General features: G+C 42.3%; 4 protein-coding genes across 4 annotated transcripts in view; 2 read left to right on the forward strand and 2 right to left on the reverse strand.

The window, feature by feature from the left end:
• The window catches only part of LOC124681506 (26S proteasome non-ATPase regulatory subunit 10), a 3,217-nt gene extending 183 nt beyond the window's left edge, over window positions 1-3,034 (reverse strand). Inside the window, exons 1-5 of the mRNA XM_047216417.1 lie at window positions 2,751-3,034; window positions 2,518-2,656; window positions 1,326-1,450; window positions 584-730; window positions 1-186 (exon numbers count right to left, since the gene is read on the reverse strand). The exon at window positions 1-186 is cut by the window's left edge and continues 183 nt beyond it. Of these exons, the coding sequence (XP_047072373.1) occupies window positions 52-186; window positions 584-730; window positions 1,326-1,450; window positions 2,518-2,656; window positions 2,751-2,942 (738 nt within the window). The 5' untranslated portion in view covers window positions 2,943-3,034 and the 3' untranslated portion in view covers window positions 1-51. The remainder of the gene's footprint in view (window positions 187-583; window positions 731-1,325; window positions 1,451-2,517; window positions 2,657-2,750) is intronic.
• Window positions 3,035-9,201: 6,167 nt separating this feature from the next.
• Window positions 9,202-14,061, reverse strand: LOC124681508 (cyclic nucleotide-gated ion channel 2). Its single transcript, XM_047216419.1, has 6 exons — window positions 14,027-14,061; window positions 13,232-13,916; window positions 11,481-11,696; window positions 10,557-10,879; window positions 10,144-10,255; window positions 9,202-10,038 (listed from the first exon to the last, which is right to left on the reverse strand). Exons 1-6 carry the CDS (start codon window positions 14,059-14,061, stop codon window positions 9,214-9,216), a joined length of 2,196 nt encoding a protein of 731 aa, XP_047072375.1. The 3' UTR covers window positions 9,202-9,213.
• A 4,955-nt stretch (window positions 14,062-19,016) lies between these two features.
• On the forward strand, window positions 19,017-26,068 carry LOC124681504 (alpha-1,4 glucan phosphorylase L isozyme, chloroplastic/amyloplastic). Its single transcript, XM_047216414.1, has 15 exons — window positions 19,017-19,197; window positions 20,188-20,420; window positions 20,507-20,608; window positions 20,905-21,081; window positions 21,189-21,464; window positions 22,244-22,515; window positions 22,647-22,764; window positions 22,856-23,317; window positions 23,410-23,562; window positions 23,669-23,797; window positions 23,873-24,109; window positions 24,417-24,493; window positions 24,719-24,905; window positions 25,009-25,209; window positions 25,690-26,068. The coding sequence occupies exons 1-15, from the start codon at window positions 19,032-19,034 to the stop codon at window positions 25,804-25,806; spliced, it is 2,907 nt and encodes a 968-aa protein (XP_047072370.1). The 5' UTR covers window positions 19,017-19,031; the 3' UTR covers window positions 25,807-26,068.
• A 1,681-nt stretch (window positions 26,069-27,749) lies between these two features.
• LOC124681505 (disease resistance protein PIK6-NP-like) lies at window positions 27,750-40,744 on the forward strand. The gene is made up of 3 exons (XM_047216416.1): window positions 27,750-28,690; window positions 38,488-40,236; window positions 40,356-40,744. Exons 1-2 carry the CDS (start codon window positions 27,846-27,848, stop codon window positions 40,229-40,231), a joined length of 2,589 nt encoding a protein of 862 aa, XP_047072372.1. The 5' UTR covers window positions 27,750-27,845; the 3' UTR covers window positions 40,232-40,236; window positions 40,356-40,744.
• The last annotated feature ends 31,345 nt before the right edge of the window (window positions 40,745-72,089 follow it).

Genomic DNA, 72,089 nt, shown 5'->3' on the forward strand with positions numbered 1-72,089 from the left:
AGTCCAGATGTTCTCCCCTCTTTTCTTCACCTTGGGGCAGCAACAACATTGTCAGCCTTCAAGCATTGCCTTGGCTGCATCGATCAGCGCAGGTCTGAAGCTATCAGATGCTCGACCAAGGGCAGTATACCCTTCCTTATCCTCAATGTCAACATCAGCACCATGTCTAATTAGCAGAAGGGCAACCTACAAAGTGATTACAGTACAAGAATCAGAATAACAACAAACACAAGCCCATTCACTTAGGCAATCATACGATAATCGATCGGAGCATATGGCCTATTCAAAACAAACCAACTCCTGCTCTCCTGGAGATATCAGGATTTACTACATGAACTTCCAAAAGGCAGTATGAACCAAGTGGTTACTACAGTTTAACGTCAAGTCAGCCTAACATCATGGCCACAGTATTTTAAACGTAACTAAGTGGATGCTCAGGGTTTACTAATTTTACCATGCAGCACATTAGAAAGAACACAAAAGTATTCGGGTATTGTTTGGTTCCAACTATTTGAAATTGAAAGAGCATCAAATAACCTATGGGTGCCAATGAGGTAGTGCAAGAGAGCAAAGTTTAAAGTACCCCTCTGTCCTCGCATATAACGGCGTGCATTAGAGGAGATTGTCCTGTCTTGTCAACTGCATCAATATCTGCGCCTTCCTCGATCAGGCATTCACACATATCAGCATTTCCAGTACTTGCAGCTCTGTGTAATGGTGTGCAGCCAAACTGACAAAATAGTAATTCAATATTTAAAATTATATGTCAGCCAAGTGAAGTCAAACTGCAGTGCAATGGAGATGTATAAAGCAGGTAAGTAGTGGACAAACATACTCTATTTCACAAGTGCTGAACAAGACCATTTACACTGAAATAATTGTATTCCTAGATATAGATGGAAGTCATATTCTATGCCCAAACAGGATCAATAGGACAGATATGTTTTGCAGAAGTAAATGTTAAAAAAAAGATTATTCTGCTGTAGGCCTTTCAGTTTTTGTTTGAATTTTGCCCAAACAGATGAAAGTTTTGTTTGAATTTCAGAAGTAAATAATTGCATTCCTAGATATAGATGGAAGTCATATTCTATGCCCAAACAGGATATGTTTTGCAGAAGTAAATGTTAACAATAGATTATTCTGCTGTAGACCTTTCAGTTTTTGTTTGAATTTTTGTTGACCAACTAAACGTTAAGATTTTATTCACTTTATGCAATTGAATCTTTCTGGCCAGCCACGAAACTACGAAAGTATAATTATAAAGGAAACTCAGGCTTGAGAGTTTGCCCATGGTATCCCTTCTATATCATTAGAAGTTTACATACCTTATCTTTTTTGTTGACATTTGCATGACGAGCTATTAGCGTTTCAGCAATGGCACGGCGTCCTTTGCTAGCAGTGTAATGAAGAGCAGTTCGGCCAGCATCAGTAGCCAAGTCAACATCAGCACCTAGTGTTATAAATTCAGTTAGGAAGGACTTGAGAAATGACCAAAATTTAGACTATTTTGAATGCCAATTCAAACAGATACATTAAGTTCTTTTTGAAGTCCAAGCCTACCCTACAAAAAAATTAGCTAGCGGAAATTCTGGTTTCAGGTTTTGCCTATAATTTGGCCCATGTTAGGCATACCAAAATTTTGGCAACGATATAAACAAAGACCAAAAACAAACCAAACACGCCTTAATCCTCGTAACAAAAGACAGGTCTACTGCAGACTGCAGGGTGATCTTTAGGAAGTAGTAGGAGAACTACTAATTTCATTGAAAAAGAGTTAGGCCTATGTGTTACACTGTTATACATTGCTATATACTGCAGAGTTAGCTTTTCTAAATAATATGAATTCACTCGGGAACTTATTCAGAAACGAAGATATGTTTTACTTCTCGAGGAACTTTTTCAGAAATGAATACATAACATTTCCTCTAAATCAATCCTATCCTTGTCACGCATGGCAGACCTATTTTTCTTGCAAGATTGATATACAAACTAGAGTGCCATATCATGGGACAAATACTGAATATGAACTATCACCAGGATAACCTCTTGTGATATTCATGAGTCCTGACAATTTTTTCCTGGAAAAATAAACACCACAGAAATAATGAACTCATACCACTACCCAAATTTACGAACTTACTAAATGGATCCTGATATGTAACGAAACGAGCAGTTCCATTGTAACCACCCCCTCCCTATGTAACCTTTATCAGCTGCACAGGAAGCTGAGCATATACAACAGAAATCAGGGAACTATCATCCATCTAGCGACACTCAGTCTCAAATGTAACAACAAATCAGCTGAATCGCCCTATTAAGGACGCACATTTCCAGGGAGCAGTATCATGCTCATCAATCTCACAGAAAGCATGCTATCTGCATTTGCAACCCTGCCAATTACCGCACATGGCAGAAATAGCCCTCGTAAGCAGTGTCATCAGAAGATATCAACTAATCCTACACCGATTTCACCAAAACACTGTAGAAGCCTTCCGCACAAACAGCAAGGTTCCATACCGTGGTCGAGCAGGATGTCGACGATCTTGGCGTTGCCGCTGCTGGCGACCGAGTGGATCGGCGCCCAGCCCTCCTCGTCCTTCCCGTTGACGGCGCCCGCCGCGGCCTCGTCGCCCGCCGCCAGAAGCGCGGTGACCACCTAAACGAGAAGAAGATTCCCCCCAAAAGCGTCAGAACCCTAAACCCGGAGGCCGAGCAGATTCGAGGCGGATTGAGCGGAGAAGGGTGGCTGCCTTGGGGTGGCCGGAGGCGGCCGCGACGTGGAGGAGGGAGCGGCCGTCCTCGTTGCGGAGGGAGAGGGCCGCGGCGAGGTCGGCGGGGGCGAGGGCGGAGAAGGCGTCGGCGTCGCCCGACTCCGCGGCGAGGAAGAGCTCCTTCTCCGATGGCTTCTCTTCGCCGGCGTCGACCTCCATTGCTGCGGCCATCTGGCGCGTGCTGCTCCGGGAAGTAAGCGGAGAGGGAGTAGAAGCGCTTGCGATTTCTTGAGCTGGGTCGTCTCTCTCGTTGGTTCTGCGCCGCTTCAATCTGCTCGCTCTTACGCCTTTCACAAGAAAGAAAACTTGAGACTGGGTCGGGTGGGCTTGGAGCCTACGAGAAGGCGGCCTTTTCATGGAACGATTTAGCAAAAGCCGTCAATATAAAGTTAATTTTGTGTTTCCTCGAGCAACTATCCTGTTTATTTATTTCTATAAGACCGATCTTTTTTTTTTGTTTCGGTAAGGCTAAAGAGGTAGAGAATGATATTAGAACTACACTTTTGCTATCTTGCAACCGGTTGTTTTTCAATTCGACAACACTCGGAATGTTTTTCATACGTTGCTTGTGTTTTGTTTCGGCCGCTAATTTTGTTCTTTTTTTTCCTTCCGCGCGTCCCGCGTCGAGTACGGTTCCGGTTATTTTTTTCTTTTCTTCGGTTTTTCTTTTCTCGCGCGAGAGAGGAGTCGGGAGCCCACATGCCATCAACGCCATTTTTTCCTTTTACCCTGACGTGTAGGCCATTTTTCTTCATTTTCTTCCCGTCCTCATTTCACCCAAATTCTCCACCAGAGGAACACCCAGAGGCAGAGGAGAGCGGCAAGGATTCGCCGCCGGCGGTCGGCGGTCTTTGGGAGCGCGCGCTCTTGTGTTTGGCACGCAGCTCGCTGCGCCCTTACGTACTGTGCGGCGGGTTGGGGGAGGGGGCACTCGTCGCTAGGTCGTAGCTGTTCTGCGCCGAACTTTCTCCATCGCCGCGCGTCGAGTTCCGCGCGAATTCAATGTTCATCCATGCCTACTCATCAAAAACAACGCCGTGAGTTTTAGGAGACCTGCGTGTTGCTTTCTAGCCAAGTTTTTGTCGCCTTCTAGGGTATTGGTGAACAGTGGGGGAGCTGGGGGATTTTCAGTGGATGTTTGCTCATGAGCAGGAGAAATCGAGTAGCATGGGAGGGTATACTGGGCTCATGAGCCGAAGGAATCGACCTGAGTGTTGTTTTCAGTAGATCGACCTGAGAGTTGTTTTTTGCACACCACCGTGAGTATGTTTGGGGGATAAATTGTCATATAGTATGTAGTAGCGGGTGGAACACAGTTTCATGAGAGGTGAGTGGGAGTAATTGTTCTTCACTTGTTCTGTGGATTTTCATCCCTCATGAGAGGTGAGTTGTCAGTGTGTTTTTGCAATAGGTTTTATGGTCATTTTTGGATGTTTAGAGGTTCACCTGCACCTATTTCTACCATGTGGGGAGAGATGCAATTTTCCGTATACAGATTTATATGTAGTGTATACAACCATGTTTTTAGTTCACATATACGAGTTGCTATTCTGTCAGTTGTGAGCTGCAAATGTATATGCAGTGTATACACTGTCAGTTCTGAGCTGCACTTGGTGCCAAGCGTGTTCAGTTTGTAGTCTAAGTAGTGTAGTGTTTGTATTATTTTTGTCTCTTTCTCAACTATGCTTCTGCCCATGTCTTAAGTGTTCGCTTGTGCAATTCGTTTCATCTTTTTGTTAACTTAAAATAACACGTTTGATTGTCTGTGTTGGTTTTGGGCAGCCAATTTGTTGATGGATATACAGTCATTTGACAGTTTGGATATACATAGTCATGGGGATGTATATGCAGTGTAAATTCTCTTGTATTTGTACCAGTTTTTAATAATGGATAGACAGTCATGGGGGATATATATGCAATGTATGCCCTTTTCTTTCTCCTCATTTTGTTCTGATCGCTTTGCTATAATTAAGGTTACTGTCCATTTTGACATTAGCCTAGTAAGTGAATAACCCCTGGATGAATCCCCTTTCACCAGAGCACGTAGCTATGTCCTACCTATTAGCGTTAACTTGTACATACACTGTAAAGAAATACAAAAGCGTGTTTGTAAGAAATGTGTGTCTTCAATATGGCTCATGACATGGGAGTGGTTCATTACATGAAAACGTAGCTTGATGAATCAGAATGGATGGGATACAGTAAATCTTACTATGAACTTGTTTCCTTTTATTTTAGGATTCTTATCTCCTGAAGAATCTAGTGAGGATCTGTCTGAAAATCGCAGCAGCATGAAACGATCTTTCTCTCCGAGACTGAATGAGGATGTCCACTTGGTTCTGAAATGCAAGCAACAGCCAGCAGGTTGCGTTGGTTTACAGTGTGTTGTGGTCCTGGAGCCTAGAGGAAGTAAAAGGTACCTACCCGCTTGTTGTTTTGAACACACAGTCTTGAACTTGAAATTATATGCACATGTTTTGGATTTGGTGGTCTAGACTGTAAATACAATGTACATATACTGTAAATCCTGAGTAATGTCGCATGCATTTACACTGTGTGACCACTTAGTAATTTAGCTTGCATTTACAGTGCTAACATACTCTGTATGCTCCTGTTTTGGACTTGGTGATCTACACTGTAAATACAATGTACATATACTGTAAATCCTAAGTAATTTCACATGCATATATAGTGTGCCACCACTTAGTAATTTAGTTTGCATTTACAGTATATACACTACTAACATACACTGAAAATACATCATGGCAAATTTAAAGTTTTTCCTTGATGTTTTTGGTTTTCAGATTTGATAATTCATTTGCATAGTTATTTTCTAAGAATTTAGTCTGCACATGAATAAAATGTATCAGTTAAAACCGACCTATTTTTTCATTTCAATGCACTGCAAATACACTGTAAATCCTAAGAAAAATTACCTTTTGTTTCTGCTGGGTTTCATATCTAGCCTACCCCAACTTACTTGGGAAAAGGCTTTAATGTTGTTGTTGTTGTTGTATCACCGCTAAGTAATTTAGCCTGCATTTACAGTGTATCACCACTAACATGCACTGATGCAAATGTAATTGCAAGCGCATGTACACTGTAAATACATTTGTTTCTTTTTTCACAGTGTTAAATACATGTAAATATACTTGTAAATGCAGTGTGAATATATTGTAAACTACACACAAGGTAGTGTAAATGTAAATATATGATACATGAAGTTAGATATACCAGTACGAAAAGCTTTAGTTTCAAGTCATGAAGAAACCAGTTCATGTTTTTTGAACATGCTTCCGTTGTTGCTGTGCTTTTTTTTTTCAAGTGATTTTTCTGAAAATGATACCATTTTGCATCCTTTTGTAGAAATATGCATGTGATGGCTTTTTAGCAGTGTCGTGTCTGCTTCAAAGAATGTTAGTTGGTTTTGTTCTGTTATAGTTAGCCGAAAACGCTATGTTTCTTTCACCAGGAATCTGTTCTATTTATTTGTATTAACTTCTCACACATGTATGTTCACTTGCTATGTACATTGATTATATGAATCTGAAGTTAATACATGTCTTCTTCTTTTATGTCAGTGTTTTATCTGTAACTTTTCTTATTTCTCAGATTTCATTAATTGAACTAGTAGAATCCTTGATGGGATTATATGAATCAACAAGTAGAATCATGTACAAGTAAATTCATGAACAAGCATAGTTCCCCGTCTATCATCTCTTACTTTTTCTGTTCTTCCCTTGATTTTTTTGCAGGAACAAAAGAGCAACAGAGAGGAAAGACGACAGAGATTCTAGGAGGAAAATAGAAGAACCTGGCTAAGTTGGGTGTTCTCCAGGATGGATTCTGCATCAACAATCAACATCCTCTTCCATCTAGATCCTGGAGGGTTTTCCCTCTCCTTTTTCTGTTTGTTTCGGTTCCCTCCACTCGTCTCCTGTGTTTTGGATCTGGCGACTGGTATGTGTTCTTGTTGTCTGCTTTTCGTGCGTCGCCAGAAGGTGCCCACGAGCCAACACCGGGAGTTGTGGGTTTTTTCCGTTCTTAAAAAGAGAACCGGAGAAAAACCAGACAAGAAAACGACCTTTTGTTCTGTTAGGAAGAGGAGAGAGACCACGACAGTTGTCGCTGCATCATTGGACAGAAAATTCAGGTGTTACCGAAAAGGAAAACACTCGGTTGCCAAATAGATAGTCCCTAGAACTATACTTAGTTGTGAGACAGGGTCTTTGCCTTTGAAATATCTCGGCATTCCCATTCATTATAGGAGATTGCTGAATAAAAAATAAAAGCCAATTGAGAAACGCTTCGAGAAGAAGTTGGCATCTTGGCTAGGGAAGATGCTCTCATATGGGACTGTCTTTGTCCTAATTAACTCTATTCTAACAAGCCTTTCAATGTTCATATTGTCTTTCTTTGAGATACCCAAAGGGTACGCAAAAGAATAGATTTCTACATGTCTTGCTTTCTTTTTTTGGCAAAGTGATGACTTTAAAAGGAAATATAGGTTGACTAAAAAGAACATTATTTGTAGAAAATAGATGTGTAGAGGTACTTGATATAAAGAATAGATGTTTACTTAGCAAATGACAATTTAAACTTTTTCTCTGAAAAAGGGTGTGTGGCATGAATTGCTGCATAACAAGTACCTTACGAATAAAACACTCTCTGAAGTTCAAGCAAAACCCTCGGATTCCCTTTTTCGGAAGGGGATTATGGGGGTTACACATGACTTCTTCCATTGAGGTTCTTTTGTTGTATGGGACGGAAAAATACTCGGTTTTAGGAGGATGTCTGGCTAGGGGATACACCTCTATCTGAACAATATCCATCTCTCTATAATATCACGATACACAAAGAGGTTTTGGTCATGGATGTCTTGTATTATGCGCCTTTGAATATAGAATTCACACGTGCGCACACACATGACAAATGGGAGACTTGGATAAGTTTAGTGTGTAGGCTCATAAATGAATCTCTTAACAATGAACTAGATATTTTCAAATGGTGCCTAGCCACATTTGGGATTTTTTTGGGTAAAGTCTATGTACTGACTTTTTATATGGGCATATTGTGTTTCTGAAAACATACATTTGAAGAGTAAAGGTACCACTGAGGATTAAGATTTTCATGTGGTTGTTGTTTAAAAGGTGTTATCAACCAAAGATAACCTCGCTAAAATACACTGAAGTGGGTGCATAAATTGTGTGGTCTGTGGATCTAAGGAGACAATTGATCATAAGTTTGTTTCATGTCCATTCTCGCGTCTTGTTTGAAGGGTAGTGCATTTCACTTATAATATCCCACATTCCGCTATTGTTACTAATTTGCTTGCTAATTGGCTAAATGGAATTGATAAGAAAACCAAGGCTTGCATTCGAGTAGGAGTATTTGCTTTAATTTGGACGATTTGGAACTACCTCAACGATGTTGTTTTTAACAGGGTTGCAAAATCAAATTTTCTAGAGGTTATTAGTAGGACGGTTTTATCAATACATATATGGTCTTACCTACTCCCATCAGACCAGCGAGAGACTATGGATATTGAGTGCAATCGGCTGATGGCGGTTGTACGGGCTATATTCAGCCAGTGTGATTGGTTGCATATTAAACGACTACAAGATGCATAGAAGAGTTTTTTTTATCTTGTTTCGTTGGTTGATTTTTGCATCCACTTTATGTGATCCGTGAGTTGTAAAATCTGGTATTTGCTACTTGATACTGGATCCTATGAAATAAAGCAAAGCCGTGTGCATCACCTTTATGCAGAGGTTGGGGCTAAGCTCCCAATGAAGAAAAAAAGTATTTTAGAAACACATATGCAACATAGAAAAAATCCAAGGAAAAGATAGGGTGTCTCTAAATCTCAGTCGACTGAGACTTAACTTATGTCTCAGTCGAATTACATCAGTGTGTTTCAATGCAGGTCTAAACAAAGTGCAAACAACAGCAAACATGAATCTTCAAGTAAAAAACGAAATCCAGCGTTGGAGGACGTGACTGAGACATAAGCTACGTCTCAGCTAGCTGAAACTTAGCAATTCCTAAAAAGATAAGCTTGTAGAAAACACCCGGAAAGTTTTGCAACATTTGTCGCGTCTTTTGACAACAAATTTTAAAGGGGTTGTTACAAAATTAACATACATATGCAACATCAAAAGAATTCGTGAAATAAGGCATTGAAGTCCATCTCTGCTTAGGAAAATCCATTTAAAATCGAACAATAAAACCAACAAGATTATATACCACCTCCATTATTGATCATCTTTAACTGACAAACGAATGTGAATGCCCTGTCTGTCAGGACAACGACGACAAATACACATTGTACAACCGCTCGCCGTACGTCCGGCACATTGACATGCCTGATCGATGGCCCCTCCACGCACGCTGCTGCATCCCACAAACCTATTCATCATCCAGTACCGACTACCGAGTAGGCCTACTCGAGATGGTCGTGCGGTCTGAGCGACATGAACATGGCCGCGTAATGGCGGAGCCGGCGGTCCCCGTCCTCGGTCCCCTCCGTGCCGGCCGGCGGGATCACCACTACAGTCGCCATTTTCCTGGCCCTGTACCTCCTCCAGGCGAGCTGCACGTTGACGGCCGCCCACGTCCGCCAGTTGGACGAGTAGTACCGCGCGGTGCGCTTGAGCTTGTCGTTGGCGAACTTGTACCGGAAGTGCTCCGTGATGTACCGCAGGTCCGGCGCGTCCAGGCAGAAAGCCTGCGTCGCCTCCACGCACTCGAACGTCGCCGACGACGCCGGTAGCCGGTCCAGGAACGGCCGCCGGAGGCACCACGACAGCAGCTCGTCGCCCAGAAAGCTGCCGGCGCCCAGCACGCACGTCGCCACCACGCCCTTGGTCAGCGGCTGCGAGCTTCGGAGCTTCCCCTGCAGGATGAACACCATGCGCTGCACCGGGTCGCCCTCCCGGATCACCTTCTCGCCGCCGCAGAACACCAGGGGACGCAGCCGGTCGCAGATGTTGTCCAGGATCAGCTCGTCCATGCCGTGGAACAGCGGCACCTGTTTGACGAGCTCGAGGCAGAGGTAGCGCTTGATGTCCCGCCGGAGCCCCTCGGGCAGGTCCTTGATCATCTCCATCTCCTCGTCGCCGGTGATCGCCGCCCACCGCTCACGCTCATACTTCCGGACCCTCTGACGCAGCCGGGACGGCAGCTGCCTCCTCCTCATCCACCATTCCATGTCCCGGAACCGCAGCTGCATCTTCCGCTTCCTCGCCAGGACGGCGTGCAAGAATACCTGCAACAAAATGCATCACTACTTGTTACTGTTACTGAAGCCAGCCAGCTGCAGAGTGCAGTAAAAACGATCGGAACGCCAAGGAGGAGAGCTAGCACTTCATACCTGTATGTTTCCGATCAGTAACGTGAAGAGCATCAGCCCACTGAGTACATTGATGATGCTGAATATCACCTCAAGCCAGTTGCTCGTCGGCTCAAGATCATTGGCAAAGGTACTGCCGATTAATGCATGCCAATTGTATGAGATATAAGTGAGATGGTGGTAGAGCAATATATTGCCAAGACAAAGAACTAACTGTTTTGTTCCCATGAGGGAACAATTAATAAGAAAACAGGTGCATACAACAACCATGGAATAGAACTTTTTTTCTTGCTGACCCAAGAAACTGGAAAATTTCTCACATATCAAACTGAGAGGAATATGCACACTCAAATAGAATAACAGCCTCAGCTGCAGGATGCAGAGGAAAACAAATTCAATTTCAGAAAATGGGTGATATTAACATGCTAAATTACCTGAGAGTCATGAGTCCCCAAAATATAGGATAGAGGATTTTCACAGCTAGCGAATTGCTCGAGATAACAGGAAGAGCTCCCTTGTAGATTCCATAAGCAAAGGCGCCATTACCACTTAGACAGGCCGGCAGGTTTGTTTGACCAAAAGAAGTTAAGTTCGTATCACATGCCAATTCACTAATATCTGACCAAGGGAACTGAAAGCACATCTCCTTAGAGCAAGCCAGGGACATCAAATTGCAGTTGTTGGTTTTATGGCATTCTGCTCGGAGGCAAGAGGCAACACGCTGAATCGCAAGAACATACCAACATCCACCTGCAATCTGGAAATAGCAGAATAATGATGAATAATCAACATTGTAAATAATAATGTAGCATGCACGATCCCTTAAATTAGGAACTGTGCCTTCATATGGAATTCCAAAAAGGAACATATTAGTAAAATGTGTTGAAGCCATTATGCTATTTAATTTAATGTGCATCTTGGTCTTTTGACCGACAACTGGCCTTCATTCAACCAGCATTCAACATCAACATGATATATGCGATTCCCCACAAGAAAAAAAAAAAGAAATTAAAAGAAGAATGATAGTAGATGAGTGTCTAGGACAGTTTTCCTGCTCAGCAATAATATGAATAATGATTTTTTTAATATAAACAGCTTCGTACTTCCCCTTGAGACAATAATTGCCTTTAGAAATTTGAGCAACTTTTGCAGATACTGTAGAGCAACCTTTGATTTTGTGTGACAAGATTACTGCTAGGTGTGCTCTAAATTCAGAACATCATTGGCAAAACTAACAACTAGATATCTATGATTGCAATAAATTGCACCCAATGAAACTGAGAGAGAGGCTCCGGGATTCCTTGTCCATGATTTTGTTTATAGTCCTTTGCGTAACGAATGGAAGAGAGAATACTCACATGCGAAGCAATGAAATAGGCAAACAGATTTAGACCAAATCCCCACCATACTGTTCCAAATATGTAGCCTGTCACCTTCTGCATTTTCCTCATGATATAAATACTATGATACACCTTGGGGAGAAATTGCAATACGAATATAAGCAACAATATCGTCATGATGACTTTAACTTCCTCTTCTCTGATTAGCTTTGGTATGACCAGCCAGAAGATGATCTGCAGAATTCGATGGGTCAAATTATTGAGTAAAACAGTAATTTACAAGAATTTTAAAAATTCCAAAAGGATTTGTATATGCATTGCGACTGTTTCGCTAGTAAGCATTGAGCAACCTACAGGCTCCATGAAAGTTTGCGGTGCAAAAAGGAATATATCTTCAAACTATATCTTCATGATAATTTCAATATGGTCCTACAAGAATATATATCTTCAATATATATAGCTAGTAATATGCTACGATAATTAAAATTCGATTCACCATAGTAACCCACATAAGCACATTCCCTTAACATCCCACTTTCAGAACACTACTGTCAATAGAACTTAATCTATGTGAAAAAAGAGAATATGTTTAATTCCATCACACCGATAATTGAGCGGTCCCTTTTGAACAATATAACAGCTCTTCGATTTTCGTATAAATCATCACATAATCAATTATGAAAAGGACAGTACTACCATTTTTGTGGCCATGGCTGATCCATATGCCGTGCTACACTGCTACAACTACACACGTCGAGTTCCCCGCGTAAAATTTGACAGCATCAATAATACACACTGAACATTACCGGACGATCTGATCGACTAGGACTGATAAGCATATATCGGCGAAGAAGACATAAAGCAGCCAAAATCAGCATTAAAACACCAGCCACATGGGAGGCAGAGGTGAAATGAGATATATGTCTGTTAAACTGCATGGCAAATCACAATTTTACACCTATATAATGTTGGTCTCCACGTGGACCGGCAGTGGCCAGCGAACCACCTTAATTAAGCATGCAGCAAGCCGATCGACAATGAGCATATTGCATGCAGATCTGCATAATTGAACCGTCATTCTCCCTGATATTTTCCTTCATGAATGATGATTGTTAGGTTTCCCTGTTACATCCATGGTCATATTCTGAAGCTGCCAATCATTGCTCATTGGCCTTAGTCCTCTTGTAACCATCCGTACTTATTCCGTAATCGCATCAGTCTCTATCATCCATGCTGCTAATTTCGATCGGAATTCTCTACTAGGTTCAGGGCCATTCCAGTAGGATGGACCCTCACTGGCACTACACACATGGCCGGACACCTAGGTGACATGAACTCGCAGGTGTATAACACAAACACTCTACTGTTAACGTTTACGACAAGGGCGTTGTGGTGTTGTATCATCCATTGCTAATTTGGATCGGAATACTCTACTGGGGTCGAGGCCATTCCAGTAGGCTGGACCCTCGCTGCCACAGCACACATGGCCGGACACGTAGGTAACAGCAGCCATCAGTATTCAGTAGAGAGTAGGGCAACCTGCCTGCAAATTTACACATGAACTGGCTGGCCCGTACTGTTAACATTTCCGACAAGGACGTTGCGGTGCTCTACAAACCAGACATGGGGGCGAATCCCCCATAATTCGGTCGCACTTGATTGCCCACCTACTTAGCCAAGGCATGTCGTGTTCTTCTAATGGTTGAATTCCATGGTGGAGAATGGTAGATATTCGAGCGGTGAAATGAAATGAAGTGAGGTGAGCTGACCTGTGGGATGGGGAGGATGACGAAGAGGTCGAACCAGAGCCCCTTGGCGGATCGCGCGTAGTGTGCGGCGATGGCGCGCGGGTCCCAGACGAGCTTGCCGCATCCGACGACGAGGGAGTCGCGGGAGACGTAGGCGAGGCGGAACTGGACGAGGACGTGCGCGAGGTGGGCGAGGTCGGCGGCGGTGCGGAGCGCGGTGACGGCGGCGGCCAGCCCCGCGTCCATGTACATGCAGGGCGCCCCCGCGCGGCCGACGGAGAGCGCGTAGAAGAAGAGCGGGTCGACGGCGAGCGCGGCGGCGCGGCCGAGCAGGATCCAGCGGTTCCAGCGCTGCACGCGCTTGCTCCGCGGGTCCAGCACCGGGCCGAACAGCCAGCGCGCGGCGGCGGCCGGGGAGGTGGTTGGGGAGGGGTGCGAGGAGTGGGGCTGCGGCTGCACGGGCACCAGCGAGGACCCGGCGTCCGCGTCCCAGTCGGGCGAGTGCACCTGGTCGCACGTCGTGGAGTGGAACGCCGGCACCCCCGGCTGCGTGCACGCGTAGCACTCGCCTGGAGGCCCCGCTGCGAGGGCTGGGCGGCGGTTGGTACCGCCGCTCCCGCCGGCCTGCGACTCCTCATCCCCGCTCTGCTCCTCGCCGCCCACGCCCAGCGCCCTCTTGACCCCGTCCCGCGCCTGCGCGAGCAACCTAGGTCGTCGCAGCACGAAACAGAACGCACGATCAGCCGCCAAAATCGAGGAATCAAGCCGTCACCATTGACACACACACACACACACTGCAAGCGCGCTGTAGCTTACCTGGATGGGGAGCGGAGGAAGGCGAAGGAAGGCATGTCCCATGAACGGCGGAGACCGTGAACCGGCCAACGGAGCTTGGTAGCAAGCAAGCAGGGAAGAGAGCTTGGAGCCGATCAGGTCGATCAACCGATATGAATGCTTGGAGATAGAAACAAGCGCTGCGCCGCACAGGTGGCGGTACAACTGGCCCCGGGCCCCAGTACGTGTCAGCGTGGGGTCGCACGCCGTCGCCGTGCGCACCCAGCGAGCCTGCCTGCCTGGCTGGCGATCGAGTGGCTCCCTCCTCCATGACGAGACGAGCCGGTCGTGTCATGGACCGGACGGATGAGTACAGCGTGCAGCAACGGGATCACTAATTTGTTCATGTCGCCTAATGCCAATGGTGTTTGTCTGGTGGTCTGTGGACTGTGGAGAGATCGGACTTTTGCCGCCGCCGAGAACGGTTGAGAGATCTTGGAGCTTTGCGAATTCAGTGCAGTGTGCACAACAGATGGTGCGTAACGTGCTCCGGCTCATGGACCGGGTCCGCGCGGTCGAGTCGGGGTTAGTTGTACTTGGACGAGACCACGGGGACGGGGTTGGGCCACATATTTGCCACACGTGGTCCGTGTCCTTGGGCCTGGGCTCCAAACCGTGGCAGGGCGGAAACGGCTTTACACCCACGCCATGTACGATTAAAACAAATGTAAAATTAAAATGGAAACTTTTTAATGTTTTATAGTTTTTTTAGGTATTTACCAAAATAATCTTGTAGAATTTTGGTGTTTTTCATGCAGAAATATGTTGATAACTTTTCCCAAAAAAAGTGCATACCATACCGCCGATCAAACTGTATGAGTTAAGTACGCGGATGAAACGTTGGAGGTTCTTCAGGTTTAGTGGTACCATGAGCACGTGGGACGGGGAATCGATCGAGTCATAGACGCCGCTAATACCTAATGGGTTTGTTCAACTATGAGTTAAACCTATTAGCATTAACATCTTAGGTGTAAGAAAAGTTAACTTTTTCACATATTACAAGTTTCAGGCAACGAAACTAACCTAATGCATGGCTAGCAGATTAGATAAAATCTATCTGACAAAGCTTCAACTTCACATAGCTTGAGCAGACCAGTTCAGCACATCATGGCATAGTGATTCACAACAAAATTCTAACAATTGGATTAGCTTGAGTAGTATTGGTGATGCTACGAGTGGGTCGTACTAGGACGTGTCCCACCCTCCTCTACAATCTTTCCCTTATGTTTTGTCATAATGTGAGTCATGAACAGTAAATAGCCCACTCACGGCCCACTGTCTGATTATTGGCCCACCCATAATTTCGTGTCATGCTCCACTGTTGAGGAGTACTACTTGTCAAAGTCGCAGCGGAAGTCATCAGTTGGTGTGCACCGATTCCAAGCTTCTCCTCATCACATGTGTAGCCGTGCCCAATAAAAGATGAAGGAACACATATTAAAGATGATAACAATAGAGGACTTGATCACATATTGCTTAGAAGGAAATTTATTCCTCGTACTCCAAGTAACCTAGCAGGCATCAACAATAAGAAAGGTATGCATGAAGCGAAGCATGACATTGCCAAAGAGATTCAGTGTAAGAGTTAGATCCAAAAATATATTTTCAAAGAGCCCTAAACAACTATTTGCAGTACAATAAGCGACACAAAAATGATTGGTGGTATCCACATTGCTACTGAGAGATCAATGAGGACATTCACACCAATTTTTTTTCTTCATATTCTCCTTACTAAGCGTAGCATCTTGAATGGACCTTCAAAGGAAAGCATTGTCTTAATAGGATCTTTTCCCCTTCCCATTAGGAACCTCATTTCTAAACATGATTGGCATGATTTGTAATATCATCTAACTGAGATTGCAAATGGAAATTACCTTATCCAAATAGGATATTTTGATGGACCTTCGAGACTTGCTAAAAGATGAGCTTGAGAAATAGTATCCAATATCACAGGATGGCTGGTGGACATAGGAGTAGTTCAACTAGGGATCTAATCAAATTCTCACTAAATTATCATTATTTAGAACCACCTTTCTACCCTTAAAACAAGTTTTTTTGTTCACTTCTAGTAAAGCCTTGCAACATGAAGAATTGCTTGCTCTCATTTTTAACACCAACAAAAGAAATCTCAAGTATTTAGCTTTGACAATCTTTTGTCAAGGTTCCTCCCGAGTTTCAAGTTTACACTACCATTTGCAAAGGCGCCTAATGTTTTATATCTTGAGCTTGTTATTTCTGAGGCTAATTTTTCTTTAAATCTACAAACTCTAACCCATTTAACATAGTACGATTGCGGGATTATCCTTTACATGGCAGAGTATTGTGGCTGGGATACAAACTTTAAAGAGGGGATTTATTTGGCATGTGGGAAACAGTGACTCAATTAATATTTGGAAGTATCCATGGATTCCTAGAACCCCGGATAGAAAAGTGACTACTCCTCGAGGGCATGCAATATACACGAAGGGAAATGAACTGATTGATGCGATTTTAGGACACTAGGATCAAGGGCTACTAGCTAGCTTATTTTCTCCCCTTGATATGAGAGGCATTATGCAAATCCCCTGTAATTATAATGATGTTGATGATTTTATGTGGCTAGGCAAAGGTTAATTTTTGTTCTTGGTGCGCTATGCATGGAATACTACCACTGAAATCTATTTTGATTAATAGACACATTGGAACCAGTGGTCAATGCCCTCTATGTGATACATGCCCCGAAGATGTCAAGCATATGCTATTCTTGTGTCAACATGCATCCGACTTATGGCGTGTACTGGGACTAGATGATATAGTTCAAGTTGTTATGCAAACTGATCGTTCAAGTTCAGTAGTACTAGAGGAGTTATTGAGATCAACACCGGCTGATGCTCTTGGCTGCTCGGCTTTCAAAATCCAGGAATTGGTGGCGGTCACAAGCTGGTACATTTGGTGGATTCGAAGAAGGAGAACACATGGTGAGTCATGTACGCCTATAGTAAAATGTGCGATGAACATCCGAGGCCTTGCTGCCAATTTTGATAAAGAAAACAAAGCCGAAAGTCGACATTGAAATGTACATGGGAGAAGTCACGCATGCACTTCGTTAAACTGAATGTGGATGCAACTTTTAATATACATGAACACTTCGGTGTAACATATGCAGTTATCAGGGACTACCATGGATGCTTTGTTGCGGCCTCGTCCAAATTTATCTCACATGTGCCATCTGCAGCAATGACCGAGGCATTGGCCACATAGGCGGAGCCAGATCAGTACATGGTTGTACAAATGTACTCCCATTATTTTTGGCAGCAGCTTGTATACATATGGCTAACTTAAATACATAGCAATATAAAATCAAATAAATATAAAAAAATATGAGTAAAAATGTAACTTCAGGTGTACTATATGCACCCATTATTCGTACGTTGGCTCCGCCCCTGGTTGGCCATGAGACATGGCTTAGAATGGCAGTATCAATTGGTGTCAGTATTGTTGAAGCGCAAACAGATTCAATGTAGGTGATACAATATTGCGGCCTATATGAACATATGTTCAATGATGCTACAACGATTTATGCGGATTGTGTTAGTAATGCAAGTTTAGTAGGGAAAGTTGAGTTTAGCCACTGTTCGAGAGATGTAAATGTAGTTTTTCGCGAGATTGCTAGGTCTTGCTTTCATATTAAAATTTCATGTAATTGGGTGGAGGAGCCTCCTAAATTTATCCTTAATACTCTCGTGAATGATGTAACTATTACTTGATATTAATAAAGTTACCATGGTGGTTTTTCCTAAAAAAATGATACTTATTGTTCTTTCCTTTACCAACCTAGAAAGTCTTCTTCTGTGCTTATTTAAGATCTCAATAAAGATTTATTGAGCAAATACATAGACATGTCATAGGATGGTATAAAAAAGAGACAAGAGTCCTAGAGTTAATCTTACCCCAAAGGAGGCAAAATCATATCCATGCATCCAATTTCTCGATCATTTTAGCATTCAAGAAATCCCAATCAATATTTTCAAGTTAGAGGAAGTTATAGGCACGCTGATTATATTTCAAAGGAAGATTAGTTGGTTAATTGGATAGAACTACAAGATATTGTTATCACCACCAATGGTGAAAACCTCACCTTACAGTTTTTCTTAGAACAACTCAAAAGTGGTATGGTTTATGAATTTCCGTATAGAAGAAAATAATTGTCCAGTTTATCACGAAAATTCTAGGAGAGAACAAGATAGAAATGACACGAAGCCTCCACCAATCATTGAAGCGAAGGACATGGGTCGTGAGAAGGCTCAATCACATCGACAATCACTGCCGCCAACTGCCACAGTGGCCCTAAGGCCACACAGATGTGAGATGTGTCATCTAAGCGACCCTGGCCAACACCCAACAACTTCCACGAAGGGCTCTCGAGGCCGCACCATCTGAACCGCCAAATTATACCTGATGCCAAGAGAGAACGCCGATGCCTCCAAGAAAAAAAACAATGTCCACAAACGCATCGAACAACCTGGTGCCGACGAAGGGTAAGGGGTTGTGTGTTGCACATGTAAACAACTTAAAATATTTTTATTTTTTTTGCATTCGACCATGTACATTCCCACGGCTGTGCCACACTCTAGAACAGAATGATAAAACTCCAAATCACTGCTGAAAAAGCTTTATTACAAGGAAACAAAACTCTACCGAAAAAAGGAAGAGCCATTCCCAGCCGTCCAAAATAATCACGACAAAAGGGTTTTCAGCACGGGAGCGATTCCCAGCCGTAGAAGCACGAACTGACACAGCGGCGCACGAGCCACGCCTGGCGCGGGCCCCACCGCGGCCACCATTGCACGGCACGGCACGCGCGGTGACGGAGAGATATTATTTTATTAACGCCTTGCGATTCATTTCGTTTCATTCATCGAAGCAAGGGCCATCACTCGCTCGCTCGGATACAGAGGAGCGCGACGCACCGCATCGCGCGGACTGCTGCACATCACCAGTGGCGCCAATGGTGACCGCCTCGCCGCCGCTGCCGCTCGCCACCGCCTCCCGACCGCTCGCGGTAGGCGTAGGCGCCGGGGCCGCGCCGACGCGGCGGCGGCGGGGGTTCGTGGTGCGGAGCGTGGCGAGCGATCGGGAGGTGCGGGGGTCCGCCTCCGCCTCCACCGAGGAAGGTAAGCGGCCGCGCGCCTCCCGTTAACTGTGTGACTAAGTGGATGCTGGTCGGTAGTGATGTGGTTTGAATTTCTGTGGATGCCGTGCGGATGTATGATCCTCCTGCCCTGCGTCGTGCGTGTGCGGGCGTTCCGGAATTGTGATGCTGCGGGAGCTTTGACGGGCTGTTGATTTTCTCGTGCGGTCATTGCTAATTTGTTGCTCTAGGATTTATCAGGGATCGGGGTCGAGAAGAGCATTTTAATTTGCTAATAAACTTCAGCAAATGTATTCTGAATTACTGAGTTTAGAACTGGCTGCTGTTCTGACGGTGTGCGGAGTAGTTTTCCGCATCAAGTTAGAATGCTGTACCTAGAATAGGGAATTCTGAAACATTCTTCGGCGTGGACTGCCATAGGTCTGTCGTTGTTTGTCTGATGATGATGCAGCAAATGCTGCCGTACTATTTCTAGGGATTGTAGATTTTTTTTTAAAAAACCCTCAAATCTGCAGCAGCGAACTAAATTGTTTGAGATTTTGCTAAACAGTTAGCAGTATCAACATTTCTGACGGTGACCGGAACACTATAGGCTATAGCACTTCAAATTGGCAATCAAGCAGGATAGTTATTCCAATGAATATTTTCCGAAGGTGGTTGGAACAACAGTGTGAATTTTAGAATCATTGAATTAAGGCGTAAAATTGGTAGCGAACAGCAATTTTTGTGGGAAAGGATTAAACATGACACAACTCAACCTGAACATTGTTTTGATGAAAAGGCACTCTGAACTGCTTCTCATTGACTAATGAGGAAAATACATGTACATTGCTGTACATTGGTACCCATAACATCAGCAAATGGTGATACAGTATTACAGTACATATCTAGTCTTGCACAAGAATATTCACATCAGAGTAACTATTTCATGTAGTTTTTAGTTTTGACTGTGTAATAATACCTACTCCTTATAAGATTTCAAATGCTAATGTTTTTTCTTCTTGTAACTCAGAGATTTCAAGCGTGCTAAGTTCTATTGGTTCATCTGCCATCGCATCAAACATCACGCACCATGCGGAGTTCACACCCTTGTTCTCTCCAGAGCACTCTTCACCCCTAAAGGCTTACCATGCAACTGCTAGAAGTGTTTTTGATGCTCTGATAATGAATTGGAATGCGACATATGACTATTACAACAAAGTGAATGTAAAGCAGGCTTATTACCTGTCCATGGAGTTCTTGCAGGTCTCACAGTCTACTTCTTTTACACTAATCTCTTACCTTTTGGTAACTGTGTTATGACATTATGCGATTATTTTTCTGTACTGTAGGGAAGAGCACTTACAAATGCTATTGGCAACCTAGAGCTAACAGGACAATATGCAGAAGCGTTAAAACAACTTGGACAGGACCTAGAGGATGTTGCTAGTCAGGTAAGCAAATTTTTCCAGTGATTAGTTTTTATTATATATATAAGTTATCTCATACTCATTATTTGAACAACAAAAAAAGCACTTTTTATTATTAATCATTAATTTCGTTTTGTTTTAACATTATTTGAAAAGGAAAGGTTTTTTCTGGGCGTTCCACCATCTGAGTTATATTCTTCATGCAGTTTTGGGAGTAACTATGAAATTATGCCAAAACATGAGCTTATTGGTGTCTACAATGCCTTGTGTTTTAGAAATCTTAAGACTAGATATGTTACCTTTTTATTACAATAAAACAGGAACCAGATCCTGCCCTTGGAAATGGTGGTCTAGGCCGTCTAGCGTCCTGTTTTCTGGACTCTCTGGCAACCCTAAATTATCCAGCATGGGGATATGGACTTCGGTACAGATATGGCCTCTTTAAGCAAATCATAACAAAGGATGGTCAGGAGGAGGTAGCTGAGAATTGGTTAGAGGTAGTCTTATGTCGCCATCTTCGTTTTTACCATTTGATGCTAGCAACTATTTAAAGACCTTCATGCTAAATTTTTACGCCATGTATACCTGCATGCTATATCTCCAGATGGGAAATCCATGGGAGATTGTAAGAAATGATGTCTCTTATCCTGTAAAATTCTACGGAAAAGTTGTTGAAGGCACTGATGGGAGAAAGCACTGGATTGGAGGAGAGAATATCAAGGCTGTGGCGCATGATGTTCCTATTCCCGGTTACAAGACAAAAACTACTAATAATCTCCGTCTTTGGTCAACAACAGTACCATCACAGAATTTTGATTTGGGAGCTTTTAATGCTGGGGATCATACCAAGGCTAATGAAGCTCATCTAAATGCTGAAAAGGTATTTTCTTTGACTTTTATTTTTGAGTAGGCTAAACAATATCTATGAGTAGTTACTGCGCTCTCTCTTAGATGCCACTTTAAAATGTGTGCAGCCAAACGTTTGATAGTGTCAAAATGACAAGTAAAAATGAACAGAGGTAGTGCATCCGTGACCTCTTCATTTGGTGTTTGCAACTGTTTAGGGTCTATTTGTGTTTTTTTTGCTTGTTCTGCTTTAATTAATCTCAGCATATGCATCATGCTACATTGCTCCTCTGTGTCAATAAAAAAATAAGTCTGATGAGATATGGTTGTAGTTCAGTAGTCTGTTGTCTGTAGATGGCACAGTTTGGAAGAATTTTTGACATGGAAGACTTAGCCTATAATTTCTATTATTACCTTTTGAGTCTTTCTGTATTGGGTAGATAGACCATTAAGTAGGAGAATGATTTTCTTGAACCATGCAAAACCCGCCACTGTTCGCATATTCATTTTTTTAAATTGCTAAACAGCATGACCAGAGAAGATACCTACAGTTGTAATAGCATCTGAAGCTGCCTGTTTGGACGGATTTGTTCCAACCCATCTTTGAGCATCACTACCATTAACCATTAAGTGTGCATGGGCCAAATTATAGGCTTTTCCCCATGCGTTCAATGGCTTACAATTATATTTTATATTCAAGTTTTCCTTTGTGTTATGTTATAGACCTTTAGTAATACTTACAGTTGTGACCACTCTGGACAAAAGTTATTACGCCTAACTTAAGTTTGATTACTGGTCTTCTCATCATGCCAGATATGCCACGTGTTGTATCCAGGGGATGAATCATCAGAGGGGAAAGTTCTTCGCCTGAAGCAACAATATACATTATGCTCGGCCTCATTGCAGGACATTATTTCTCGTTTTGAGACAAGAGCTGGTGATTCTCTCAACTGGGAGGACTTCCCATCTAAAGTTGCAGTTCAGATGAATGACACTCATCCAACACTGTGCATTCCTGAGTTAATGAGAATACTGATGGATGTGAAGGGATTGAGCTGGAATCAAGCTTGGAGTATCACGGAAAGGTATCACAGAAGGGGACTACAGATTGATGTGTTAAGCTGTTATTACTCCAGTTCCAGTTAACTATTTTTTTTTCTTCATTTGTCTTATATTCAATTATGGACTGATTGTCTGATTTCCACATCGTTTCTAGAACTGTTGCATACACTAACCACACGGTGCTTCCTGAAGCTCTGGAGAAGTGGAGCTTGGACATTATGCAGAAACTTCTACCTCGACATGTTGAAATTATAGAAAGAATTGATGAGGAGGTACCAAATGTGCAGAGAAGATTATACAATTAATTCCATGCTCTATAGTTCCACTTATGGTTTACTTGTCTTCATCATTGATTTAAAACAGCTGATGAATTGCATCATCTCAAAATATGGAACGGCAGATATTTCACTGTTAAAACAGAAGCTTCAAGAAATGAGGATCTTAGATAATGTTGATCTTCCCGCCTCTATTGCCAAACTGTTTGTTAAACCTAAAGAGAAAAAGGAATCTGCTGCTGAATCGGATGGGAAGTTGCTTGTCGAATCTTTGGACTCTATTGCTGAAGTTGAGGAGAAAATTGAGCCGGGAGAGGAGGACAGCATTCTATCCGAGACAATGGAGAAAAATGCCGAATCTGAAGATGTTGCTGATTCAGAAAAGGAGGATTCTGAGGATGAGTTAGATCCATTTGTAAAATACGATCCTAATTTATCTAGAGTTGTTCGAATGGCAAACCTCAGTGTTGTGGGAGGACACTCAGTTAATGGCGTGGCTGAGATTCACAGTGAAATTGTTAAGCAAGATGTGTTCAATAGCTTTTACGAGGTATTTGCACGAGGATTTGGAAACTGCAATATTATTTTCTGCTCAAGTGATATGGTATTTCACCCTCTGCCATTTCTTGTGTTCTTTCGCAGATGTGGCCTACTAAATTCCAAAATAAAACAAATGGAGTGACTCCAAGGCGTTGGATCCGGTTTTGTAATCCTGAATTAAGTACAATCATTTCAAAATGGATAGGCTCTGATGACTGGATTCTGAACACTGATGAACTTGCAGGACTAAAGAAGGTACTTCCAGTGATTTATTACCCAATAATCAGTAATCTAATGCTTCCTTCACTTGCATGTAACCTATGCCTTACTTTTGCATTGATATTTGTTCATCCTGTAACAGTTTGCTGATAACGAGGACCTGCAATCTGAATGGCGTACTGCTAAAAGGAATAACAAGATGAAAGTAGTTTCGCTGATAAGAGACAAGACCGGATATGTTGTCAGTCCAGATGCAATGTTTGATGTGCAGGTATATTTTGTACTAGAAAATGTTTGTGTTCTTTTAACTATTGTTTAACTCAGTTCTTGTGAACTGGACACTTAGATAAAAAGGATACATGAATATAAGCGGCAACTGCTAAATATCCTTGGAATCGTTTACCGCTACAAGAAGATGAAAGAAATGAGTGCAGAAGAGAGAATAAAGAGCTTTGTTCCAAGGGTTTGCATATTTGGTGGGAAAGCGTTTGCCACTTATGTACAGGCAAAAAGAATTGTGAAGTTTATCACAGATGTCGCAGCTACTGTAAATTATGATCCTGACATTGGAGATTTACTGAAGGTAAATTCGTGTCTTTAATGTCACCAGTCATCTTTAATTTTCATCTTCTGTCATTGGAAATATGTTCTGACGAAGCTGAAACGCAGTGTGTTTCAGAAGAAAAAAGGGAAGTAAAATTTTCATGTCAAAAGAAACAGAGCAGTAGATGTTCGTTATATCGGTGCTTGTAAAATTGAGAAATGAATAGCCACTGTTTTTCTGGCCCTTTTATTGTTATCAAACATCTGATGCTGATATTACTAATAACTAGATGAGGTAAAAGCATGGTAACAGATTAAGATTCTGATGATTTTGGTTTTTTATGCAGGTTGTATTTGTTCCAGATTATAATGTTAGTGTTGCTGAGACGCTCATTCCTGGCAGTGAATTGTCTCAGCATATCAGGTAATATGCTGCCACTCTTTTATAGTTCATGCTCCTTGACTACGTGAATACACAGAAAAGGAATATTACCTGGATTGCCTGATGTTGATTTTTTTCATGTGTTTTCTTTTGCTTATTATAATACATATATACCTTGATGGGGATAGGACCATCCAGAAGTGGCACCCCTATTTTCCATTTCTATACAATATATGTGCATTGCTTACACTCATATTATCCATTCAGTACCGCTGGAATGGAAGCTAGTGGAACCAGCAACATGAAGTTTGCAATGAATGGCTGTATTCTTATTGGAACTTTGGATGGTGCGAATGTGGAGATCCGAGAGGAGGTTGGAGAGGAAAACTTCTTCCTTTTTGGTGCACACACACCTGAAATAGCTGGTTTGAGGCAAGAGAGAGCTGAGGGAAAGGTACCGGACTTGTTTATGTCATCAGGAAATACTACCGTTTTTTGGTCGAAGTAGTTTAGCTCAAGCAAAATCTTAATCTTACTGTTTTCCTTTGCACTTGTAGTTTGTGCCTGATCCGAGATTTGAAGAGGTTAAGGAATATGTCCGCCGTGGCGTCTTTGGGGCTAGCAACTATGATGAATTGATGGGTTCTTTGGAAGGAAATGAAGGTTATGGGCGTGCAGATTATTTTCTTGTTGGCAAGGATTTTCCCAGTTACATTGAATGCCAGGAAAAAGTTGATGAGGCATACCGAGATCAGAAGGTAAGTTGTCTGACTAACGCCGTTTGTTTTCTTGGTGAAATGCACATTGATTATGCGAACTTCCTGGTATTCCACTATGGACGACATAACCCAACTGTAGTAAAATTTCTTAGTTGAAACTGAAGTATCTATCGTTATATTAGAAGAACATCAGACACAATAAGAGAATACAGCTGCGAGATGTGTTAACCACTCACGCATCGGCTGTTGATATATATGAGCTTTGATGAACCCAGCTAGACCATTCTATCCTTCTGCAATTGTTTGCCTACAATTCATGAGACAGATGTGATCATCATGGGTCTCATTTTTTATGCACTTTTTTTTGAAACACAGTACAAACGCAGACGCTCACATACACGCATCCCAATTTTTTTATTTATTATGCACATTATTTTGTTGTTGTGGATATTTCATTTCTGTTTCAAATGTGGTTAACGTTGTTCAATCCTTCTAACCACGGATTCGTCTCAACTGCAGCTATGGACAAGAATGTCTATCCTCAACACAGCTGGTTCCCCCAAGTTCAGCAGTGACCGGACGATCCACGAGTACGCCAAGGACATATGGGATATTAGCCCCGTCATTTTGCCCTGAGCAATAAGGCAGCAGCTTGCGGGAAACCTGATTCGAGGAGCCATTGGTCACAGATTTGCCTCGACTCAGCGAGAGGGTTTTGTTCGCCCCAGTTTTGTATAGACTTATGCAAGTTCTGACATGGACCTGGGAATATGCAGGCTAGTTCATCTCTAGCACTCATGCATGTCAGTTAGCCATCTTTTTTTACAAAATCTGAAAGTGCTTCTGTTGTTTGTTAATAATGTTGGAGCAAGAAACATCAAGAAGCGCACTTTTTTTTTTGGAGAGGAATAGGCTGCACCTTTATTTAAACATCAAGTGTCATCAGACAGCGCCGAGGCAATTCAATCCGGCACCTGACTAAACCAAATCTTACATAAATTATTACTACAGCCTTCCCTTGCTAGGTTATGACCTACCTCCGGTCCGAATACCTTTCTAAAGAGGCTCACATTTCGTAACGGAGGTAGGACTATGTTAGTTGTGCGTCTCACAGCCCTAATTTCCACCTGATCGAAGTCTCGAAGAGCAGTCTTCTATCAGAGGGCCAAGCACTGACCTGTCTATTCCTTCCTCGTATTTGGCGCAGTCTGTCTCTAGTATGAATCCTTGACACCCAATCTCCTTGACCAGCTCTGCCGCCAGCTTACATTCCACAACTTCGGCTCCCTCTGGAAGGATCAACGGCATGGGGGAAAAATGTGATGCCCCTGCAACAAAGACTCCATTGTGGTTTTTTACCACCACCACCACCCACATTTTCTAGTGCGAGAGAAAGAGCCATCATTGTTGAACTTGAACAAACTTTCACCCGGAGGGCACCGGCGTTGCCTTGTTTTGGAGGTATGTACATTCAGCGGCTTAGCATGGACCTCGTGCCATTCCTCAGTCGGAGAGAGTGTTCGTCTCGCAATGGGTTCAGGTCCCTCTATCATGACTGCATCCCTAGCTTCATTTCATGCCAGGTGCACATTAGTTCCAACTCCTTTGAGCTCATACTGCTGAAGCAATCCAATAGCCACCCTTTTAAATCCTCATGGCGGCCTGTAGGATCGGGTTGTCTGACGACCACGACAACAACAACAAAATCTCCCATCAGCGAGATGAGTGTGGACATCGCCAAAATATGTTTTTTTTTTGTTTTTTTAGAAAACTGGTTCAGCTTAGCTTTTAAAAAAGGTTTAGAGGTAGCACTTGTGTATTTCTTTTTCAGATTTGTTTGAGTTCTTAAAATACGGTTTTCGAATATCTACAATACAATGCAAGCTCCGGGAGCTCAGGAGCTGAAGGGATTTTTTCAACAAGCAGTCCTGCTATCCAGCGTTTTTTTTTTTAGAAAAACAGGGGGGCAGAAACCCCCACAGGCCCCATTTTTATTAAAACGAAGCCAGTGGTCCACATTGTAGCATGCAAGGAGAAAGAGTGTCAAACTCCCAGCTATGTTTTTGTGCACTACTTATTACACTTCCAGAACTAAAATTCTACTTCATTTACAGACACGCCAGCATAAACCAGAAGCTAAATCAAGAACCAGTCAGTGTTGTCGATGAAACTGCATTAGTTTTCAATCTAGCCAAGCAATCTGCAGTAATTCTTCCCTTTTGAAGTCCAGCAACTGCAAGTACCTATACCCGTAAATAAGCGCCACTAATTCATGAGCGAGATGAGCGAGATGAGGCAGTTTAACTAATACATGTATGATCAGCATGTCTGAATAAACAAAACTAGGCTGGGATCTGAATTTGCCAGCAAACGTTAGGTGCATTATTAACACTTAGTGTATCATCCCAATCTTCCATCTTCAGATGTGAACTGGACGAAGCATAGCAAAAACTGAAGCCATACGGAAACCATAGACTTTCCTGACCGACGCACACGCTGAGCTAGTGGGCAGAAAATAATCAAATACCCACGATCGAGCCTCACGCGTACTGACGTAGTGTCGAACAAGGACTCATAAATAGTATCCACGCTCCAGCCTGCTGCCGCATCACGCAAAAAGAAACAGATCATACCATATCAAAGGTCTGACCACTTAGCTAGCGGAAGCACCGCCAATGGCGGAGGCCCTGGTGAGCGCGGCGACAGGGGCCCTGCAACCCGTTCTGGGGAAGCTGGGCACTCTGCTGGGCGAGGAGTACAAGCGCCTCAGAAGCATACACGCCGAGATCAAATTCCTTACCCTGGAGCTCAAAGCAATGGATGCTTTCCTCGAGAAGATGGCGGAGGAGGAGGATCCGAACCCGCAGGACAAGCACTGGATGAATGAGGTGCGGGAGCTGTCCTACGACGTCGAGGACAACCTCGACGAGTTCATGGCTCGCGTTGTCGCTGGCAAGTCCGCCAAGCCAGACGGGTTCATGGGCAAGATCAAGGGCTCGCTGAAGAGGGTCAAGGCTCGCCATGAGATCGCCAAGGCGATTGAAGATCTGAAGAAACAAGCCATCGAGGTGAGCCAGAGGAATGCAAGGTACAGATCAGGCGAGACCGGTGCGTCCGACACCAACAGTGTTCATAAGGTTGACCTTAGAGCTCTTGCCATTTTTGAGGACGCGTCCAAGCTCATCGGCGTTGACGAGCCGAAGAGAGAGATCATCCAATTGTTGGGAGACTCTGATGAAGCGAGCAACCAGCAACCAAACTCTGAAGCGAGCAAACAGCAACCAAATGTTGTGGCTATTGTTGGGTCTGGGGGATTGGGGAAGACAACCGTTGCCAACCGGGTATACCAAGAACTTAAAGGTCAATTCGAGTATCATGCTTTCCTGTCTGTGTCACGGAATCCAGACATCGCGAGCGTTATGAGCAATATTTATGGCCAACTGAATGAGCACTATTCTCCTTGCGAGGAAATACTACAGACCATCATCACAAAGATTAGGGATTTCCTCGAAAATAAAAGGTAATGCTTCAAATCTTTCTCACTTTTCATCTTATTTTCCGAGGGCACCATCTTAAATAAAGCCGAAAGGGACTATTTATAATTTTCATATACCGTTGGAAATAATATGGTTTTGTAGTTCCATGGTAAATAAGATTTGATGGTGCATAAGATGATAATAATATTGTGCTATTTCAAAAATCAAAGTGTTATGACCATACGTATCGCTTGTACTTGACCAATACATTCAATTAAAGTTTTGATCGTGCGGAGGCGAAACAATTGGTTTAAGTGATGGTAAATTCTGATTGTTAGCTGTTGCTCTCTGATGTACAATAATGATTTTTATTTATTTTGGGGTTCCAAAAATAATAATGAGAGTCCAAGAGAATAGTGGCTAACAATTGCATCGGGAACAATTGCATTAAAGATTTGACTTGTAAACAACAAAAAGCTAGAGGCGGTTTATCTATGCATTCAAAACAAAACTGTACACCATTTAAAAAAAACAATTGTAGACTTATATTTTTTTGCAACCAAGATACAGAAATACACTTGCGGTAATAAAAGATAACAAAAACACATTTCTAAAAAAATCATTAACACAATAATCAGAGTGCTGGCACGACAAAAATAATAGGGTCAGTACCTTTGCTTGTAATGGATTTCAAAGCAGAAAGGAGTCATCCATCTTCTAGGGTCTCCACAGGTGTCCCCATTGGGCGCTCGACAACAACGCTAGACAAGCGGTTTGGGGGCATTGGTACAATCTGACGCGGGGTTGGAGCCGGGCACATACACCGGCAACCCCAATAATACCGAACCAATATATTTCTAAGTTCTAAACAAAACCATATTTTACCTAATCCATTTGGTACCAGCTAGTCTCATACAACAATTTAAATAATAGTAATACACTTAAAAACCCTAGATTTATACAAATTCTTGTTTTATTTTGAGTAGACATGCTCAACAAGATCCAAGAGAAAACATCACACTCATCACAATTTTGCACACTCATCTTCATCTTCTGATTCTTTGCATCACTAACTTTTAGAAGATCAAACATCATGTATTTCAGCCTTCTTTTTTCCTCCCTCAGTTATTTCCTCTCATCATCCCATTTATTTTTCTCCTCTAGCAGCAAGTTTCTCTCCTTCTCTATCTTGCCCAACTCAAGCCTGGCTTTCTTCTCCTTAAGTTTTGCCATGTTTTTCTCCAGCACACAGCTCTATGTGATATCCATCCACTTTTTCACATTCCCCAGTAAATTTCTCTATTTCGTATTCACCCTATTTTTCTTTTGAGTATTTCCGTTTTCGTTCAAACAAATTCTTAACCAACTCGATCTTTTGAATTTTATCTTGAATTATATCACTTTTCCTGATCTCATACATTCCTCACAAAATAGATATATAGTCAATGGTGTAATGTCAGATGCCACTCAGGATCAAACCAACACAAAGCCAGAGTAGATGACATCCTACAAACATAACTTGAGGAACAAATGAGCAAATCATCACACTATTAACTTTAACCAATATAGCACACTACTGTCACACTACTTACATTGTTTTGTGATGTCGCTTCGGAAACAACGACTTTCTCTGGTAGATGCCCGTGGATGCAGCAAAGCTCGGCCGAATCGGCACCAGTTGCAAGCCAGCTCCATGGTAGATCGACAATTTTCTCAGGTGCATAGTCCAAGTTAGGGTACTGAAAGGATCGTATGCCGCACCTAGAGGGGGGAGGGGTGAATAGGTGCTAACCAATTTTTAGTTCTTTTTCAATTTAGGCTTGACACAAAGGTAAATTCTCTAGATATGCAACTAAGTGAATTTACCTATATGACAAGGTTAACAACTAAGCAAGATATAGCTACGCAATATATAGGAGATAGAATAGGATAGAGGTAACCGAGAGTGGAGCACGCGGAGACACGGAGATGATTCCCGTAGTTCCCTTCCTTTGCAAGAAGGTACGTCTACGTTTGGAGGAGTGTGGTTGCTACGAAAGTCAAACCAACAGCCACGAAGGCTTCACTCAGATCTCCTGTGAGCAACGCCACGAAGGCCTAGCCCACTTCCACTAAGGGATTTCCTCGAGGCGGAAACCGGGCCTTTACAAAGTTCTTGGGGCACACATCCACAACCAAATTGGAGGCTCCCAAATATGTAACAACACAACAATCAACAACAATACATCAACAACAAACAATTAGGGATCCAAAAAGGAACACTAGCAAGAGGACCCTCAAGCAAATGAGGGTGAAATGTAAATCGCTTCGGTGAGGATGTAGATCGGTGTCTTCTCCTTCGAATCTCCAAAGATCAAGAGCTTTGGTTGGGTGAGGGAGGAGATCTTGCAAATCTTGAGTTCTTGAGGTGGCTCTAATGGTGGCGAAGCTTGGCAGATTTTTGTGCAATGATTGAGCAACTTGTCCCATTGGAGAAGAGAGCTATTTATATGAGTGGGGCTCTCAGATCTGACCGTTATGGACGTTTTTCAGTAACATCGGAAGTTCCGGCCAGGACGGCCGGAAGTTCCGGCTGGCACCGGAAGTTCCGGCCATGAGGACCGGAAGTTCCGGCTGGATGCGTTCGCGCAGACGAGCTGGCGGACTGAGTTTGGGCGGAACTAGGGCGGAACTTCCGGTGACCGGAAGTTCCGGCCAAGTTCCGGAATTGCAGAAAAACCTTACTGAACATACTGAGCCACAAATGCGATGTTTCCGGAACTTGCCCGAAAGTTGGGCGGAAGTTCCGCTGACCGGAACTTCCGGCCAGCTTTCGAATGCTCCAACTGTGAGGGGGCGTTGTGGGACTGCTGAGAGGAGAATCTGGGCGGAAGTTCTGCCGGCAGTGGCCGGAACTTCCGCCTGAAGAGAAAAACCAGCAGAGCTTCAGTTTTGTCAGTCCAATTCATCAGCCATGTTTATATAATGAAATCTTGTACCTGTCTACATCAACACACATAAATATATACCTAGTGTTGACATCAAACACACAAAACCCAAAAGGGCGGGAAATGTTCTTTCAGGTAGCACGCATCAGCAAAAATAGCCCCAAATGTAAGGTAGGCACAATGTACTAAAAATATCCCAAACTAGAACCATAAAATCTAAATCTTTAAAATGCAATAAGGAAGAATTTCTCACATGGCCTAGCTAGAACTCACTGGATCTCTCTCCATCGTTACAACTTGGCATGTAGGACTGCGGTGGCAACAGATCGTAGGGTACGGCGGATCGAGTGTTGCGGACCCTAGGCAGTACGACTCTAAATGATGGTGAAAGTGACAGCCGGAGCGGGGGGATTGCGGAATGTTGCTCCATATACACCTCCTTAACGTCGATGCATAGACTTGTGGGTGGTGGTAGCGGCAATTTGGCGATGAGTCGCGAGTGTGGGAGAAGAGTTGAGTGCTCGGGTGGGAGGAGGGGGAAAACTAGGGCGCCCGGAAATGTCCAGTCATTGCCAAGGGGGGCCCACGAGAGAAAGGCTACATGGCCTTGGTTGCCGATTCCTCCAGTCTAATTTGTGTGCGCATGGGCCGGCACATGAGTTTTTCTTTGACTATTAGGCGACTCGTGCAACCCGTATGAACTGGGGGCTGGCGCTGATGGCCGTTTTATGTCCATCATCCCCATAGCCCATTTGGGGTGGGGTCGGGTGAAAAAAAAGGTCCACTCATAGGAAAACCCAACCTGGGGAGGCTTTGGGGGCGTTGGTGGAGATGCACTTAAAGCATCTCTATAATATTCGGTTATCTTAAACCGTTTTTAGGTATAGAAGGGAGAGGTTAGCTTTGTTATCTTAAACCGTTTTTAGGTATAGCAGGGAGAGTAAGTTGAGAAGGTTTTTCTCCTCTTCTCGAGCAGTTTCCTCGAGCAGATTCGGTAAACATGGATACCAATAAACTTTTTCTGCAAAATATCATGTGGACATTAATCCTCTCCACAACCCCACCCCACTTTCCGTCTCCTCCCTACCAGAGCCGGCGGAGTCAAGGAGGCGTGGCACATGTGTGGGAACCGGTGTTCTGATAAGGTGCACAGATGAGGTATGAAAGGCAACAGCTGGAGTCATGGAAGATTCCTGCTCGTGCGGTTCCCCCTCCCCTAGCTATGAAAGGTCAAAGTTACTAAATATGCGGTAGGAAAATGTGTGCTTTTTTGTCCCTTATCTCAGATTTGGCCTTGGATTTTAGGGACCTAAAATGATTTCCTTGGCTAGTTGAGGAACTAAAGGGCATTTCCTTTGTTATGGCAATGATCACTCATTCCTTGCCTAATCTTACACGTAGATAGATAATGTGTGGTAAAACATAAAGATTGCATTGTAGTAAATCTATATCGTTCTGATTTGAATACAAACATATTTTACAATAGAGTGAATTCCATTTTTTATCTTCTAGTTATATATTTGTGACACATATTACCCTATTCGGTGCAACTTCTCCCAAAATATGCAATCTAGTAGCCTTCGAACAATGGTTTTATTCCATTTTGTAATATTTTGCTTGTTTTTGTTAGATAGGACCGGCGTGTTACCTCGATGTGCCGCGAAAATGTGTAAAACTTTGGTGGGTGTCATCAACGATTATGTCAAGATTTCTCGTACCCATTTGTTTAATCCCTTATCGGCGTCCAGGTGTTTATGAACCCTGGTCATGACCTCATATTTTGGTCAATAGACACATTAGAAAACGACCTTATAAAATGTGTAATCTAGACTAATTTTCTCTCACTAGGGTAATTAGTATCACAAATGCATAACTAGGGGTGATATGTGAAATCGGATCTTCACAGTAATTGAATGAGCTGAGTTGAACAAAGTTAGATGCAGCTCTAGTTTTAGTTATACATGAGTGAGAGCTTTAACACTATGTATATAAGCAATATGGTGCACTACATATTAGTTCTTTAAAAAACAAATCCTATCATAAGCAATTCGCAGTGTTTTTTTCCATGCAGTACAATTAGTGACTTGGCGACAAATTTTTGAATTGCTCATTTGGAAAATTTATTTTAAATATATAATATAAATATTAAAGGATATAATACTGATCCAGGTGATCGAAGTGTGAATAATTCTTGGCTTCTCCGTGAGAATTCCAGAATCATCCCGAAAATACTTTTATACTTACACGTATAGGCGTGGATGTTTCCATAACCGTCCGTTTTCTTTTGTGATTCCGATAAAAGGAGAGAGATCTATTTTTCCATCTACCATGGCGAACAAGAATCTAGAGTAATAAATCGACAGTACAAAATACACCTACACTCATGCGTGTGTACAAAATCCATTTTCCATCCCATTCGTACCTTTCTTTCAGTATATAATAGATCACTGGAAGACCTTGCTTGAATGGTTATAATTTTTCTATGGCCACTAGTATCCAGGTCTCAGTTGAACCAAATACCGGTGGACACAAGAATTTACAACCAATCCAAACACCTCCTATGTATTTAGGTCTTGAGAATATCTAGGATTTTCTAATCACCTCGGCCTCAATTTATGTTCGAACTAAGATTACAAACAAACAAAATTCCACATTGTAACCTTGACTACAAGTTTTGAATTTTATTAAACAAACTGCACTTAAATTTGGAGTTACAACGGACTGATATTGCATTATTTTTTCCCACAATTTCAGAAGGTTCCTATGATTATCCTGTATACTCCCTCCGATTTCAATGAATAAGTATTACTACCTCCGTCCCAAGGAATAAGGCGCACGCGTATTTCAAGACGAACTTTGACCATAAAAATTGAGCAATAAAATCTTTGTTATATTATATGTAATTAGTATCGTTGGATTCGTATGAAAAAGCACTTTCTAATGATGTTAATTTCATACAAACAATCTTTATATATTTAAAGTAATACTTACTCAAACAAAAAATACGTAAAACGAGGGCGCCTTATTCCTTGAATCGGAGGTAGTACAAGTTTAGTGAAAAGTCAACATTTGGCCATTTTTTTTTGATAAAAATATTAATATTTACGATACCAAATCAATATTATTAGATTCATCGTAAAATATATTTTTACAAGTTATTTGTTTCATGTTGTAGATATTTATATCTTCTATAAGTTTTGTCAATGTTAGTATGCGACAATACTGATATATTATAAGTGGGACTTGGCGTGACAATTTCAAAAATTCATCGATCGAACTCAGTTTGTTGGGGTGCGTCACTATGACTCCAACCACTAGGTATGCCCACGTCATCAATGTTAATACGCTTTGAATTTGAACTAAATTAATAAGGCTTATTCATTGAAATGGATGGAGTATATTATATTTTGGGATGCCTCATCTATGAAACTAGATGATTCCCCACGCGTTGCTGCTGGAACATCTTCATAAAATTGCTATAAATATTATCTTACCAAAAAAAATTGAATCCTCGACATACCAATTTACCTATTTTAAGAAACTTTCATATGTTGAATTCTAAGTATTCACTTAGAAGAGTTCAACCAGCATATATTGGCAAATATAGGTAGATTGTATTTATCAAAATGACATAATTGCAAATGAATCAGATTCATTCATTCATCATCAATTTTATAACTCTATAATGGAAGACATGGGGCATTCATTCAATCAATAGCTCATTAGTTTATCCTTCCGAACGAAACACCATGAAAACGAAGAAAAAGTGGAGGAGCAGTAATTTGTCCAACACAGCTGGAGGCCCAAACAAGAAGTTAACAACCAACGCAATCTGCATTCATCCGTACTCATAGGTCGATTTCAACTGAGGCTGAAAATTCTTCGTTACTTGCTCTAACATCGATGAAATATCGAAGGAGGCTCTGATATGTGTGTGTCGTAACTCGTCATGCAAAAAATTCGCATGCTGATTAGAATGAGAGCTTCAATGACATAAGATGGAGAGGCAAATGTAGATTCCGCTTGACATCCTGTAATGTATACGTATACCCGAAGATGAGTGAATATGAATAGAACTACTTAAAAGGTTTTGTATTGAGGAAATCTGAATCTATAATAACAGATCGAGACACAACATCTAGTAAGAAGCGGTCACTGTACTGCAGATGCATCGCTTATCCATACAAATTTAATAGAGATGAATAAATTAAGAAACAAAAGGACAGTCTCAATCGTGTTTGAGGGGCAGAACCTGATTTTTTTTTGTTGCTATGGTAGATCAGAAGGTGCATAGCCAAAACGACTACTAAATGGATCCAATCTGCAAAGAGAAATAGCTGATGATAAATATATATAAGACCAATTCACAATACTTAGCGTACATCATTAACAGAAAGTACAAAGCTGCTGCACATCCTACTGCCTACTGCTAACGAAGAAACACTGGCCATGGTGGAGCGGCTAGGATCCTCGGCCAGGTCGCTAGAGTGCAGGCTGAGGGCGGCTCCTTGTGTGGTGAAGGCGTGAGGCTGATGGATACGGGAGAATAAAAAGGCAACAGATCGGCGACCGCTCTCTTGCCTGGCGGGCTTGGACGATTTGTTTCCACCATTACTGCGGACGAATTTAATGGATGTTGCACAGATCGTGGGGAAGAGGAAGAGATCATCCCATTCCTCCGCTGCTAAAATTGGAAGAAGACGAATAGTGGTGGTCTGATGTAGGCTTTAAGACTGCTCATAGTGGGAGTAACATAGCTACTCCCTCCGTCCCAGTTCGCAAGGCAAAGTTTTCAAATATCTTGGCCCAAGGTGAATTCTCATTGGCTCTAAATTTGCACGTTAAAACATGCAAAAACTTTGTCTTTCACATGCATGGAGTACTAGTGCGCGGTGGTTTCACATGCACGGAGTACTAGTGCGTGGTGGGAGATGAAAAGAGGAGTGTTTGCATGCAAAAATGAATTAGTTTATTCCCACATTAAATGCAAAATGTGCCTAGGAGGTGAGGGATTTTGGGACAAATATTTTTTGGGAATTTGCCTTGCGAACTGGGACGGAGGGAGTAGTAACATCACACATCTCAAGGCATTTTGGTGACATGGCATGCGAATAAATGAAGAAAGAGAGTGAGGTGGTAACTAGCTATGTTACCATAACATCACACACCCCAAGGCAAAATGAGTCTACAACATAATAAATGACACAATGCATGACACCACATATAAGTTACTACCCACTATGAAGGTAGTAACCTAGACTAGTAACATATGTCATGTTACTAGTCTAGGTTACTTCCCACTATGAGCAGCCTAACTGTGTGGTTTTTTTTTAATTCGAAAATATCTTCTCTCTTTCCGGGACTGCGCTTGATTTGCATGGTTAGCGATAATTGTTGCTGACATGGATGACTAAGATGGGGCCAGATGATGTGGAAGAATTGCTTAGGTGGCAGGTTATGATTGTTTAGTGATGCTTAATGACGTGGATACCTTGCATGTGCATGAAAATGGGATCACCTATTAAGAATAGAAAGATGTCCGACTTTGTTGCCATAACAACAGGCATACATCGAGCGTTTTTTGTGTGTGTGGAGAATTACATGCATCAAGCTTATGGATGTGTCGGTGTCGTGGGGAACGATAGCCCTCCTAGGGCATCGGTATGGTTTAATATAGCGTAGGAAGAGCCACTGTGGTTGCTTACAAGGTTGTGCACATATGTGGTGTGATATACTATACCATGGCCCATATGCCGAGCAAGTAGACAGTAGCTGCAACAATTGTGCCTTTAACAAGGAATCGACGCATAGATGTTGCCCTCATATGCGAGGGGCTCGGTTTTCACAGGCAGTCCCGCCTCCCCAACCTCGTGGCTGGCTGGCCCGCTAGGGCCGCCACGACCTACCTCAACCACTCGCCTGGCTCCGCCATCACATGGAAGGGTGCTGCCCAAACCGAGCGCCGACACCGCCGACCGGCACCGCGATCCGCCGCCCGGGGTATTTGATTGCAGCCGCGAGTATTGCCTCCTCCGCCACTGTTAGCCTCACAGGCTTTTCACATAGGCAGTGACGGCAACCGGTAGGATTTATTCAGGGGTGAAGATCCCCTTAGGGAAAGGCAGGGCAGCCGTCCTACCTTGATTTTTGATGAATACATTTAGATGCACATGTTTTTTTTGAATATTTTGAATGGTCGTGCATCGAGAAAGTTATGCTTGTTTTAGTGAACATTGTGTAAAATCGAACTGTAAACATAGATTCATATTCTAGGTTTAATGTAAATAACAATGATTCTATATTTATATTATAGACATTTATCATGAATCTTAGTATATGCAGGATAATACGTGTAGAATTGAAAATTTAGAGATTTCTTGATATTTGAAAAACACATCATGATTTCATCAAAGACATTATCAACTCATTGAGATGGTGAATTGGAAGGGTCTCTTGGCGACAAAGATCATTAAGACCTATTTGCTCACGATGGATACTTAAAAGTCTTAATCGATAAAATTATTCTTTTTACAAAAAATAAAGCTTTGGCTTTAAGGTGGCATTATTGTTATATTTTTTGGGTTACACGTATATCAAATATGTCTTTGTTTTTATCGTACTAAGTTATTTCGTTAGAATCATATATGACGTTCATGTGTTACGACTATTTTGGTATTTGCATCATTTTTGTTAGTTTGCCCTACCTCAATTTTTTTCCGTCTTTTGCCACTGGATTTATTGGTTCGCCTCCCTATCGTCTGGATGGAGCGATATGGGTTTTGTTACATCATTGTATCATGGCATATGCCTCCTGATATTTTAAATCAGTTGGATAACTCTTTCAGTGCTCAATAAGCCTTACTCTTGTATAGTTGTATATTTGTATTTATCATTGCTTTTATTTTTTTCTGAAGGTACTTAATCGTGGTTGACGATATATGGAAGGAGGATCACTGGAAAGTTATTAATCTTGCATTTCCCGAAACAAGTTCCGGCAGTAAAATAATCACCACTTCCCGTAACAAGGATGTTGCTGAATCATGTTGTTCAACATCTCATGGTCACATATACAATCTAAGGCCTCTTACTATGATGCAGTCGAGACAGTTGTTCTATACAAGACTATTCAACTCCGAAGAAGAATGCCCTTCGGACCTGAAGGAAATTTCTGTCCAAATCTTGGAAAAATGTGCTGGCTTACCTTTGGCGATCATTGCTATATCTGGTGTCTTGGCTGACAAGATAAGTAGGAAGGATCAATGGAGGCGAGTGAAGGATTCAATTGGTCGTGCACTAAGAAATTCTAGTGTTGAGACTATAATATCCCTTAGTTACTTGGATCTTCCTCCTCACCTTAGGACTTGTCTGCTGTATTTGAGTATATTCCCGGAGGATCATATTATAAACAAGGATAATTTGATCAGAAGATGGATCGGCGAGGGGTTCATTCATCAGCAAAAGGGGCCTCATAGGCAAGGGGATCCTACACCGTATGAGTTAGGAGAGAAGTGTTTCACTGATCTCATCAACAGGAGCCTAATCCAGCCCGCAGAGATCGATGGGTCATTTGGTGGTAATGAGGTGAATAGTTGCCGAGTCCATGACATGGTACTTGATTTTGTGGTAGCCAAGGCTGTGGAGGAGAACTTTGTTACAATAATAGGTGTACCAGGTGTCGTAAACCCTGATCCAGAGAACAACAAGGTCCGTCGACTGTCCCTGCAGAAGGACGGTGAGATTCCACCGGGTCTGGTTCTATCGCATGCCCGGTCACTGCATGTTTTTGGGGGTAGTGTGAAGATCCCATCTCTGTCGGAGTTTCAACTCCTGCGTGTGCTGGACTATGAGGAGTGCGGGCAATTAGAAGATGATAACCTTGCGGGCATCGGTGATTTGTTGCACCTCAAGTACTTGAGGTTCAGGAATGCACATTCTGTTACCGAGCTGCCGAAAGAACTAGCAAGGTTGCAGCACTTGGAGATTGACATTGCGCAGGATTACAGACACACGGAAGGAATGAAGATTCCGGAGATCGTCAGGAATCAGTTGGGCTGTTATGTTACTGTGTTTGCTGACTATTATGAAGCATTGCCGGATGAAATTGCAGACACTCAAGGATTGCGAGTTTTGGAAAATCTTAGTGTGTATAATCAGTCAATAGAGTTTCTCGAGGGGCTTGGCATGCTAAAAAACCTGAGGAAGCTGGGCATACATTTTGAAAGCCATTATGCCGATGATGATTGGGAAGAACAGCAGGAGGCGGCGGTCTTGTCCCTCTGGCAGCTTGGTGGCGCAAGCCTGGAATCTCTATACCTTTTCATCAAAGACGAGGATGCCGATTATAATGAGGGGCCTATCTTGGAAGAGGAGTGGTTCTCCTGTCCTCCATGTGGTATTCGGGAGCTTGTCATCGATGGATATTCACTCACAACATTTCCAGAATGGTTGGAATCATTCGACAAACTCGAGAAACTGAGCCTTCCCGTGTCCGATATCGGGGAAAAAGGCGTGGAGATCCTGGGAGCCCTGCCTAGCCTGTCCTATCTCATCATCAAGTGGGCCACGGACTCTGACGGGGGAGAAGAGATGGAGGCTGCCACGAGGAGAGCAATGGAAGCCCATCCCAACCGTCCCACGTTGGTCTGGAGGTACTGGTAATTCAGGTATCTATTTTCTTGTCCTTCATCTCATCATCATCTTGTTGCAGTATAACCTCGTCATCTCACGATATTATAGTACTAATACGTATATCTTATCATCTGTTATTTTCCATATCCATTAGGGATTAATATCAAGCAGATGCCACAGAAGCTTCAGCGGTCAAGCACTTCCATGATCCTTGCGTCTTCTTTTCTTTGTTAAGACTTCATTTTCCCACTGACTTGCCTCCCGAGTTCAGGGTTGAGAAATAATGCAGCGGCGTGGCACAATGAAAAGCCAAGGCAGCAGCATCCTTTTTTTTTTAAAGGCTACAGCATCCGCCCAACTGAAGTTCTTCTTCACATATCCTCAGATTGCTACCATTTTTATGAATTTCCATTTCCATTTCCGATTCCAAATCACAAATAAAGTATTGCATATACTCTATTGTATCTTTAAATGCCTATACGGCTACTTTAAATATGGTCATTGTACTATTTTTTAACTAGTAATGTGATTCACGCATTTGTATTGCTAGATGTACCAGATGATATTATTCATTCTGTGGTCGACCAATTATTATAGATTTTGGGCTTTTGGTTGCCGCTGGACTAATATATGGATATAATATTAGGAGACAACATAAAATTAGCCAAAATATTAGTCTTGTATGTAAGAAAGCAGCATCAGCCAGTTTTTTCTAAGATACATCTAAAGGCAGAAAAGAAAACCTTCCATCAAACATTTAAGGAAAATATTGCTTTAGTTTATCTGAGATCATTAAAATATTGCTCAGTTCCTTTAAGAGGAAAAATCTATACTACTTCCTCCATCCCATGAAAGTTGTCTAGCAACCAAGAGATTCAAAGACTGGAAACTAAAACCTACTTTTCATGGGAATCAGTATTCAATCTTGGGGCAATCTATTTGTACCCTAAAAGCCAAAACAGCTAGAAGATCTTGATGAACTAAACAATAGCCAGCAAAGCTTACCCATGCATTCCATAATGCAAAATTTGCTTCGCGCAACCGAGTGTTAATAGACAAAACTGATTACAGGCTTGAGTAAAGAAACCCCACCAATGACATGGAAATAGAAAACAGAGGATCGATCAACAAACATACATAACTTGGTTCTGCTTGCCAGTAACATAGATAGTCAGACATACATGGATGGTTCAATAACATAGATGGGCATCAAAATGATCACATGTTCGAGTGAAGGTATCACCCCAATACCTCAGGAATTTGATGCGCAGCAAAGACATGGTAATAGCAAAAAAAAGATTGATCACCAAACATAATTTAGTTTTAGAATGCTAGATACTGATAGTCAGGCATACATGGATGGTTCAATTAAATGGATGGTCATAACTTAGCTGCAACCACACATAACTTAGATGGATGGTAGATAGATAGTCATGGCATGAGTAAAAGGATCACCTCAATACCCCAGGAACCCCCTGATGCACAACAGCGACATGGGAAATATCAAACAGAGGATCGATCAACAACCACACACAACTTAGTTTTGGAGTGACAATAACATAGATGGATAGTCAGAGTATCAGAGATACATGGATGGTTCAATAACACAGATGGGCATAACTTAAATGCAGCCTACGCAATACGCAGTAGATGGATATATATGGCTAAATAGATAGATATGGACCAGACAGACGATCTTCATGCTGTATCCATCATATTGGCCTTCTTTCGAGCAAGCCTATCTCGTTTGTGCTGCTCGCACAGCTCCCTGTTGAGTTCCTCCACCATGGCTTCCCTGGCCTCGTAGTCGAAGTCGCAGTCCATCTCAACGTAGCCCTTGTCCAACCACTCTTTCCTCATACTGTCCTGGAACTGCACGAACAGTTCGTTGTTACTCTGGCTAAGGGCGGCCCTTTCCAAGTACCGCTGCTTTCGTTCCTCGATCCAGTCCTCCGAGCGGTTCATGAGCTTCGCCAGGTCGGTAATGAAAGAGAGGTCCTCGGTCTGCATGGGGATCTCTCTAGGCATGGCCAGGACCAAACGAACATAGTCATCATTAAGCCGATGCTTGCCGTTTACACCAGCAGGCGGGTCAGACTCAGCGCACTTCTCCATCTTCTCCGTCTGGATCTTGGCGATTGCTATCTTAACCGCCGTCGCACCTGAGGATCGCTTCTGCTTGCCGTCCAGCGCCTCCACGGGATTGCTGCTTGCGGGCTACGATAGGAGGAGGAGGAGGAAGCTGGGAGGCGGCGGCTCAGTATCGATCTATATAGAACAGAGGAAGCCACGAACCGGGCTCAAACCCAAACGACAAAGGACAGACTGGACCGGACTCCAACTCGGCCTCAAGCCCACCTTCCTCTCTCCTTTTTTTTCATCGAGCTAATTACACATATTCACAACTTCACGGACACTTACCAAAACTTTTGGACTTAATTTCAGAAAATCACAACTCTTTACTCTAGGATGACACAATCATGTTCGCCTATGTTGCCAGTCCGGGTACTTTGTTGTTTGACACCGACAACTCCACTTCGAAGACTCCGGCCTTGTTGTCAGTGGCGGAGCGTGGCGCAAATCAAAGGGAGGGCCAATTGCATGTGATGCCTAAAAGTCTTGCAGAAAATGTAACTGTTAAATGAATATATAATTTTCATCTACTGGTAATATATAATTTAATCATATTAGAGCACATATTCAGATTTAATACTCTAAAGCAGAAGTACAAGTATAAAACTCTAAGATATTATTTGGTACTAGAGATTTTTTGGATATTAGTCGGGATAGTTTTTTTATAGGGTTGGGTGAAACTTCTACCTTCATCGAATCACTTAAAATACCCAATCCACTAGATAGAGGTAGAGTATCGGTAATTGAGAAAAATACACTATAATTTAGAAAAATGTCAGAATAAGCGGAGATTAAATGGCTCGATACAGTAAAACCAAACATGGTTTTGAAAATAAGCGAAATATTAAGATTTGATGATGATAATCCCCATGAATAATAGGCTAGTACCAAGGAAGGCCCTAATGTGTTTTTCTGCTTCATATCACTCCATAGAAAAATGATCAAAGACTCCATGACTTGATTTCTTGCATGGCTCACTCGATTGGATGATGCACGACCAGTTTGTACGGCGGCCAACAACACCATCGCATAGGAAATATCCACCACGGTTTAAAATTGCTGCAACTTTTTTTTGCTGGATTGAACTAGCGGGAGGAGAAATAGAGAGCTAGGGCATGAGGATTGGAGGGAAGAAGGAAAATCTATACACAAAAAATTTAAGGAACCTGAGAACTGGAGAAGAGACACAGCGGCACATAGGTATACGAGGACGAGGAGCTAGGAGCTAAGTATCGATCGTAGAACTCATCACATGGCCGGACAGGCCTGGCAAAAAGCTGCAGTGAATTGCACCGTGAGAAGACCGGGCCGGAGCCCGGGATGACCTCCAAGACGCTCCTCCCGTGCTTGTTGTGTTGAAGCCTGCTCAGGTCGGAGACTCCGTCCAGTATGGCTATCGACTAAGCTTAGGCCAGAGACTCCGATTCTTCTTAGGCCAGAGACTCCGAGGTAAGTTTTCACCAACGGTCATATTCTTGAGGACACTATATATACCTCCTTTTTCCCAAATAGAGGTTGCGAATTCCACTCTCTCTCTTCTCCATTGTTCTAAAGTTCAAAGCTCATAGATCTTCCTTAGTTCCTTCCCACTCGCTCAATCTTATTTTCCTTTTTGGATTTGATGAAGGAACCCTAGATCTACACTTCCACTAAAGGGATTTGATTTTCCCATCCCCTCTACCGAGGAATTTGTTACTCTTGGTTTCTTGGAATTCTAACCAGAAAAGTCGCCCCCGATGCTTGCTTAGTGGTTTAACAGCTTCGTGGTTGGTTTTTGCGAGCCTCCAATTGAGTTGTGCAAATTTACGCAACTTTCTATAAAGGCTCCGGTCGTCACCTTCAAGGTTTCGTTTGTCTCCTTGGTGGCTCTTTCATCAGAGAATATGGTGATGCCTTTGTGGAGTTGGTTGTCCTTTTTTTCCACCACACCCCTCCAACCTTAACAAGAAAGGAACTATGAGAATGATCCTAGTGTCTCCCTATCTCCATCGTAGTTATTACTATCATTTACCTGTATCTTATTACTTGTTACTGCTTCCTTGTCATATAGGTAAATTTACCTAGTTGCATATCTAGAGAATTTATATTTTTGTCATGCCTTAATTGAAAAATAATTCAATCTTTTAGCTCCTATTACCCCCTCTAGTCGCTCATACGATCTTCGTCTTTGACCAGAAACAGTAGGAGAGGCTCCTACTATGGTACTATATTAATCAACCATAGATATTTACATCATTTGGTTTTTTCAGCTTTATTAAAAATTATTAAATAACATACTATATTTAAAAGTATTAAGTTTATATAGCAAGTTTTCGGAACCTTTCAATTGGTATTGGAACCTCTCCTCTTAATTCGGGCTTTACGACCTAAGAGAGTATGGATGATCTAAGGAAGGGGAACCGAAGCCAAGGCTAGTGTTTGGGGCGCTATGGGTGATCTCAAGCAATTGGAATCAACCATGATGACCCAAATGCAAACAATGAAAAGCTTGTTGGAACAACTCCTAGTTGCTAAGGATCCACCTAGTCCTAATTCCGATGCTACTCCACATGGTGCTCACGAGGAAGCGAAACCCCTCGTTGGGTTTGTTCGTGCCACAGATAAACCCGTGGACGAAAAAGCAAAGAACACGAAGGATGAAAAAAAGACAGTGAATCATCCTCCCAAAAAGGGGATGTAAAAAAAGTTCACCATGCGGAACCCCCACCACCTTGCTGCAAGGGTACATTGCCCCTATGTGTGTTTTGGTAATTAATGACAATCCTTATGGACTAATGGTTCCATTGAGTTTATATGAAGGAAAATTCCATAGGTATTTATTTTAGTCCATGTGTTGGCTTCAAGTGTGGATGCCATGAAGATAATGATATATCTTGAGTATTGCTATCAAGATCGTTGATTTGAAGAGAATATGATATGATCAAGAAGAAGAAGTGGAGATGGAGTTCTTGTGCGAAACTCAGTTTAGCCATGCTCTAGCTTATGCGTTAAGCAATGGATGATCAAGATATTATGATAGGTCATGAAGACATACAAGGTTGACCAAGACTAAAAGCGAAGATTGGATTCAAGTTGGTCAACACATTAAGCATAAAGATTGTACCACACTTGATCATGTGATCTTGTGGTATGGTAAGCCTAATAAATTATGCTTTACGAACTAACCCATATTATATGTTTATTTGTGTTGTATATGTGGTTTAGGTATCTTTCCATGAGCATGCATTAAAATAAAGTTCTCATATATCCCATGAGAGGATGACATCAAGGTTGAGAAGGGCAAGTTCAAGATGAGCATCTTGGGAAGATCACATGCTTGAAGCTTGTCGTTCATTCGGTGATAATGGACATGTGAAGACGTGCTTCAATGTAGCTATCACGTAGTGGTGTATGGGGGAGCTAATTGCGAGTATTCTACCTTGAATGAAGCATGGAGCATCATTGTCAAGGTCAACCAGGATGTGCGTTACTAGGATGGGTGAACTCATGGGAAGTCCTCGTTTCAAGTAGGATGCGCAAGGCAAAGATATGTCCTTGCTAGGTTTTCCTTTAACCGGTCTCAAGGTGGTTATTGGGGGACCAGGTTATATGATACATATCCGCATTATAAAGAGGGGCTTTCTGTTGGGTAACTTGATCACATCGTCTTAGGGAGCTTAATCATTTGCATACTTTGCATCCCCTATTCTTGTTTCTGCTTGGTGTTTCTTTGTGTGAGGTTCTTGAGCCTGTTGCTAACTTTTAAACAAGTCCAAGTTCATCAAAAACGGAATTAGTATGCATCTTATATCGCGTTTTGGAGTTTGGACTTTTTACCGGTTCTTAGGTTGGAGAGGTTTCACTTCTAAGATTGTGTAAAATTATCTTGTGTCGATTCCTATTTTTTGGGGGTTCTATTCTTTGTTATCTTTCCAATAAAATTGATTTCATCTTAATTAGAGTTTGTAAACTTTTTCAAAGTTTAGTTTCTGTCGAGAAAACTTCAGTTTGGGGGTTTGTGGTGAAATCGGCGCAGAAAACGGCGGAGCCGACAATACAACAAAACTGCTCGTAGAGGCACTTCTCTAGAGGCACTTTATGATTTGTCTCTACCAAATCTTTCCTTGGGCGGAGACACTTCCTTTAGACACCATCAAAAGTGTCTTAACCGTAGAGACACTAGTTGACACACTTTTTTTTGTCATGAGTATCAAATGTGTGTTTAAAGGCATTCCATGAGACACTTAATAAATTGCGGCCAGAAATCATATAGAGGCATTTCAAGACACTTTGTCAATTAACCTTACATTATAGCTAGAGAGAGAGACGGTTTGAGGCAATATTTATATTCTGTAGAAGCACTTTAAATAATTTTGAGGCACTCAATATAGTACTAATAAGATTTTCTTTAAGAGTATTAACAAGATATTGTGTGAGGCCAAGTGCTTAGATGAGTAAAAACTTTTCCTGAAGAACTTGAGTCCGAGGTTTTCTTCCAATGTTTTATCATTTATTTTATCAATGCTATTGAATAATGACAAAAAGAAATGCATCTAATAATTTCTTATAGAATATATGTGCAATGTGTAACTCCTCTGCAAAATGTCTTACATTATATAAAGACACTTTGGGAGTGTCCTTTAGTCCTAGACACACTGCATGTAGTGGAACTTATGTGACACTAAACAAAACGTCTCTACTATAATGTACATGCAGAGATAATGTATCTACAAGACCAAAATAATGTCTCTAGGGGCTATTTTTTGTAGTGCGGTTTCCCCAGATGAATTGTCTCCCTCTCATACTCCATTGTGCCGAAAGGCATATCAGTGAGCCATTTCGGTGAAACCGGAATTGTTTCTATAGGCCGGTTCGGAACCAGCGAGGAAAATGAGCACCGGTTTGGCTTGGCCTAGGTTGACGGACCGACGCATATTTCGGCATGCCGGCCTGGCCGCCGGACCGTTCAATGTAGCAATCGGCTATGCCGATTTTGCCATCGGTTTGGGTCGCACGAATTCTCCCTGACAGCTAGTTTTCCCCCTTGGACTATTAATAGCCCTTCTTCTTCCTTAAGGAAGTAAGGTCAACCATTACATTTTTTTTTCTCTCTCTCTCATACTCCATTGTTGAACCTCAAAAGCTTCCTTCATATCCATTCCCTCCTACGATTCTTGCATCTGCTTCGGGGATTTGGAAGAGGAGATGTAGATCTACAATCTCCACTAGTCAATTCCTCCTCTAAGTGAGGGGAACTTTGGGGTCTAGATCTTGGAGTCATTTGTTGATTTCCTCCATTGTTCTTCCTCTATGATTCCTCCATATCAATTGTTGCTTTGGTGGGATTTTAGTGTGAAGGATTTCAACACCTTTGATGTTCTTGCTTTGCATCCTTGCATAGTGTTGAGCTTTCCATTAGATTAGTTCGAGTGACAGATCGTGAGCTTGTTAATCTTAGAGGGTGACCTCCTAGTTGGCTTGGCAGTTGGTGCTTCGGTGACTGATACGTCTCAAACGTATCTATAATTTTTTATGCTCCATGCTTGTTTTACACCAATTCATATATGTTTTGCTTACACTTCGTTGCACTTTTACATGATTTCCGGCACTAACCTATTAACAAGATGCCATAGTGTCAGTTCCCTGTTTCCTGATGTTTTTGTATTTCAGAAAAGTTGTACTCCCTCCGGCCCGAATTAGATGACTCGGCCCGTGTACAATGGCAACTTTCTGAAAACCCCCTAGCTGATTCAATTCTTCTCAAACTTAGTCCTCACATCCAACTCCAAGATCCCGACGGCCATGTCCAGTGCCGGAGCTCCGTTCCCGTCCCGCGCCGGAGCTGGGCTCGCGCGCTGGACGTAGACGGTGATCCCGCACCCCCGCCGACCGTCCGTGACAGCTCCAGGAGAAGAGGAGGCCGGACCTCCAAAAGTAGAGGAGGCGGGGCCTCGAGGAGCAGAGGCGAGCTCCCCCCTCCGGCCGGCCCCTCCTCGAATAGCTCCCTCGCCGCTGCTCCGCCGCTGTCTGCAGCTCCCTCCCGCCGCGCCGCTGCTACGCTCGAGGCCGGGGTCGCCCCACCTGAGGCTCCAGGGAGGAGAGCCCCACCTGAGGTTTGCTCTGCGTCAGCCTCGCCTCAACAAGCTCCAGCCGTCCGCGACGGAGCTGGGCAAGCACGCTCGAGTCGACGGTGATCCGGCACTCGCGCCCGCCGTCCACGACCCCAGGAGCAGAGGAGGCGGGGCCTCCACGACGGGATCCGGGCATCGGAGATCCACCGGGTGCTGGCCATCAGCGGCGGCGGGTTTGACCTTGAACGAGAGCCGCAGCCGAGGCCCGTCAAGGACGTCACCAACACCTGCGAGGTTTGGGAGTGCAGCCTCCTTGACACCTTGCTGCTCGCCATTTTGTCGGAGCGAAGCCTTCTTGACACCTTCCGCTTCTGCTTCCTCGGATGCAAGGTACGAATGCGCTGAAAGGGTGATCAAGAATCATTGGCAATCAAGAAGAATGTTGAAACATCTGAAGATTAAAAGAAGCTAGACATGAGCATGTAAAACCGATTGTATATAAGCATCAATTTCCTGTGAAGGTTCTGAAATTTAAGATAACAGTGGCTACCTTTTCTTTGGACCGTTGATTGTAGCTATGAAATTATTGTTTGGCCAGAGAACTGCAATGATTGCATCTCTACTACACTGAAATTCAGTTGAAATGTGGTAACTGGAGCAAAATGTTGGCAATGATGCTGTATCTTTAACTTCTTCACAATTTTCTAGATCAAGCAATACTATGTCAACAGCAGCAAGAATCGCAGAGGACTCTCTATCTTCTTCATTAACCGTATTTGTTGTTAGTAACTTGCTCCTGGAACCTCTTAACCTGTTATTGTTGCCTTGTGGGGAAGCTGATGGTTCCAGTTTTTTCAGTTAGGTAGATTCAAAAGAGAATTGTCTTTAGAATCACATGATCAGCTAGTATTCCATGCCTGTCTAGCAAATTGTTATATGGATATATCTATCCCGTCTCGGAACAGAAAATGAACATGTGTGGTCTAATTCTCTGCATCTCTTGAGTGAGAATTTCATGCCTTATAGTGTATCCGACAGAAATATACTTGTCAACTCAACTGAAAGAATTTGTGTATAGCTCAGTTTTAGACAGTACACTTGCACCCTAGTTTTTGGACTGCGCTATAAAAACGATCAAATCATGAGCAATCATGTTGAGATCAACTTACCAGGATCGTTTCAGAGATTATGAGAATGCCCTTACATAGAAAAGAACTGTAGCAGTGTGTGCATGGACTGCGCTGAAAATGGAACAGGTTACTTCTTATAGTGCAAAATAAACTGCTTATAGAACAGGTTACTTATTTTTTAAAAGCATTTCACCTTCGAAGGATGCCTTCAGCTAAGCACCCTGATCCACTTGCAGCAGCACCCTCCAGGCCCTACAATGATTAGTAGTCACAATTTTAGTAGTCACATAAACAAACCAGGCTCCTTATATTTAAAATGTACAGGAGTTCTATTTTGGTTCCTTTTGATGCATTACTGATACTTTTTGTTCCTTTTGATGCATTACTAATGCCAGTTTGCTACATCACTGTACTGCTACAAAGATATGAACAGGGTATAAATGTGGAGCTGTACTGTATAAATGTTTCTATATCTACATGATTCTCTTTGTCTAGTGTAGGCTGCTGGGAAAATACATTCATGACTTCACATACAGCTGGTGAAATCTGTAGCAACGAGATATCATCAATAATTATGTCCTATGTGTTGTATATGACATTAAGCAATTGTATAATTGTGGTCTGAATTGGTGTCCATTAATATTCATTATATTACATACAAAGACCCCACTGTCTACAAATATACCTAGGATTATCTGGATGATTTTTAAATACTGTCACGCTGTATGAAGTGCAGATTTATAGATGTTGACAGAGACTGGATCTCAATGCAGTCATCTAGCTTATTGGCTTGAGTAGAAAAGAATAAGGTAGCTAGCCGATCAAAAATATGCAGAGTATCCTCTCCTTTTATGAAAGACAGGGATGAGCTCACGTTGGATGCAATGTTTGCGGATTTCCCATTACTTGCATCTTCCCCTCTCAAGCTGAAAATATGCATAGTTCCTTTGTCACTACAGACTGCCAACCATTGCAACTTATTTGCTCCATATTCAATTACTGGTAGTTTCTGTGAAAAGACACTGCATACCTGGCTGTTACACTGGTAGTTCCCTGGAATTGAATCCTCGTATGGTTTGGACCATTACATGGTTGGAGCATTACATTAGGCTGCGCAACGGCACATGTCAATCAGCATACTGAGCACTCCAGTTTCATTGTTGTTGTGGAAATAACAAGGGTGGTAAAAATACAGATTTCAGGCTGTAGTAAACATTCCCTAAACGCTGAAGAGAAGGGTGGTGTTTTCGACCTGGATCTGGCGAAGCGCGGAGCACTCGATGCAGGTCTCGATCTCATGGAAGGACTGCATGATGCACCCCACCACGATGATAGGCGCCTTGAGCTGAAACATTGAAGAGCAGAAATCATTACCACCACGGGCAACCTGACGAATCATGAGCAGCCCAGGCCTGCATCAGCCTTGAAGCGCAAGAAGGTTAATCACCAGGATGCGCCTGAGCTCCGGTAGCCAGTAGGTGCTGAGCCTCTCGAGCGTTGAGAGCCTGTCGCAGGCGTAGGTGAGCACGACGGTGTCCGCGGCCTGGCACTCGGCGATGAGCTTCTGCTTCTGCTCCGGGCTGCGGCGCGGATAAGAACGGGGTCAATCACCGGCCCAAATCGAGCAATCAAATCAATCAATCCGCAATCGAAATCCAATACATGGGTGGAATCTTGAGAGGATGGAGGAGGGGGGAGCGGGCTTGACCTGGAGGAGGTGTCGATGATGGTGATGGGGACGCGGTCGGGGAAGTAGTCGGCGGGAGGCGGGTGTGGGGCATGACCTTGGGTACGTTCTCGGGGAACTGCTCGGTGGCGATGGCGACGACGAGGCTGGACTTGCCGGTGCCGGGGTCGCCGATGACGACGACGCGCACGCCGGGCTGGGCCGCGAGGTTCGCCGCTGCGGCAGCCTCCATGGTCTCAGGCGCACTGACCGGGCGCCTAGGCTCAGGCGCAGGGCGGGAGCACGACGGTTTGCACGCCATGGCCTTGATTTGGGAGCACGAGGCGCAGGGCCGGAGCAAGAGGTGCCGCTCGAGGGGGCACGAGATGCAGATCTAGGAGAGACGGCACGACGGCGATGTCTTGGACGGGAAAATTTCAACCTTTCCCGGCGGCAGTTTCTTCGCGAGCGGCATCAACGCTGGAGAAGGCGGCGGGGGAGCAAGATGGTTGAAGCGCGGTAGGGGTAGGCAAGAAGGTGGCTTGGGGCGGAGGTGGGGCGGCGGGGGTGGCTTGGGGCGGAGGGGGAGGTGAGGGGCGCCGGGGGCGAGCGGCGTGAGAGCAGCCAGCGGAGCGGGAGGGACGACCGTCGACCGAGGAAGAAGACCAAACAACGAGATAAGCGGTGGGAGGACTTCCAATTTTGTCGGAAATTCACCAAGGGGGTTTTTGCAAAACGACCGTCAAATCAAGTAAATCGGGCCGGAGGGAGTACATGAAATATTCTCAAAATTGGACGAAACAAAAGCCGAAGTCATTATTTTACCGAAACAAAAGACGAAGTCCAGAGGGGGGTCGAAGAGGCACCACTGGGCGGCCAGACCACCCCATGGCGCGGCCTAGGCCTGGCCCGCGCCTAGGGGTGGTGTGGCCCCCCAGGCACCCCACCGACCTAAATCCTCTGCCTATTTATACACCTTATCGGGAAAACCCTGGATACCCGAGCCTCCATCCACGAAAAGTTCCGTCGCGGCTGCCATCGCAGAACCCATCTCGGGGGGTTCTGAAGCTCTTCCCGGCACCCTGCCAGAGGGGGATGTCATCGCCGAACGCATCTACATCGCCATGCCCGGCTCCGAAGTGATGCGTGAGTAGTTCATCCCTTGACTATGGGTCCATAGCAGTAGCTAGATGGTCGTCTTCTCCAATTTGTGCTTCACGTATAGATTTTGTGAGCTGCCCTACATGATCAAGATCATCCTTATGTAATCCTACATGTTGTGTTTGCTGGGATCCGATGAATATTGTATACTATGTTGAGGTCGATTATATATTCATGTCATATGTTATTTGTGATCTTGCATGCTCTATGTTGCTAGTGGATACTCAGTCCAAGTAGATCCTTGAGACTCCAAGAGGGGGTATTTATGCTCGATAGTAGGTTCATGCCTCTAGTTTTCCGGGAGAGTGACAATAACTTCTATGATTGCAGATGTGTTGTTGCTACTAGGGAGAAAACGATAATATTTTATCCGAGGGTAATTCTATTGTTTACTTTACACACATTGCTTAATGCGATAATCTGTTGCTTGCAACTTAATACTAAAAGGGGTTCGGACGATAACCAGAGGTGGATTATTAGCCATAGACGCAGTTGGATTACGGTCTATGTATTATGTTGTAATGCCCAATCAAATCTCATAGTAATCATCTTGTCATGTATGGTCGATATTCTATCAATTTCCCAGCTGTAATTTGTTCACCCAACATGCTATTTATCTTTATGGAGAGACACCTCTACTGAACTGTGGACCCGGTCCTGCTTCCTTTACACTGATAAATTCATCTACTGCAATCATGTTCTGTTTAGTTTCTGCAAACATCTCTTTCCACTCGATACATTTAATCCTTTGTGTTTAGCAAACCAGTGAGATCGACAACCTCACTGCAAGTTGGGGCAAAGTACTTTGGTTGTGTTGTGTGTAGGTTCCACGTTGTTGCTGACGCCAGTAGTGCGCCCTGCCACTAGTCAGCTAGCAACACCTTCAGAAGTCAAGCCTTTCTCCTACTGGTGGATTAAACCTTGGTTTCGTACTGAGGGAAAACTTGCTGTTGTGCTCATCACACCTTCATCTTGGGGTTTCACAACCACTTCCACAACAACTACCAACAAGATTGTCTGGCGCCATCACCGGAGCACCATCAGTGACCTCTTTGTGGAAGATTGTGAAGAGGCCCGGGCTTCTCCTTCGTGGAGCTTGCCATCTCCGTAGTGGAGGAAAAGCTAGCTATAAGAGAAAGGCCTTTGTCCTTCGTGAAATTGGCTTGTAGAAGAAGAGCCTTTGTGGCGTTTGGGAGACCTTCATGGTAGCCCGCATCTATCCAATGTTACGTATCTCACTTTGTGTTAGGGAACACGAGAATACATCTTCGTCTCCGTGTGTCACGGTTATCTCTAAACCCGATTTCACTTTCCTTATGATAGCCATTGTGCTTGAAATATTTATATCTTGCTTATCACTTGTGTTCCATATATCTTGTGCCTTTCTTACCTTTAGTTGTTGTTGCACTTAGGTGATCCTAGCATATTTAGGTTTTGTACTTGTAAAATAAACGCTTACTAGGTTCATTCAGCATTCTTACAAGCCAAATTTGTATAATTTTTTTAAATCGCCTATTCACCCCCTAGGCGACATCTCATCCTTTCATTTGCTACTCACCGGATCCACACATTCCCATGCCTCATATAGTTCCACAAGGCTTCCCACCCATTCTAGATGCATCAAGTTTCAGTAATTGGCAATTTTTCATGCACTCTCATATTAATAGCTCTTCATTGAGTTGTTGAGAATTATTGAATAATGTTTCAAGCCACATAATCCAAACAACCCAACTCAAAGAGAGGTGGTGGAAAAACAACTCAATGCCATCGCCTTGTACATGATTCATAAGGCCGTGACTCCAAAAGAAACGTCACATATCCTTACTCTCACATCATAACCAAATAAGCTTGGGATCATCTCATTTTGATCTATTGACTAGGAGTGAGAGCATTCAAAGCTCCAATTTTGATGAGGTCAACACCGAAGACGGGTGCTTTTTCATGAATGAAGGACAATCCGCTAGGGACATGTACCGTCAGCTCACCGCTCTTGCTGTGACCATGAGGGATTTTGGTTCCTCCTATGCGGATGATAGATGGGTTAAGAGGAAGTTCATCAATGTCATTTTACTCTATGAATAAACAAGTTTAAACTCAATCAAGGCTAGGTCAAACTCTAATCAAATGACCTCGCATGATGTGTTAAATGAGATCATTGCCATGACCATCACAAGAAGAATGCGGATGAAGTTGTCGATCGTGCCCATGTAGCTCGCAAGTGTTGGAGATATGCCCAAGAGGCAATAATAAATGGTTATTATATATCTTTGTGTTTATGATAATGTTTACATACCATGCTAAAATTGTATTAACCGAAACATTGATACATGTGTGTTATGTGAACAACAAGGAGTCCCTAGTAAGCCTCTTGTATAACTAGCTTGTTGATTAATAGATGATCATGGTTTCGTGATCATGAACATTGGATGTTATTAATAACAAGGTTATGTCATTATATGAATGATGTAATGGACACACCCAATTAAGCGTAGCATAAGATCACGTCATTAAGTTATTTGCTATAAGCTTTCGATACATAGTTACCTAGTCCTTATGACCATGAGATCATGTAAATCACTTATACCGGAAAGGTACTTTGATTACATCAAACGCCACTGCGTAAATGGGTGGTTATAAAGGTGGGATTAAGTATCCGGAAAGTATGAGTTGAGGCATATGGATCAACAGTGGGATTTGTCCATCCCGATGACGGATAGATATACTCGGGCCCTCTCGGTGGAATGTCGTCTAATGTCTTGCAAGCATATGAATAAGTTCATAAGAGACCACATACCACGGTACGAGTAAAGAGTACTTATCAGGAGACGAGGTTGAACGAGGTGTAGAGATACCGATGATCAAACCTCGGACAAATAAAATATCGCGTGACAAAGGGAATCGGTATCGTATGTGTATGGTTCAATCGATCACTAAAGTCATCGTTGAATATGTGGGAGCCATTATGGATCTCCAGATCCCGCTATTGGTTATTGGTCGGAGAGAAGTCTCAACCATGTCTACATAGTTTGCGAACCGTAGGGTGACACACTTAAGGTTTGATGTCGTTTAAGTAGATATGGAATATGGAATGGAGTTCGAAGTTTTGTTCGGAGTCTCGGATGGGATCCAGGACATCACGAGGAGTTCCGGAAAGGTCCGGAGAATAAGATTCATATATAGGAAGTCACTTTCCAAGTTTGGAAATGATCCGGTGAATTTATGGAAGGTGGTTTCTAGAATTATCCGGAATAAATCACTATGGAAGGAGGAGTCCCGGAGGGACTCCACAAACCCTAACCAGCCAACCAAGTGGGAGGGTGGAGTCCATGATGGATTCCACCTCCTTGGCCGGCCAAGAAAAGAGGGAAGGGGAGAGTCCCTGTCCCTCTAGGTTTCGTCCATAAGGCGAGTTTTTCGTTGGGGTCTTATTCGAAGACTTTGGGCAAACCCTTGGGGTTCCACCTATATAATGAGGAGGAGAGGGAGAGGGGCAGCCATGGCTTGGTCGCACCACCCCTGCCCCCTTGAGGCCGGCGCCCATAGCCCCCTCTCCCCAAACCCTAGCCTCCCCTCCTCCACATACAAACTCCCGCAGCGCATAGGCGAAGCGCTGCCGGAGTTCTCACCACCACCGCCACCACGCCGTCGTGCTGCCGGGATTCCAATGAGGATCTACTACTTCTGCTGCCCGCTGGAACGGGGAGAAGGACGTCGTCATCAACACCGAACGTGTGACCGAGTACGGAGGTGCTGCCCGATTGTGGCACCGTCAAGATCTTCTACGCGCTTTTGAAAGCGGCAAGTGATCGTCTACTGCAGCAACGAGAGCCTCCTCTTGTAGGCTTTGGAAATCTTCAAGGGTTAGCCTCGTTCATTCCCTCGTTGCTCCCATCTTCTAGATTGCATCTTGGCTTGGATTGTGTTCTCGCGGTAGGAATTTTTTTGTTTTCTATGCTACGAATCCCATCAGTGGTATCAGAGCCGTGTCTATGCATAGATGGTTGCACGAGTAGAACACAATGGTTTTGTGGGCGTTGATGCTTGATGACCCACAAGTATAGGGGATCGCAACAGTCTTCGAGGGAAGTAAAACCCAATTTATTGATTCGACACAAGGGGAGACAAAGAATACTTGAAAGCCTTAACAGCGGAGTTGTCAATTCAGCTGCACTGGAAACAGACTTGCTCGCAAGAGTTTATCGAGTAGTAACAGTTTTATAGCGATAGCGATAGTGAAATAACAGCGAGCAGAGTAACAAAGACAGCAGTAGTGATTTTAGTAAACAGCAGGATTAAAATACCGTAGGCACGGGGACGGATAACGGGCGTTGCATGGATGAGAGAAACTCATGTAACAATCATAGCGAGGGCATTTGCGGATAATAATAAAACGGTGTCCAAGTACAAAGCAATCAATAGGCATGTGTTCCAATTATAGTCGTACGTGCTCGCAATGAGAAACTTGCACAACATCTTTTGTCCTACCAGCCGGTGGCAGCCGGGCCTCAAGGGAAACTACTGGATATTAAGGTACTCCTTTTAATAGAGTACCGGAGCAAAGCATTAACACTCCGTGAACACATGTGATCCTCACGTCACTACCATCCTCTCCGGTTGTCCCGATTTCTGTCACTTCGGGGCCATTGGTTCCGGACAGCGACATGTGTATACAACTTGCAGGTAAGACCATAAACAATGAATATCATGATGAAACAATAACATGTTCAGATCTGAGATCATGGCACTCGGGCCCTAGTGACAAGCATTAAGCATAACAAGTTGCAACAATATCATCAAAGTACCACTTACGGACACTAGGCACTATGCCCTAACAATCTTATGCTATTACATGACCAATCTCATCCAATCCCTACCATCCCCTTCGGCCTACAGCGGGGGAATTACACACACATGGATGGGGGAAACATGGCTGGTCGATGGAGAGGCGTTGGCGGTGATGATGGCGATGATCTCCTCCAATTCCCCGTCCCGGCGGAGTGCCAGAAAGGAGACTTCTGGCTCCCGAGGCGGAGTTTCGCGATGTGGCGGCGTTCTGGAGGGTTTACGGCGACTTCGACTTCTCCCCGTGCGTTTTTAGGTCGAGGCGAATAAGTAGTCCGAAGGAGGGCGTCGGAGGCCAGCCGAGGGGGCCACACCACATGGCCGCGCGGGCCCCCCCTGGGCCGCGCCGCCCTATGGTGTGGGGCCCTCGGGCCTCCACCTTACTTGTCCTTCTGGCTCCGTCAGTATTCTGGGAAGAAGAAAGTCCACTTTTGGTCCTTGAATTCTAGTGAAAGTTCACTTTTGGTTCTAGAACTTCTGTCTGGTTTAAAATGAACCTTAAACTCTCAGAATCATTCACTTTTAGTCCTTACCTCGATTGAGCTAGGCAAAACTCAAGGTAACGGTGCAAGGGTAGAAAAACGCCACAAAGGTCTCCTTGTTTACTTATCAACATCGTCCTGTTTTTCTACCCTTGCACCGTTACCTTGAGTTTTTTATAAGCAAACAAGGAGACCTTTGTGGCGCAACCCTTCATGTGAATTAGAAGGGAGAGAAATCAAGCGAGAGACTGGTTCAGGGACCCAAAGGTTTGTTGTTTTTTGCATTGTGACGTTTGGTTTAACATCTCAGTTAGTTTGGGCTTAATCTGGTTCTAAACCAATTTGGTTGGTTCCCTATTTTATTCTTTCCACGCCAGTAATTTGCTCAACTCAACTGCAAAGGGATGAAAAATGAACTATTACGAGAGTTCAAGGTTCATTCTAGACTAAAAATAAATTTTAGGACTGAAAGTGAACTTTTCCAAGAGTTCAAGGATGAGAATTGGACTTTCTTCTTCTGGGAAAATAGGCCCTTTTGTCAAAATCCCGAGGTTTTTCCTGAAAGTTGGATTTCTGCACAAAAACGAGACACCAGAACAGTTCTGCTGAAAACAGCGTTAGTCCGTGTTAGTTGCATCCAAAATACACAAATTAGAGGCGAAACAATAGCAAAAGTGTTCGGGAAAGTAGATACGTTTTGGACGTATCAACTCCCCCAAGCTTAGCTTATTGCTTGTCCTCAAGCAATTCGGTTAACAACCGAGCGATAAAAGAACTTTCACGAACACATTTGCTCATATGATGTATATATTCTCATGATATGGCTAATACTTAAGCGAGTTCATAATAAGATACATGCAAATAAGATCATCTAACAGCTATGTCAATCATGAAGAGGTACCAACAATTAATAATAAGCATCATGAATCATATATATAAGCAGGATTGCAATGTTCATAAGAGAGTATGATAAAGTGGTATCTCGCTTGCCTGTATTTGATCAGCAAAACATAAATGCCCGGCCACCTCTGGAGTTCATAGACAGACTAGAAGTAGTGATTGTCAAAGATAAAAGCATCAAAGTTGTACCACAATCAATCATATTTTGAGACAAGCATATTATACTAAGAATGACAGTTGTGCTCTCAAGAAAGTGCTCAAAGAAAGGATGGAGACACAACATAAAAGTAAAAGATTGACCCTTCGCAGAGGGAAGCAGGGATTAACATGCGCTAGAGCTTTTCATTTGTAAAGCAGGAGTAAAATTATTTTGAGAGGTGTTTGTTGTTGTCAACGAATGGTAGTGGATACACCAACTACCTCGCCAACCGGACTTTCAAGAGCGGCTCCCATGAATTATTTGCATGTTTATGTGGCACTCCTTCCAACCTTTCTTACACAAACCATGGCTAACCGAATCATCGGGTGCCTGCCAACAATCACATACCATGAAGGAGTGCCTTTTTAGTTCAGTTTTATTATGATGATGACACTCCCCCCAACCTTTGCTTACACAAGCCATGGCTAACCGAATCCTTCGGGTGCCGTCCAACAATCACAAACCATGGAGGAGTGTCTATTTAAGTTAATTAATTCGGGACTGGGAATCCCATTGCCAGCTCTTTTTGCAAAATTATTGGATAAGCGGATATGCCACTAGTCCATATGAGAGTCCGTCAAAAGTAAATGATAAGGTTGAAAGCTAAACACCACATACTTCCTCATGAGCTATGAAACATTAACACAAATTTTGAGAAGCATTTTGAAGGTTTTAAAGGTAGCGCATGAGAATTTACTTGGAATGGTTTGAAATGCCATGCATAGGTATTTATGGTGGACACTCGGAATAACTTGGTTTTCATGTGTTTGGAGGCACGAGCAGCGTTCCCGCTCGAGTACAAGTGAAGGCTAGCAAAAGACTAGGGAGCGACAAATCAAGAGAGCAATGAATCGTCATAATCATGCTTGCGGCAAAATAAATTAACCGAGGCATAAAAGTGATACAAGAACTCTGAAGCAATGTAAATCATTGAGGCTTAATTGACTCTTGTTCAGTCATATGCATGCGTGAGCATGTGCCAAGTCGATATAAATGAATTATTCAGAGGAGGATACCACAATGCCATACTTACTTATGAATAAAACAATGCAAGCAAACATCCATGACATGCTACTCATATTAATAAATTGGAGCTAATCATGAGAGATCATGAGCTACTAGACTTTCTTAAATAACATATACCTCACATGAACCAACTAAGCATGCTCACATGGATGAGTATATGTACAAAAATGAAAACAAATAGAGTTCATACCAGCCTCTCACCACAATCAGATTGTCGTAGATCATCATTATTGCCTTTTCACTTGTGTAGCTTGGATAATATGAAATGAAAACCACGCTCCAGGCACCGAAGACCATTGAACTCATGATGAACTTTACAAACCAAAGAAGAACAGCAAATATTTTTGGTGTTTTCGAATTTGAGAACAAGAACAAAAGGAAACAAGCAAACAAAGCAAAATCTTTTTGGGTTTTCTTATAGCAAACTAGCAATAGCAAATAAAGCGAAAGAAATGCAAGAAATCAAGATAAACAAATGGTGAAGAGAAACAACAGAAATATTTTTGGTTTTTTTGTGTTTTGGGAAAGAAACAAAGTGAAAGCAAGAAATAGCAAACTAAAAGAAACACAGAAAAGCGAGATGGCAGAAATCTGCCAAAACCTGACAGCAGTACAGAAATCGATTTTTACAAAAATCTTACGTTGCTCAGCTCGAAAAGTGTTCAACTAATGAAAGTTAGATAACAACCTGGGGAACATGCACAAAAATTGGCAGCTCAAAATAACGCTTTGGCTGTGCGCATGAATTTTTACGGTAACAGTCCAGAATCTGTTTTCAGGCAGCACTTCCCCAAATATCATCTTCCTCTCATTAGAAAACCACTCAAACAAACTAAACAAGTATATACAAGTATCCAGCAACCATGATATGCAAAGAATGAGTGATGCCGGTATACCTCCCCCAAGCTTAGGCTTTTGGCCTAAGTGGAGTTCAATCCCATCGAGGCCATGAGGTAGTATCCCCGTAGTACGACGAAGATGGATCATATTCCGGGTATGTGCTAGAAGAAGCACCCGGATACGTGACGGTGTAGTCGTAGGAGGGCTCGGCGTCCTCGGAGTCATGCTGCTAGTGGAAATCTTGTATCTTCATATGTTCATCCACCTCCTCCTTAGTGCGCGACCATGGTTGCCTGTCAATATCGAACAAACCCGGCTGGGGAAGAGGGATTTCTTTCTCATCCCCGTCAGCAAACAACATTCTATAGACCATATTATCTAAAGTGGACTCGGTGGTAACAAAATGATGGCTTTTCATAGCAACGATATCAAGCCTCCTAGGGGTTAATGGCACATCATTAGGATCAATAGGAAGCTCTAAATGTGTTAAAATGCGCAGTGCAATAGTTCCTCCAAAAATAGGCCCCTTGGTAGACAAGCGGCGAGCAATAAGAGAACCAAGATGATAAGATGTCCGTCCAGTAAGTGCAATATTCAAGAAGGCAAGATGGTAACTAGAAATATTGCTAGTGTTCTCCCTACCAACGTAATATGCAAAATATTTAATGGCGGGGAGTTGAATGTTCCTTATCTTGCCCCGCTGAATGGTGCGGCAATCATCGTTGGTAATCCCTCGATAGAGCTCCAACAAGTCCCGGGGGTTGTCATCAATCCTCATTGCTGTACCTACAGGGGCAATATCCAATGCACGACAAAATTCTTCCAATTCCATAGTAACAGGAGTACCATAGATCTTGAATGCAACTGTCGGATCATATTGCGTGTTTTGGAACTTGAAGCTCTCGACAAAAAATTTGGTGAGCATGTAGTATTGCTCCCTTTCATCTCCAACGTAGGTGGCTAAGCCCGCCCTGTTGACAAGGGTGAAGAAATCATCCAATATCCCCGCATTTGTCAGAAAATCATAACATGGGAAGGATGAAGCATTAGGAGCCCCATTGTCCTCTTCGGGCGCGAAGCTAGGCGCGATGATGTCCTCATTGTACGACCGCCTAATTTGGGTGGCGGTCCTAGAAGGCCTCCCGGTGCTGGTTGTTCCCTTCTTGAACAATTCTCCAAATTTGAACTTCTTCATCTCTTTTCTGAAATTTTCAACAAACAATATAAAACTTGATTTGGTGACACATAATTGAGGGGAACTACCATAGGAACTTGCTAGAGTACTAATCATGCATCAAAACTGATTCTACCACTTAGAACAAGCATGCAAGCTCACTAAACATGTTACCTACAGCAGCAAAATATTCAAGATATACTCAACCAAACAAGATTCTATTTGGATAATCGAAGGAGTCACATACCGGAGAGAAAATGTGCCAAATTTCAGACAGAAATCTGGGCTGAGCAAAGAGATCGAAAAATCCTGAGCTCTTGAGCAAAAACGCGAGTGAGAGAAAGTTGGTTCGAGTTTTTTCGGGAGAGAGAAGATGCTGGAAGAAAGAGATGAAGTAGTGGGGCAAGGAGGGGCCCACACCACAGGGTGGCGCGCCCCTCCTTGGCCGCGCCGGCTTGTGGTGTGGCACCCTGTGGTGCCCCACAGGTCATCCTATGGTGCTCCCAGGTGCCTCGTCGAAAAATAGGACCAACGGTGTAATTTTCGCGAATTTTTGAAAACTTTGAAAAATGCACATTTCTGGGTATTAAGTTTATTATTACTGGCCAGGAAATTTTTGAAATCTCTAATTAACTAAGGAACTTTGCAAATTAAAAGTGCTACAGCAACTAAAGCAAGTGGAGGAAGAAAGAGATGTTGTTTACCTCCTCTATGCATATAAAATGTATTTGTTAACAAGGTTGATCAAGTCTTGCCACCAAATAAATTTTACATAACATAGGAAGAAATAAACCTCAAATCAATCATGTTACCTTGAATTGTATTGATATGGATCCTATCACAAGAGTTTGATATTCTTCTTTAGGCTCATATATAGGGCAATCAATAGTTCCCACTTTGATAGTTCTCACATTAGAAATAGTATTAACTCCGCACGCTTTTTCAATCCTCTTGGGGAAATAGACGGTGTGTTCTTTATCATCAACATTGAAAGTAACCTTTCCTTTATTGCAATCAATAACAGCCCCTGCGGTGTTAAGAAAAGGTCTCCCAAGAATAATAGACAATATTATCATCTTCAGGCATTTCCAACACAACAAAATCAGTTAATATCAAGCAGTTATTAGTAACTTGAACAGGAACATCCTCACATATACCAACAGGAATAGCAGTAGATTTATCAGCCATTTGCAAAGATATATCAGTAGGTATCAACTTATCTAAGTAAAGTCTCTTATAAATAGAAAAAGGCATAACACTAACACCGGCTCCCAAGTCACATAGAGCAGTTTTAACATAATTATTCTTAATAGAACAAGGAATAGTAGGTATACCTGGGTCGCCAAGCTTCTTTGGAACCTTACCGTTAAAAGAGTAATTAGCAAGCATAGTGGAAATATCCTCATTAGGAATTTTCCTTTTGTTAGTAACAATATCTTTCATATACTTTGAATAAGGAGGCAATTTAATAGCATCAATCAAAGGGATTTGCAAGAATAAAGGTTTCATCCAATCACAAAATTTATTATAGTGTTCTTCTTCCTTTGATTTTAGTTTCTTAGCAGGAAAAGGCATTTGCTTTTGCACCCAAGGTTCTCTTTCATTACCATGTTTCTCAGCAATAAAATCTTCTTTAGTGTACTTTTTATTTTTAGCATGCTTTTCGGGTTCTTTTTCAACCTCTTCTTTATCGGGAGTATCATTCTTATCATTATCTTTATCATGTTCATTACCACTTTCAGTTTCAGACATCGAAATAGAAATACTATTAGGATCATTAGCAGGTTCAGAGGATTCTACAACATTCTTATGTTTCTTTTTCTTTTTCTTAGATGGAGCACTAGTTTCAATGTGTTGAGAATCTTGTTCAATTCTTTTGGGATGTCCTTCGGGATATAGAGGATCCTGGGTAGAGACACCACCTCTAGTTGTTACTTTATAAGCATGTTTTTCTTTAGAATTATTTCCTAGCAAGTCATTTTGCACTTTAGTGAGTTGATCAATTTGAGTTTGAACCATATGAAAATGTTTAACAAGCATCTTAACATCATTGGAGGTTCTCTCCACAATATCATGCAATTGACTAATAGCTTGAGAATTTTCCATTAGATGATTCTCTACTCTCATATTAAAATTTTCTTGCTTAACAATATAATTATCAAACTCATCTAAGAATTGCGCAGGAGGTTTTGAATACGGAATATCTTCTCTAGTAAAGCGTTGAAGGGAGTTTACCTCAATCATGGATGAAGGGGGAATTATCTCACATATATCTTCTATGGGAGGTAGATTCTTCACATCTTCAGATTTAATACCTTTCTCCTTGAGAGACTTCTTGGCTTCCCTCATATCTTCATCATTCAATTTAATTAAACCCCTCTTCTTTACTATCGGCGTTGGAGTTGGTTCAGGTGTAGTCCAATCATCATAATTCCGGCCTATTTTAGCCAATAGTTCTTCAGCTTCGTCCGGAGTTCTTTTCCTGAAAACACAACCAGCACAACTATCCAGGTATGCCCTAGACTCAATGGTTAGTCCACTATAAAATATATCAAGTAAATCATGCTTTTCCAAATCATGGTCAGGCAGAGCTCTAATAAGAGAGCAAAATCTCGCCCAAGCCTCGGGCAATTTCTCTTCATCTCCCCGATCAAAATTATAAACTCTCCGCAAAGCAAGCATGTTGAGCACTAGCAGGAAAGTATTTCCGGAAGAAAACATTAAGCAATTCTTTTGGACTTTTAATAGAACTAGGTGGCAAACTATTATACCAAGTTTTAGCGTCATCCTTTAATGAGAATGGAAAGATTTTAGCAACAAAGTAAGTACGCTTCTTAACATCATCAGAAAACAAGCTACTCAAAGTAGATAACTCAGTCATGTGTTCAACAACACTTTCTTTTTCACTACCACAAAAGGGTGTTTTCTCAACAATAGCTATATGAGATAGATCAAGAGAAAAATCATAATCTTTATCCCTAATGTTTATAGGAGATGTGGCAAATTTAGGATCAGGAGACAGCTTTATATCTAACGAGTATGTTCTGCAAGCAACTTTTTAATTTTTCTTGCATCAGTAGTAGCATTGCATTTTTCAATAAAATCATCATCAAGTTCCACATAATCTTCATCAAGATCATCACTAGAGTATTCAAGTTCAGGTGAATTAACAGGTGTTGTAACATCAGGAGTTTCAGCATTTTCAATTTGTTTAGACCTAGCAATTGAAGCATCTAGAAAAGTTCCCAATGAACCACTATCATCAAGCACAGCAGAAATATTATCAGTATTATGAGAGTTTTCAGATTCAGCAGAAGTACCAGCATTTGAAGCATGTGGCGGTGAAACAAGTTTATCAATCACGGATGGTGAATCAAGAGCAGCAGAGGTACTCGTAGTTGTACCTTTTCTTGTAGTGGATGGTAATATGGCGACCTTAGTATCGCGAGTTTTACCCATGATGGAGAATTTGCAGCGAACAATATCAATCCAAGTGAACTTCCAAATAAAGCTATGCTCCCGGCAACGGCGCCGGAAAATAGTCTTGATGATCCACAAGTATAGGGGATCGCAACGAGTCTTCGAGGGAAGTAAAACCCAATTTATTGATTCGACACAAGGGGAGACAAAGAATACTTGAAAGCCTTAACAGCGGAGTTGTCAATTCAGCTGCACTGGAAACAGACTTGCTCGCAAGAGTTTATCGATAGTAACAGCTTTATAGCGAGTAGCGATAGTGAAATAACAAGCAGCAGAGTAACAAAGACAGCAGTAGTGATTTTAGTAAACAGCAGGATTAAATACTGTAGGCACGGGGACGGATAACGGGCGTTGCATGGATGAGAGAAACTCATGTAACAATCATAGCAGGGCATTTGCAGATAATAATAAAACGGTGTCCAAGTACAAAGCAATCAATAGGCATGTGTTCCAATTATAGTCGTACGTGCTCGCAATGAGAAACTTGCACAACATCTTTTGTCCTACCAGCCGGTGGCAGCCGGGCCTCAAGGGAAACTACTCGGATATTAAGGTACTCCTTTTAATAGAGTACCGGAGCAAAGCATTAACACTCCGTGAACACATGTGATCCTCACGTCACTACCATCCCCTCCGGTTGTCCCGATTTCCGTCACTTCGGGGCCATTGGTTCCGGACAGCGACATGTGTATACAACTTGCAGGTAAGACCATAAACAATGAATATCATGATGAAACAATAACATGTTCAGATCTGAGATCATGGCACTCGGGCCCTAGTGACAAGCATTAAGTATAACAAGTTGCAACAATATCATCAAAGTACCACTTACGGACACTGGGCACTATGCCCTAACAATCTTATGCTATTACATGACCAATCTCATCCAATCCCTACCATCCCCTTCGGCCTACAGCGGGGGAATTACTCACACATGGATGGGGGAATAATGGCTGGTCGATGGAGAGGCGTTGGCGGTGATGATGGCGATGATCTCCTCCAATTCCCCGTCCCGGCGGAGTGCCAGAAAGGAGACTTCTGGCTCCCGAGGCGGAGTTTCGCGATGTGGCGGCGTTCTGGAGGGTTTCTGGCGACTTCGACTTCTCCCCGTGCGTTTTTAGGTCGAGGCGAATAAGTAGTCCGAAGGAGGGCGTCGGAGGCCAGCCGAGGGGGCCACACCACATGGCCGCGCGGCCCCCCCCCTGGGCCGCGCCGCCCTATGGTGTGGGGCCCTCGGGCCTCCACCTTACTTGTCCTTCTGGCTCCGTCACATTCCGGGAAAATAGGCCCTTTCATCAAAATCCCGAGGTTTTTCCCGAAAGTTGGATTTCTGCACAAAAACGAGACACAGAACAGTTCTGCTGAAAACAGCGTTAGTCCGTGTTAGTTGCATCCAAAATACACAAATTAGAGGCGAAACAATAGCAAAAGTGTTCGGGAAAGTAGATACGTTTTGGACGTATCAATGCTTATGTTGTCTTTAGTTTGAGTACTTTGCATCTTTGTGGCATAGTGGGATGAAGCGGCTCGGGCTAACTTTACATGACCGCGTTCATGAGACTTGCTCCTCGTTCGACATGCAACTTGTATTGCATAAGAGGCTTTGCGGGTGTCTGTCTCTCCTACTATAGTGAAGATTCAATTCACTATTCTATTGACAACATTAGTATCACCGTTGTGGTTCATGTTCGTAGGTAGATTAGATCTCACTCGAAAACCCTAAACCACGTAAAATATGCAAACCAAATTAGAGACCTCTCACTTGTTTTTGCAGGGTTTGGTGATGTGATATGGCCATAATGTGATGATGAATATGTATGAGATGATCATTATTGTATTGTGGCAACCGGCAGGAGCCTTATGGTTGTCTTTAAATTTCATGTTGAGTAGTATTTCAAAGTAGTTGTAATAGTTGCTACATGAGGTGAACAACCATGAAGACGGCGCCATGGACCTTGACGCTACGCCGACGATGATGGAGATCATGCCCATTGATGATGGAGATCATGTCCGTGCTTTGGAGATGAAGATCGAAGGCGCAAAGACTAAAGGGCCATATCATATCACATATGAATTGCATGTGATGTTAATCCTTTATGCATCTTATTTTGCTTAGAACGCGACGGTAGCATTATAAGATGATCCCTCACATTAATATCAAGATAATAAAGTGTTCTCCCCTCGTATGCATCGTTGATATAGTTCGTCGTTTCGAAGCATCTCGTGATGATCGGATGTGATAGACTCAACGTTCACATACAACGGGTGTAAGCCATGTTGCACACGCGGAATACTTGGGTTTGCTTGACGAGCCTAGCATGTACAGACATGGCCTCGGGACAACGGAAACCGAAAGGTTGAATACAAGTCATATGGATGATATGATCAACATGTTGATGTTCACCATTGAAGCTACATCATCTCACGTGATGATCGGTTTTGGTGTAGTGGATTTGGATCGTGTACCACTTAACAACTATGAGGGATGTTGTATTAAGTGGGAGTTCATTAGTAATTAGATTAAAACATGAACTAATTATCATAAACATAGTCTGAGTAGTATTTTGAATTAATTTTGTAGTATTGGCATCCGTTTTCTATCATGCGCTAGTCTTGTAATTGAGATAGAAATATTGTTAAATCTGACAAGAAACTTTACGGATTGGTACCGTATTGTTAAAGAATCAAGAATTGATTAAGTCCTATTGCAAACTTTTAGTAAACCTCACATTGTTGATTCAAAGAACTATGGTTTCAATAAGTACCTAAAGTTATCTTGTCTCCGTGAAACTTGAAGTTCAAATCTGTTTGAAAAGTAAGGAGCTGAAAATTTAGTTTTCTGAAATAATCAAGGTATGAGATATATGTGATATCTAAGACCTTATTGCAAGATGATAGAATATAATTTGGTGAGACTACATAAACTCATAAGTTTTATGGGAATGTATGAAGGTTGAAGACGCCGGGCGTCACAATCCTCCAACTATTGGGGCACTAACGATATTCGCATATCCATGAAGTGATCGTCCTTAGTATGCACCGTTGCTAAGACTCGTCGTTTCGAAGCATCACGTGATGATCGGGTGTGATAGATTCTACGTGTGCATACAACGTGTGCAAGCCAGATTTGCATATGCGAATACTAAGGTTTAAACTTTACGAGCCTAGCATGTACAGACATGGTCTCGAAAAGTCGTCATGATATGATGGATAAAATTATGAGTGAAATTGTTCATCATATTAAAAGGTTACTAATAAGTGAAATCCGAACACTTGTCATATGATGATCAACTTCAAAGTAAGAACCTCAAGGTTATTGGTATTTGACCAACAAACCTAGAAGTTATTGAAAATGAAGTCTTTTCTGAATAATGAGGAAAGCTAAAAGAGAAATTACAAAAGATATTTTGGTAGAAAGAAAAGAAAAGACTAGAAAGTCTAGCTCAGGTGTATATAAATGATATACATGTTATGGTTGTATTCCTAGTTAGGTCACACAATGAAATTCTTGGGTATTAGTACCATATTGGTTGGTAAGAAGTGTCATACAAAACAACATAATACAAGAATACAATGGCCTAAGTGACTGACAAGGAATATGATAGGAATACACGTCTGGAACAAAATAAAGTATTATGTTCGTCGTTGGCATTCTATCTAGCCCTTAGAATTTATAATAAAGAACTTAATAATTGTTATTTTGCTCTGGTCAAATGAAAACTATGAGTTGTTCAAATTATGAGATTACTCCATGTACGATGGATAAAGTTATTATAAATCTTAATGGTAAAACACACATACATAAACACTGACGCTAAAATGCCATAAGGCAAATGATTTGAATTCCACTTATTTGTGGAACCGCCATTTAGGTCATGTTGGAAAGGAACGCATGAAGAAACTCCATGCAAATGGATTTTTGGAGTCATTTGATTTTTGAATCGTTTGGCGCTTGCAAATCTTTTCTAAAGAGAATGACTAAAATACCGTTCATAGGCCAAGAGTTGAACGAGCAACTAACTTAGTGAAACATACATGATGATATATGTGGTTCACTGGGCATAGTTGTGTGCGGGAGATTCTTCTACTTCATGAAAACTTCCAACAATGAATTGAGTATATAAATGTGGATATATTCGATAAGGAAGAAGTATGAAACATTTGAATGGATTCAAATAAAATTCAGCATGAAGTGGAAATCATCGTAATAGAAAAATCAAATATCTATGATTGGATCATGGTGGAAATATTTGAATTACGAGTTTTTTAGCGAACATCTAAGAGAGTTATGAAATTGTTCTACAACTCACGTTTCTCGGAGTATCATAGTGATGATGGAGTATCCGAGAGATGTATCCAAACCTTGTTGGGTCAATGATGAGATAAAATATTGATGCCATTATATTTTTGTGAATTATGCTTTATAGACTACCGCTTTTACACTAAATAGAGCATCATCATGATCCGTTGAAATGACACCATACAAGTTATGGCATGGGTATAAACCTTAATAGTCCTTTCTTTAAATTTTGGTCTAAGAGTTTACAACCAAAATCAGATGAATGTCTTTGTTGGTTATCCCAAAGAATTAATTGGGAATTCTTTCCACTATGAAGTAAAAGACAAAAGTGTTTGTTAATATTACTTGCTTATTTCCAAGAAATTGTTTTCTAGCGAAGTATTTGAGTGGGAGGACAATAAAACTTGATAAGGTTTATGAACCTGAGCATAATGATCAGAGTAGCACAGCATCGGAAATTGGTTCCGGAAGTGGCCACGACGATCATAGCTCCCATGACTACAAAGTGTTTTAGCCATGGAGATCGAAGTACCTATTGAATCTTGTAGGTATGGTTTACTTTGTGATCAAATAAATGATTTGTGGACAAATGATTGTTTTTGAACAATGATAAACCAACTACATGCAAAGAAGTTATGATGGGCACTGACTCCGTTATAATGGCTATACGCCATGAAATCCAAGATAGATGAATACTTTTTGAAAGTAAATGGATCTATAAAATTGATGGACTTGGATGAAATATCCTTGAAGAAGCTCAACTTGTTGAAAAGTTGTTTACGATAAGAAGTTCAAAGAGTTGACTACGATAAGATTAGATCTTCCGTAGCAATGCTTATAGTCTATGTGGATTATTCTAGTAATCACTACATATTTCTTTTATGAGATATGCTAGTAGGATGGCAAAATACATTACTTATCAGAAGTGTGTATTAAAGGTGTATACAAGATACAAACAAGAGTTTTGCTAGTCCGTAGAATACTAGATAGGTATACGAACTTCAATTGGATGAAGTGAGTATCGCGGAGTTGGAATCTTCACCAGATGAAATAGTCAAAGAGTTTTTGATTTCATCAGAAACGATGAAAAGGCTTGCATTTGCAAGAAATTAAGTGGGAGCGCTGAGACATATTTATACTTTATGTAGATGACATATAGTTGGTTATAAATGATATAATTATATACTTGATTAAAAAGGTTTCATTGAGAAATTAACTTCAATGAAAGGATATGGATCGAAACAAATTTAGTGTCAAGATCTATGAAGATAGATTGAAACACATAATAAGTTTAAGTCAAAGTACATAGAATGGATATTGAAGTAGTTCAATATAGAAATATTAAGAAAATGTTCTTGTCATGTGAAGTTTTAACAAGACTTGAGTGTATCTGACACTCAATGAGTAAAAACACATGAGTGATTATAGATCACAAATAATATGTACACAATCAGATGTCATGTGCTCTTAAAAATGTTATGAGCATATACCAGAATGATTCATGTGATGATCATTGAAAAACAGTAAGAAAATTCTTGAGTACTTAAGAAGAACCAAGGATATATATATATATAGTTTTGAATGGAGAAATGACAAACAAATCGATGTAAGGTGTTGCACCGATATTTGTTTTGTCACATATGAAAATAAAATTTCAAATCTCAAATTAGACTAAGTGTTGTTTAAAAGGTAGCACAATGAGCTAGAAGTTGTCTATGCTAGATTTAGAAGAGTTCTAAATATTGTAACGGATTCTACGAAAGAAGGCAGAGTATGTCATTGTTTTGAAAATGACAAAGGATGTTAAAGTCAAGAGGTTCTTTGAGAACTTGATGTAGTTCCGACAGAGTCAGAACTTTGAAGTTATATTGTGTGTGACAATATTAGTGACATATTTCAGACCGCGGAATTAAGGTTCCACCAGAATACCAAACATATTTAATGCCGACTCATTTGGAAACGAGTGATGCGTTGAGACGCAAATGAATTACAAAATACATAAGTTTCTGAGCGTGTCAGATCCGTTGACTAAAACCTCTCCCGTGAGCAAAACATGATAAAGCACCAGAAGGCCAAGGTGTTATATCTTTACAAATGTAAACTAGATTATTGACTCTAGTGCAAGTGGGAGATCTGTTGGAGATATGCCCAAGAGGCAATAATAAATGGTTATTATATATCTTTGTGTTTATGATAATGTTTACATACCATGCTATAATTGTATTAACCGAAACATTGATACATGTGTGTTATGTGAACAACAAGGAGTCCCTAGTAAGCCTCTTGTATAACTAGCTTGTTGATTAATAGATGATCATGGTTTCGTGATCATGAACATTGGATGTTATTAATAACAAGGTTATGTCATTATATGAATGATGTAATGGACACACCCAATTAAGCGTAGCATAAGATCACGTCATTAAGTTATTTGCTATAAGCTTTCGATACATAGTTACCTAGTCCTTATGACCATGAGATCATGTAAATCACTTATACCGGAAA

The sequence above is a fragment of the Lolium rigidum genome, unplaced genomic scaffold (genome assembly GCF_022539505.1).
Source record: "Lolium rigidum isolate FL_2022 unplaced genomic scaffold, APGP_CSIRO_Lrig_0.1 contig_45531_1, whole genome shotgun sequence".
NCBI lineage: Eukaryota > Viridiplantae > Streptophyta > Magnoliopsida > Poales > Poaceae > Lolium > Lolium rigidum.

Excerpts from the sequence above, each read along its gene's own strand:
- LOC124681508 (XM_047216419.1), bottom strand. The coding sequence starts at position 14,061 with ATGCCTTCCTTCGCCTTCCTCCGCTCCCCATCCAG. Across the intron at positions 13,917-14,026 it reads TTCCTCCGCTCCCCATCCAG|GTTGCTCGCGCAGGCGCGGG; the intron begins GTAAGCTACAGC and ends GCGACGACCTAG. Across the intron at positions 10,880-11,480 it reads CCTATTTCATTGCTTCGCAT|ATTGCAGGTGGATGTTGGTA; the intron begins GTGAGTATTCTC and ends TGCTATTTCCAG.
- LOC124681504 (XM_047216414.1), top strand. The coding sequence starts at position 19,032 with ATGGTGACCGCCTCGCCGCCGCTGCCGCTCGCCACCGCCTCCCGACCG. Across the intron at positions 24,906-25,008 it reads AAGAGAGAGCTGAGGGAAAG|TTTGTGCCTGATCCGAGATT; the intron begins GTACCGGACTTG and ends TTGCACTTGTAG. Across the intron at positions 25,210-25,689 it reads AGGCATACCGAGATCAGAAG|CTATGGACAAGAATGTCTAT; the intron begins GTAAGTTGTCTG and ends TCTCAACTGCAG.
- LOC124681505 (XM_047216416.1), top strand. The coding sequence starts at position 27,846 with ATGGCGGAGGCCCTGGTGAGCGCGGCGACAGGGGCCCTGCAACCCGTT. Across the intron at positions 28,691-38,487 it reads GATTTCCTCGAAAATAAAAG|GTACTTAATCGTGGTTGACG; the intron begins GTAATGCTTCAA and ends TTTTTTCTGAAG.